This window comes from Takifugu rubripes, chromosome 6 (assembly GCF_901000725.2).
Source record: "Takifugu rubripes chromosome 6, fTakRub1.2, whole genome shotgun sequence".
NCBI lineage: Eukaryota > Metazoa > Chordata > Actinopteri > Tetraodontiformes > Tetraodontidae > Takifugu > Takifugu rubripes.
In genome coordinates, this window is record NC_042290.1 from 1454778 (window position 1) to 1516335 (window position 61558).

At 44.3% G+C, this 61558-nt stretch overlaps 4 protein-coding genes across 10 annotated transcripts in view; 1 reads left to right on the forward strand and 3 right to left on the reverse strand.

Moving 5' to 3' along the window:
- Positions 1 to 8871, reverse strand: part of slc27a6 (solute carrier family 27 member 6) — a 16127-nt gene extending 7256 nt beyond the window's left edge. Inside the window, exons 1-3 of the mRNA XM_003965064.3 lie at positions 8165 to 8871; positions 6747 to 6956; positions 6185 to 6343 (exon numbers count right to left, since the gene is read on the reverse strand). Of these exons, the coding sequence (XP_003965113.2) occupies positions 6185 to 6343; positions 6747 to 6956; positions 8165 to 8651 (856 nt within the window). The 5' untranslated portion in view covers positions 8652 to 8871. The remainder of the gene's footprint in view (positions 1 to 6184; positions 6344 to 6746; positions 6957 to 8164) is intronic.
- A 3799-nt stretch (positions 8872 to 12670) lies between these two features.
- On the reverse strand, positions 12671 to 21205 carry lmnb1 (lamin B1). Of its 2 annotated transcripts, none has more exons than XM_003965044.3 (11): positions 20674 to 21205; positions 18503 to 18659; positions 18295 to 18420; positions 17044 to 17214; positions 16495 to 16620; positions 15809 to 16029; positions 15506 to 15734; positions 15240 to 15344; positions 14984 to 15103; positions 14800 to 14898; positions 12671 to 13356 (listed from the first exon to the last, which is right to left on the reverse strand). In XM_003965044.3, the coding sequence occupies exons 1-11, from the start codon at positions 21030 to 21032 to the stop codon at positions 13315 to 13317; spliced, it is 1755 nt and encodes a 584-aa protein (XP_003965093.2). In that variant the 5' UTR covers positions 21033 to 21205; the 3' UTR covers positions 12671 to 13314. The 2 variants fall into 2 exon arrangements, with proteins under 2 accessions (XP_003965093.2, XP_029693132.1); XM_029837272.1 differs by lacking the exon at positions 12671 to 13356 and adding an exon at positions 14527 to 14735 and having other exon boundaries at positions 20674 to 21032.
- A 7795-nt stretch (positions 21206 to 29000) lies between these two features.
- On the reverse strand, positions 29001 to 37311 carry LOC115250248 (spore wall protein 2-like). 5 transcript variants are annotated; one of them, XM_029838078.1, is made up of 8 exons: positions 36948 to 37311; positions 36784 to 36829; positions 34885 to 35001; positions 34617 to 34758; positions 33511 to 33931; positions 32843 to 33085; positions 32568 to 32773; positions 29001 to 32276 (listed from the first exon to the last, which is right to left on the reverse strand). In XM_029838078.1, exons 3-8 carry the CDS (start codon positions 34904 to 34906, stop codon positions 29642 to 29644), a joined length of 3669 nt encoding a protein of 1222 aa, XP_029693938.1. In that variant the 5' UTR covers positions 34907 to 35001; positions 36784 to 36829; positions 36948 to 37311; the 3' UTR covers positions 29001 to 29641. The 5 variants fall into 5 exon arrangements, with proteins under 5 accessions (XP_029693938.1, XP_029693936.1, XP_029693940.1 ...); XM_029838076.1 differs by having other exon boundaries at positions 36784 to 36832; XM_029838080.1 differs by having other exon boundaries at positions 34877 to 35001; positions 36784 to 36832.
- A 2459-nt stretch (positions 37312 to 39770) lies between these two features.
- On the forward strand, positions 39771 to 43504 carry tdgf1 (teratocarcinoma-derived growth factor 1). Of its 2 annotated transcripts, none has more exons than XM_011604392.2 (7): positions 39771 to 39835; positions 40003 to 40354; positions 40426 to 40484; positions 40797 to 41003; positions 41634 to 41748; positions 41830 to 41939; positions 42417 to 43504. In XM_011604392.2, the coding sequence occupies exons 2-7, from the start codon at positions 40338 to 40340 to the stop codon at positions 42524 to 42526; spliced, it is 618 nt and encodes a 205-aa protein (XP_011602694.1). In that variant the 5' UTR covers positions 39771 to 39835; positions 40003 to 40337; the 3' UTR covers positions 42527 to 43504. The 2 variants fall into 2 exon arrangements, with proteins under 2 accessions (XP_011602694.1, XP_003965114.1); XM_003965065.3 differs by having other exon boundaries at positions 39776 to 39835; positions 40429 to 40484.
- Positions 43505 to 61558: the final 18054 nt, after the last annotated feature.

Below are 61558 nucleotides of genomic sequence, written 5' to 3' on the forward strand. Positions count from 1 at the left end.
GGATGTTTTGCTTGCTTGAATATGTGACACAGCGTTGGAGAGATGGAGACAAGCCTTTGTGCGCTAGCTGCATCGTAGCATCACGTTAATGAAGAGTTAACGTGCCCAAAGAAGGACCTTGAAATGGTCGGAACACCACGCATTTATCAGCAACCGCAGCCAAGACGACTGCCGGCCGTTACAGGACATTACAGGACTAGCAGCAACACACAAGAGCAACAGACGAGCCGCGGGTTCCTCGACTCTCAAGTTGCATTTCAAGAAAATACATCTCCCCAGGATGACCAGATATGATCATTAGAGCTTTGTAAAGTCTGTCACCATCATCATCATCATGATCACCATCATCATCACCACCACCAACATCATCATCATCATCACCACCACCACTATTGTCATCATCACATCATCACCAACATCACCACCATCGTCATCATCACCACTATCGCCATCATCACATCATCACCACCACCATTATCATCACCACCATCATCATCGTCACATCATCATCACCACCACCACCACCACCACCATCATTATCATCATCATCATCACCAGCATCGTCATCATCACCACCATCATCATCATCATCATCACCAGTCACACAGCTATTTGGAGAACATGCTAGTGTCATGCATGTGGCTCTTTAACATACTGTGCCAGCAGCGTGGACATGCTGTGGTTTGTTTGTTGTGCCCTATAGTTATTTAGACAAATTAGTCTTTGTGTTGCAGCTCCGCAAACAGGATCTGAAGAGGCCTCCAGGACCCAGGAGGTGGAGGTGCTGCTGCAGAGGCTGATGTGGATTTGGATGATTAATATGTGGACTACTGCGTGCATGAGCTGGTTAGTTAGCCGCCAGCGCTTACTCATCCTCCGCTTGTTACCTCAGGTTACCGGCAACAAACGAGCATTAGTGTTGCTTAGAAATGTGTTTTTGGGTGCTGTAGTCGTGTTCTGCCTTTATGGTTTTGGTCTTGGTGCAGGCTGGATTTGGGCTCAGACCCTTTTGGCGCTGTCTCAGGCGGCAGCCAGTAGTAGCAGCTCCCTAAACTTAATTGTTCTTTTTAAACTTTCGTAGTGTTTTCTATACTTGTTTACATTCTTTTCTATTTGGATTTTCTTTCTTTCTTTCCATTTTCAACTGGAGTATTCAGACACCATGTTTTGGAGGCTCGAATACTTTTTTCTCTGTTTTGCGGTGCTTGGGTTATTCGCGGCCCCCATCAGCTGGGCCGAGAAGCGGAGCGGTATTGTCTATACACGCGACCAGCTGATGGCTCTAAGACCACCATCCTTTGTGGTCGGAGAGAAGCCCCAAATCCCTAAGGAGGTGAGGAGGAAACAACGAGGGACTAAGGCTGGAGTTAAACAGAGGATGAAGAGGCGACGTTTTAAACCCTGCGTCCCCGCGGTCATAACGGGGAATGTCAGGTCCCTGGCGAATAAGATGGACGAGCAGGAGGCGCTCACACGGACCCAGCGGGAGTACAGAGAGGCCAGTATCATGTGTTTCACAGAGACATGGCTCCATGGACTGATACCGGACTCTAATGTGACGATTGCTGGCTTCAGCACTGTGTGAGCGGACCGAGACACCACCGCGGCCGGTAAGAAGAAAGGAGGGGGACTGGCCGTGTTCATTAGCAACAGGTGGTGCAACCCGGAGCATATTCACGTCAAGGAGCGCGTGTGCAGTCCCGACGTGGAACTTATTGCTATCGGACTCCGTCCATACTATTTGCCACGGGAGTTTACTAACGTCATCGCCATCACCGTTTATATTCCCCCGACCGGTAAAGCGGACTCGGCCTGTGACGTCATCCACTCTGTCACGGCTGACCTGCAGACTAAACATCCCGGAGCCTTCATCCTCATCACAGGTGACTTCAATCATGCCTCCCTTAAGTCCACTCTCCCTACATTCCACCAGTATGTCCAGTGCAGCACGAGAGACAGGAAGACTTTGGATCTACTGTATGCTAATATCACCAGTGCATACACCTCCACTGCACTCCCTCCGCTAGGCAAGTCTGACCACAATCTCGTGCTGCTCTCCCCATCATACACACCTGTGGTTCAGCAGCAGTCAGTCACTGTGAGGACTGTTATGAAATGGTCAGATGGTGCCATGGACTGTCTGCGGGATGCCCTGGAGACCACCAACTGGTCTGCTCTCTGTGAACCACATGGTGAGGACCTGGATGGACTGACAGGCTGTGTTTCCGACTACATCAAGTTCTGCACTGAGAACTCCGTCCCCACCAAGAAGGTACGCTGTTACCCAAACAACAAACCATGGGTGACAACTGACCTGAAGGCCCTTTTGAATAAGAAGAAGAGGGGCTTCACTGCTGGGGACCCGGCTGAGCTCAGGAGTGTACAGAAGGAACTGAAACGCAGTCTGAAGGAGAGCAAGGATGCCTACAGGAAGAAGCTGGAGGAGAGACTGGAGAGGAACCAGACCAGGGATGTTTGGAGTGGGATGAGGACGATCACTGGCTTCCAGAAGAAAGGAATACGCTCAGCTGATGGGAACGTGGACCAAGCCAATGAGTTGAACCAGTTTTTCAACAGGTTTGACTCTAGCTCCCCCTCCCCCAGCTGTCCCAATATTCCTCTGGATAACAATGGGTCCCCTTCACACCTCCCAGAGCCCCTAACACCTCTGCCAACTTCTTCCCCCTCCCCCCTGCTGACACCCTACATGGATCCCAGCATGTCACCCATCCCCCCGACAGGACTATCCTTCACGTCTGGCCAGGTGAGGAGAGAGCTGGAGAGGCTCAACCAGAGAAAGGCTGCCGGACCGGACGGCATCAGCCCACGGGTGCTGAGGAACTGCTCCAGGCAGCTGTGTGGGATACTGCAGCACCTGTTCAACCAGAGCCTTCATCTTCAGAGGATCCCAGTGCTTTGGAAGACATCCTGCCTGGTCCCGGTGCCAAAGAAGACCCATCCTGTGGCACCGAGTGACTACAGGCCAATAGCAATGACCTCCCACATTATGAAGGTCATGGAGCGGCTGGTGCTGTCACACCTCAGACCTCTGGTGAGCCCCTTTCAGGACCCTCTGCAGTTTGCCTATCAGCCCAAGGTGGGGGTTGATGACGCAGTGATATACCTGCTGCAGAGGGCTTACTCCTCCTTGGACAGACCAAACACCACAGTGCGGGTCATGTTCTTCGACTTCTCTTCTGCCTTCAATACCATCCAGCCAAGACTGCTGAGGGCGAAGTTGGAGAAGATGCAGATGGATGCTCCCCTTGTTTCTTGGATCGAGGACTACCTGACAGGTCGGCCACAGTTTGTGAGACTGCGGAGCTGTGTGTCCGACCCCCTGATGAGCAACACAGGAGCTCCCCAAGGAACTGTGCTCTCCCCCTTTCTGTTCACCACCTACACAGCCGACTTCCAGTACCACTCTGAGACATGTCATCTCCAGAAGTACTCGGATGACACAGTCATAGTCGGGTGTGTGGAGAATGGACAGGAGGATGAATACAGGGACCTTGTGGAGAGTTTTGTCAGGTGGAGCAGGGAGAACCTTCTGCAGCTCAACGTGACCAAGACGAAGGAGATGGTGGTGGATTTCAGAAAAAGCAAGTCCCCACCCTCCCCAGTCTGCATCAGTGGGAAGGACGTGGAAATAGTCCCATCTTACAGGTTCCTGGGTGTTCAGCTGGACAATAAACTGGAGTGGTCCACAAACACCGATGCTGTCTACAAGAAGGCCATGAGCAGACTCTATTTCCTCAGGAGACTCAGGTCCTTCAGTGATTGCAGCAGGATGCTCCACATGTTCTACCAGTCTGTTATGGCTAGTACCATCTTCTTTGCTGCAGTGTGCTGGGGTGCAGGCATTAAAGCAAAGGATGCCAACAGACTCAGCAAACTCATCAAAAAGGCAGGGTCTGTTGTTGGCTGTAGACTTGATAACTTGGACGAGGTGGTGAGGGACAGGATGGTGTTGAAACTGCGGACAATCATGGACAGTCCCTCCCACCCCCTCCATAACACAGTGGACAAACTGAGGAGCAGCTTCAGCAACAGACTCCTGCAGCCTCGCTGCTCCAAGGAACGGTACAGGAAGTCATTCCTGCCGTCCGCCATTAAACTGTACAATTCACTCAAACCAACTCAACAATAATTGTGTAATGTTTATGTTGTAATTTTATTTCTAATTTATTCTATATTTATGTATATATGCTTATAATGCTTATAATATGTATATATTATATTATGTATATATTATATATATGCTTATAATATATGCTGTATATATGCTTATAACATTCTAATCTATCTGTATTTATTTTTTTTCTGTCTCTTTACTCTGCATTCGCTGCTACTATAATTCAATTTCCCCACGGGGATGAATAAAGTCAATCTTAATCTTAATCTTAATCTTTTCTGTTAGAATAAGAGCCAAAAGTACATTTGTCAGAGATGAACAGTGAGTTGTGTTTAAATGCTAACAGCATTGGAATGCTGCGTAGCTCAGGCTAACATAGTGCATGTCCATCGTGGCAGTTTGACCCGGCATCCATGGGTACTGGTTCAGCAGTGGAAACCCTCCCCAAAACAGTTCCGGGGAGCAGAGCCGATCCACTAGCGTCAGTGAAGACCTCTGACTAGTGGTTGACGCTGATGGAGATGGTTTGACTGCCTCAAGCTCAGATATGACAGCACATGTCCATTAAAGGACGCGGTGTGTCCATGTTTGACACAGAGACGTTTGTCTGAACCTTCCGGCTATAAAGTTCTGGCCCACTAAAACTGTGTGCGTGACCAATTTGTGGAGCCTGTTTCAGTTCAGCTGCCAGCTTAATTGGAGGTTCTGGGACATGAAGTGGACACTGAGCCATCAGAAATCAACCGTATGATTGCTTGTGGACACTGTTGGTGTATTAAGCTTCAATACTTGGACATTTGGGTTTGGAACATCAAAGCTTCAGAAGTTCAGAACGTTCTCTGATATCAGCGATGACGTGAGAGTCCAGACGTGCTTCAACTGCTGCCAACGTTCCCTTAGCTTGAGCTAACAAACCCGCAGTTGTCCTCAGTTTAAACAGTACTGTCCATGTTGACCTTTGACCTCACCAAGAGTTATTGCTCAACAAGGTGAAGTTCTGTATCCAACAACAGACCTCAGGATGGTCCAGCTGCTGTGCTGAAGAGACATGAGTCACCGAGGCAAACGGGAACCCAAAATTTAATTATTTAAAAAAAAAAAAAATTGCATTAACTAGTCCTCCTGAACTGTACACAGGTGCAACACTTCCAAATTTTGAGGCTGTATAGAAACTCCAGACCACAAATGTTCGGTACCTGAACCGATGTCCAATTCTATTGATCAGTAGACCAAAATCTCAAAGGTCCTGTCCTCAAAGTCCTGCTCTGTCCCCTCACACCAGGGAACCCAGACGTTTTCTGTCCTACCAGGCAGAAAACTGTCAGTCTGCTGTCTGACCAATGAGGCAGCAGAAAGTGCCGTCAGTGCTGCTAAGCTATGCTAGCAGTGACAGTACACAGGGCCCCGAAATTAAGGTTGATGAAGAAATGTCTTAATTAGATTACAAATCCTAGAACCTGAAGCGTTGCGGCCTTCAAGGGCCATTTTCATGTCTCCCAGTTGGAACGAGCCCAGTAGACAATATGGGGAGGGGGGGGGGGGTGTTAAGCATGAGGGGGCATGGACTGGGGGGGTTAATGAACTTAACATTAATTTTATAAGTCTGTGGGGATAAAGTGTGTGTGTGGGGGGGGGGGGGTTATTCAAAGCTATATTAATAGAATATAATAATAATGATATACATTTATATGTATGTATAAATAATTTTAACGTTGTTACATATTCATACTGAGTAACACAACTGAGTAACACAACTGTCTGTTTTGTGAGTACTTAATAAGGAAAAATAAATGTATAAAGAGTATATAAAGTGGTGTGATTAAATATAATTCTGCATCCCACTATAAACACTGTAAATTAGCTGTAAATTAGCTGTAAATTAGCTGTAAATTAGCTGCGAAAGACGATTCCACTGTGTTGAGACAAGTCAAGACTCAAGAGTTTAAGGGAGCTTGTTTCACTGTTGACAAAAGTTGGGGGAACATTTAGGTTCCCTCAACTTCTGTCTTGATGAGTGCCGGAATCTACAGGAATGAGGAGGAGACGTACCCAGCTGGATGGTCCCGCCTATACCAACGAGGGACGCCGCGCTGTGGTAAAGGGGCAGAGGGATGTAAACCACGTCCTCTTCAGTCCCCCCGAAGGCCCAAAATCCTGCTGCTGCCTTCAAGCTCTGGAGTTGACTGATGACGGCAGCCTTGGGGAGCCCTGCAAGAGACACCACCCTGCTGAGTCTTGCTAGTCTTGCCCCCCCCGACATGATGGTGGTTAAACAGGACGGGTGGGTTCAGAGAAGCTTTCTGACTGGTTTAGGCTCCCCTCTGGCATTGACAACCAGAACCAAGGGGAGGTTTGTGATGTCTAGGGCTAAACAGGTTGTTTCGGCGTACACGTGGGTGACGTGCACGCTGGTGATCATGCTGGTGATCATGGTGATCCAGCACCCATGGCGGCTCAAGTCAGCTTCACTCACAAAGCTTCTGCTAACTTCAGGAACCTGGAGGTTCATGCAGCAGGAGGGAAAACTGATCAGGGATCAGGAACATCTCACACACACACACACACACGCACACACACATGCACACACACATGCACACACACATGCACTCACCAGTGGTTCCAGAGGTGAAGATGTACAGGGTGGGGGTTTTAAGAGAGGTGCAGGCACGTAATTCAGCAGGCACAGGCTGGTCAGATGCAGCGTCCAGCTTATCCAGCAGCGTGTGTACCTGTGAGTTCCTCCACTGGCTCCTCATGGTCCACACCTGGATCTTGTCCTCCAGCAACGTGGACAGGATGCCATCCAGACTTTCCACTAAATCTGGAGATGGAGAGTAACCTTCACAAATGTTCCAAGACTGGTTCGAGTGTTTGGAGGAAGCAATGTTTTTAGTGTGGAGGTGTGTCTGCAGGCTGGATCATAGCGTCAATAAGTGAGACAACCCTTCTACAGTCCTCCTCTGGACACGTGTCTCAAAGATCTTCTGTGAGGAGAATTAAGAAATCAAAAACATTACAGAATCCTTCTGGTTCTTCAGAGATCACTCAGGGAACGGCAATGGATCTGCTGTTCCCTGAACGCACCAGTCAGGACAGTGTCCCTGATTGTGAGGGGAGACATCAGTCAAAGTTGACTGTCACATGGTTGCAGTGTGATGAATCTGATTATCTGAAACTGGATTCTTCCACTGGAAACATGTGAACTGGAGCAGCGAGTCCCCCACAGCCTCACCGTTAATAAAAACGTCACGCTACGAATAAAGAGAACGAAGATCTAAATATCTAAAATGGTGTTTTTATCTCAGTCATGCTAGCTTTGTCTTCACAGAGGAAGAGCTGAGTAACATCAGAGGCCAACGTCAGAATGTCAGAGGCTAACATCAGAGGCCAACGTCAGAGGACAACGTCACTTTTAAAGTTGCTGCCTGATGGTTGAGATCCGGCTAGCTTTCTTGTCTTTTCCCCTTGTATGTGTCTCCAACTACTGGACATTTAGAAATACGTCCCGGTGAACTTGATGCTGCTGACAGCGGAGGCTCAAGCACAGCCTCAGGACTGACATCACAGCTCTACTTGATATTTAGCCTGTTGATCACAGGTGAAGTTGACGTTCATGTCAGAGACGTTTCCATCAGCGCACACTAAAGTGGGGACATTTGATCTTCTGGTCTGACCAGACTAGGACTTCCAAACAGGCAGCTATATTTAAAAGCTGAAGGTCCTAATTTCCTTCCGATTTGGAACAACCTGGTGACCAAAGACACAATCCGGGGACTTGGCTGGCTAAACACAACCAGGAAAGAACTACGAGACAGGTCAATAAGGCATAGTTATAAACAAATGTTGGACATTTCCTCAGGGCTAAATTGCCAGTTTATCCGTGGATCACAAACAAAACAAATGTTTCATATCTCGGTTCTAAATGCAGCTTTGACAGTTTGATGTCCGGGAAGGCACCAGCGTCCAAACTGGGAACACTGGTAGCTGAACCAGTTGCAGACCCGTTTCAGTGAATGAACAACAGGTTACCTGATCCAACAATCAGCGTTGTGGCGCCGCAGCAGGTGAAACAGTGCAGCAGAGACTTGGACTTGATGTTGGTGTTGAGGAACGCCACCGAGCAGCCCGCCTTGGCCAGGCCGAACCAGACGCACAGGAAGTCGGGCTCGTTGCTCATCAGCACAGCGACGCAGTCTCCCTTCTTCAACTTGGCGGTGTGGTGGAACACGTTGGCCAGCCTGTTGCTGCGCCGGTCCACGTCCTGGTAGGTATGGACACGGCCGTCGTAGACCACGAACGGCTTGTCGGGGATGCGCTGCGCCTGCTGGACGAACCGGTCCAGGACCGTGCACACGCTGGAGGTGAATCTGAAGAGCTCCAGCTTTACGCCGTACCTGACGACCCTAAAGAGAAAGAAGAGGTCCCTCCAGAAGTAGGGGAAGCGGAGCTTCTGGAGGGCGAGGGCGAACAGCAGCCCGGCGCAGAGCGCTGAGACGAGGCCCAGACAGAGAGACATGCGGCGGCCGTAGGAGGACACAAGCGCGCTGGACACTGGCTCATGTGACAGACGCGCACTGTCGTCGCGAGGAGAACCAGCCTGAACTCTAGGAACACGTTACACAACACACAAAGACACACACACTCACACCGGAACACCACTGAAGGGGCCTTCACAATAAGAATCGCTGCAGGAATAATCATGACGGGAAAATAAGCCGTGTTGTTGTTGTTGTTATTATTATTGTTGTTGTTGTTGTTATCGTTGTTGTTGTTATTCCGGATAAGCGGGAGAAAACGAAACGAATTATTATTGTTATTATTATTATTAATAGATTATTATTATTATTATTATTAGTAGTAGTAGTAGTAGTAGTAGTATATAAATAACGGTCAGAACAGTATCATCGCATCTCTAGAAGGAGCCGTTTATGTTTTTTGTCAATTAAAATGTTCCTATTTGGACTCATTTTTACAAGCAGGAACTTATTTTAGTTAAACTGGGGGTTTGAGCAGGTTGGGCACAAAGAGCCACTGAGACTGAAGTGGTTTCGAGCTTCTGCTCCAGGTTCAGTCGTCGTGCTTTTATTTTGAAGGGGGCGGAAACATCCGTCTTAATTAAGTTAACTTGTCGGATTGTTTATGAAAAGACAAGTCACAGCGGAGACCAGCGCCAGTAGGTGTGTCCTTTTCAGGACTTCTGGTTCCAAACACAGAGATAAGAGAGAGAAGGTGTCGCAGCTCAGCAGAACCAGAAGGTTCTGGTGGCGGAAGCAACACACACCAACACGTTGGTCATGTTATCGCGATTAAAAGTATCAAAAGCACATTTGAAGGCAACAGCGTCTCTTTACTGCCTTCAGTTCCACCCTGAATGTTCCAGCCACTACAGGTGAATCACACACGTGTTCCTTCTGTTTAATCGCTCCTTCGTCGGGAGATAAAGAGGCTTTACAACAGCCTCTGCCCGGTCGCTTAGCAACCGGCGTCGACACAGCAACAGTGTCTCCGTATGACGACCATGAGCAGACGAAAGTGTGGTTTCCCCGACAGACGATTCCACCCGAGGACCTGATGGACACCTGAACCGCACAGACCAGCAGAACCAGCAGAGCCCAGGATGACAGGCTGTCCAACTGGTTTCACCTGTCGTGACGTCATGCTGGAGGAGCGGCGTGTTTCAGGTGAAAGCGTCACCATTTTGTCACCACAGTTCATGTGTTTGCCAACAGGTTGGACCAAACCAGTCATGGGACTAAGGAGAATGTGACGATGGGACCCACACGGTGCTGGTTCTATTCCCGCCGCTGGTCGTTGCCTGCGGGGAACAACGACTATTCGACAAATTAAAGCCATTTGGAACCCGAATATATCCAAATATGAGACGCGCAAGGCCGGATGTGCTAGTCAGGTTCTGATTTCCTTCTGCAGGGACACATTCAAGTGCAATAGTTTAAGTTTCCCGGGTCCTTCTGTCCCCTGTGTCTCTGGAGGGTCGAAACAGCGCCGCCTGCGGTGTGAATCAGGAACTGCATTAACATCTAAGAAGTCAGAACGTCACATTGCAAAATATTAAAAACCTACTAGTTACCGAATCGTATTCTACGGAAGCTCGAAGCGGCACTGCATTCTACATGTTGGATTTTCATTTGTTTTCCTGGAAGCTATTGAACTAAACTGCTAATAGTTACATATAAAAATTAAATATAAAAATATTTGGACATTTTAAATTTAAAAAGAAGAATGTTTAGAATCACTTAAATTTAATTTAATTCAAATTTTTGGATCCAATCAAGTTTGTTTGGTTTATTTAACTTCAAAAAGTGGCAGTTTTAGTGAGATGCTACCTGCCCAACCTGTTAGCCATGTGGTGAAGCCGTTTCTCTCTTTTCCTTTTCTTTTCTCTGAAGACTTCCTCTTAAAGCAAATTTAAAAAAAATGAAATTGGGAAGCTCAGGTGACCTGGTTTACATCACCTGGTAGTCGAGGCAGGAGACTCGAGTGTTGAGGCAGAAGGTTAAAGGCTGTGCCCTCAAATATGGGCGCTTCAAAATAGGGCCGAGACCGAGGACGTCAGCCGGGGGGGCAGAAGTCATTGCCAGGTGAGATAAATGTCCCAGCAGATGTGTAGAGACCAGTCTGTCAGTCACAATTGAGTAAATAAGAGTTTCCCAACTGGCTGAAAATCCTCTGGAGGGAGGACAGACAATAGCATAATAAGAGCATCAAAGCTAAATTACTGTGGCATATTTACATTGTTATTATTATCATTCTTCTGCCTGCTACGTCCTGCTACATTTTTGAAAGAAATAGATTCAAGCTTCAAAACGAAATGGTGTTTCACCAGTGGATAACAAACCCTTCAGACAAATAAAGCTTAAAAAACACTCAATAATAAAGTTAATTAATAAAGTCCAGTGTTAAAATAGTCCATAGAAAATAGATAAATAAATGTATTATATTACATTACTCCGATAAGTTTGTAAGATATTCCAGGATCACAAATATCAAAAAGGAATTAAAGTATTTAGCAATATTCCTATTTTTAGGTTGGAACACAGCAGGTGGCGCTGTCCAGGTTTGTCAACTAGCCAATGTGTCTTCAGAAAGGATTCTTTCCTCTTAAGTTTGTGTGGCTTTTCAGCCTGAAGAGCAACTTCATCTTGGAGACTTGTGCAGTTTGAAAACATCAGAACAAATTGGGTCTGTTGTCATCTTGTTGCCCTGCCATTGAGAATAGACCTTAGCTGGATTGCTGGAGAACACCTTGTTTATTTTCCTTGCCTCCACTTCTCTTGGGTAGCCAGGGCTGTGAGCCTTTGCTTAGCAGTCTCCAGTGCATCAGTTGTCAACAGTTTGTTATATTTCTTGGGCAGCTCTGTCCTTAGATTCACACCACTACTCAGCTCTGTTAGAAGGATGACTTCTCTCCATGCCACCATAAAGGCCTCTAGCCTTCTCCTCCGTGGAGCAGTTAGCTCCTTCTGGCTGTTCATGCAGTTCATCTGGTAGCCGAGCCTCTGTAGGATTACTGTTGCCACTCAATTCAATCAGTCTGCGTCATGTTTCTATCAGTACCCCAGTACCAACTGTAGCAGAGTACAATTAAAGTTGTATGTAATCTAATAGTTGGGACAGTTGGGAAATACCAGAACCTCCCCCAAATTTGCTGGACTATGTGAATGTGCTCATCATCAGCAGGAGGGTCCCCCTACATGAGCCTGCAGGGCTCCCTACATGAAAGCGCCTTGAAACAATTTTGGAGACCGCAGGACCGCCACTTTAGACCACTGGAGCACTTTAGACCCTTTCCGGAGATCTCGTTGGCTGATCTGGACAGGCCTCTCCTCAAGGCACCAAAGACATTCATCCTGCACGCAGTGGACAAGAAGACCCTGTACAGGAACTGTGTAAAGGTGCTCGACAGGAGGGGACAAAAGTGCCAGTGTGTGGACTGACAGGCTGGGAGGAGATGGAGCCCGTCCATGCTGGAGGGTGCTGCACAAGCCACCCCTGAGAAACAGGACTGGCGACCTCCAGTGGAGACTCCTACACAGAGCTGTTTCATGACCGTTGAACTGAAAGGCCATAAGAAGAATCCTGCTGTGTTGAACCAGTGCCCGTCCTGTGGCCTGCAATCAATCAATCTTTATTTATATAGCATCTGTTGCATTCGAAATTGTTTCTAGACCGCATCCTAGGGCCTGAACCCCCAACAAGCAACAGTGGCAAGGAAAAACTCCCCTTTAACAGGAAGAAACCTTGAGCAGGACCAGGCTCATGTAGGGGGACCCTCCTGCTGATGGCAGGCTGGGTAGAGGAGGAGGGGAGAGAATAGGATCATAGAGATACATTAATTATAACAAGGCGCTGGTGTAGGAGAGAAGAGATTTAGAGACAACATCCAGGTACTGAGGACAGATCTCACCCCCCTCCCGATGTGTTGCTTGAATAACCCAGTATACAGTATAAAAGCTGCAGTGCACGTGATTTCTTCCCCACGAACCTCAACCATAAGTTGTGAAATGACACAAACACTGAAAAGTGAAGACATTTAATTTAAGCTATGTAGACTACAACCATTGCATGCATAGTAACAACGGATCAAACACTGCAAATATCAAAAGGTAAAAACACCATCAACACTTCTTAAATGGCTGAGAACTACTTTTAAAAACATTCTAAAACAATGTGTCGGACATCAGTCTTGTGCAACAATTTCATGTGTAAAATGCAAAATTCTGCTGACAATGGATGAACCTTATTGGATCTGTAGCGATACAAAAGTCCAGGGGAACCAGGGTTGGGATTTTGGGCTCTAAAAATCGACTTGAACAAATATGATCGACAATCTTTTAAATGAATGAAAATCTTTAACAACTATTGGTGGGAACATTTTAGTGTATTTATCTTAAATGTCTAAAGCTGAAATAAGTAACATTCTGCCTCTTAAAAGCTCAAATATCAACAAAGAAAGATCAAACTAAACAGTTTTCAAAAGACTAACTTGTCAGACCTCAGGTCATTTTAAAGGCCACCTACAAAACAGTTTAGTATTCTTGCAAGAAATAAAAAAGGATTCACACATTTTAAAATACACTAAACAAACCAACCCCATAAAGATAGAAAAATAGCTGTAGAACTTGGCAGCAGGAGGGCTCAGAAGAGTGTTAGCTGGTAGATCACATGATGGCACAGCCTCGTCTCCCTGCCCGAGAATCTCCCTGTTAAAACAAGGAGACCACGATTGACACGCTGCTCATCATACTGTTACAACAGTGTAATAACACGTTATATACAACTTCAGGAGGCCGGTGTAACTGGTGTAGATGAGTTCATAGAGACGTAAGCTTGATGCCTTTTTCATGTTTCCTTGGCTGACCGCCATGTCTACGATCCTCAAGATTCTTATTTTCTTGGTGCTTGAATGGCACATTTGAAACAGCAGTGGTTTGTCTGGGGAAGACCTTCGTCACGCAGTGTAACGACGTGTTGGCATCAGACTCGGGTGCCGAGATCATTTGTGTCCTTAAATAAAGGTGTTTGGGTGGAATGGAGATGGTTGTCATGGAGCTGAGGGTCTTGGAGAGGAACAGTAGGCTGGAAATAGCATTGAGGAAGCTTCTTGAGTATGGGAGTACCAGCCGAGTGTTTCAGAGGTGTGATGAAGAGACGTGGAGGAGGAAGCCTGGGTCTTGGACGGGAGTCCAGCAAACAGGATTTATTGGATGAGAACATTCAGTAGTTCACACTACACACCTGTAGTCCACTCTTAAGGTCTAGGTTCTGCTCTCCTCCTCCAAGGCCGCCACACAACAGTGACAACTGGCCGACACAGTCAGGCCGGGGGTGCCTGCAACAGCGTCAGCACCTCTTTCCTTTTGACTACACAGTTACCTGCAAACAACCTGGGGAGTCTTGATCTCATGACTACCACACTGACAGACGACAACACATCAGGCTAAAGGACATCATGTCTGACACCGTGGTCAGCAGCACTGGAGCACCCCAGGGCACAGTGCTGGCCCCTCTGCTCTTCACCCCGTACACCTCGGACTTCTGCTACAACTCTGTCATATTCAGAAATATGCCGATGCGGGTGTATCAAGGATGACAGAGTGGAGGAGTATTTGGAGATTGGTAGGGGGCTTTGCTGCATGGTGCAGCACTAACCACCTACAGCGCAACGTCCGAGCCGGTATGACTCCATCAGTTATGGTTCCGCTCATACCGAGGTGTAGGCATATATGCGTAAGGAGCCTTGCCAGAATGTGGGGCATGAAGGCAACAGTGGTCCCAGTAGTGATTGGGACACTAGGGGAAGTAACACCTAAGCTGAGTAGTTGGCTCCACCATGATTGATATATATATATTTATTTATTTCCCCCTCATCCATAGTGCAATAACTTGACAATATTTCCTGTGTGATGCTCTTCCTAATGTGCTGCTGGAATTTTTTGAATTCCCCTGAGGGAGTCATCCCAGAGGGATCAATAAAGTTGAGTTGAAGTCGAGATCTGGTTTTGAGCGGAGCCAAATGAATTCAAGAGGTTGTGAAGGTTGTTGTGGTCGTGGGATCTCAGCTCATCTGTGATGGCCATCACTGGTGTTGGAGCGGATGAAAGGAGTTTCATGTTTCTGAAACATAACAGGACAAAGCTTCTCACCTGCTGGAGGAAGACGGTTTCTTCCTCCACCTCGTCGTCGTCTTCCTCGTTCTGCTCCTCTTCTGTTGACTTGTATGTTGTGCTTCTTTTCGCCACTTCCTGCACGCACGCACACACAGACGTGTGTGAAACAGAACATTAGCAGCAGTCTTCAATCAAACAGCTGCACAGCAGTGTTCTTTACCTCTCCCTGAGGGTTGACCAGCACCACGTGAACGTCCTCTCCAGAAGTCCAGGAGGAACGATTCTTCCAAACCAAATCTGTGGGAGGTTTGGAGCTCACGCCAGCATCTGAGGCCCAAATCTGAAAATATGATGGTCAAGCTGGGTTCAGAGACGACAGACTATTCTAGTGTTGGTGTATAGAGAACAGCACAGCATCTCAGACATGAGGCTGGTGAACATGCAGTAACCAACCAGAGAACTGTTCTAACTCTTACCGTGACTTTCTGTCTGGCCTTCAGCACATATTTAGGGGTGAATTTGTAGGTAGCTGTTGCATTTCCAATAGTCTGAATCATCTCATACCCCACCATGGCCTGGTCCTGATCAGAAATATCCCCAACAGATAACAGGTTATATATCAAATACATTCAGGAGCAGACTTCAGGTAGTAACTAGTCTTTCCTGCTCCTGCTGAAAACGTTGGTGTAATTTTCCACGCTTATTTTTTGTAAACCACCACATCTAGTCACCAGGAACTCACCTCATCAGCAGTGTTATGGAGGCAGATGAACTTGCCGTCTGTATCAACCTCCTCAACACAAACAGGTCCTGTAGCTGCTGCAGAGTGAGAGATGGACACCGAGCTGCTGGCTTCCTGCTCCTCCACCTCAACACGCTTCCTCTTCCCCTGAGTGGTGTGAACGCTGCGGCTGCTGGATGAAGCTCGAGTTACAGTGACTCGCGATGAAGGACTGGGAGAAAGCTTCAACCTGGGCGGAGAGAACACTTATCCAGCTAAAGGAACTCCGGAAATAAAATCAAAACACACTCATTAAAATCTCACCTCTCTTCTTCTCCCTCCAGGAGCTTGCGGTAGGCGTTAATCTCCATGTCCAGAGCCAGTTTAACATCCAGCAGCTGTTCGTACTCATTAAGATGCTCTTGCATCTTGGCACGGATTTCAGCCACTTCGTGGTCTTTGTCTGCCAGGAGTCTGCGACTGTTGGCCTTCTCCTCCATCAGGGCCTCTTCCAGTTCTGATATGCGGTCACGCCAGCCACGAGTCTGAGAGCAGAAGAGGAGTTCTGAGCTGGAGTCACAGAAGGTGGCACCAAAATCACAGCTCACAAAACCTCATGCATGATTACCCCCCCCACACCCACTGGCCGACGGATGCTATTGTTTAGTGTTTGTTTCGTGTTTACCCCGAGTATCTCTATGATGTAGCTGTTGCTGCCAACCAAACGGCATCTATATGTTTAGTAACGCTTCCGCAGGTCCTGGAAGGCTTTGTTGCCACATAAGAGTCCATCATGATCGTCAGGGACATAAACTAAAGTCACATCTATAGAGTAGCTACAGGTGTGGCAACAATAGTCACTCCAGCCCTCAGCTTTGTGACATCTGTGATTTGTCATTGCGTCTATATTTTCCCAGAACGTTCCCATTTAAGCTCCACCAATATATTATAACACTAACAGAAGACAAACAAACGGTGAAAATGTGATTCAACAAGGAAAACGTATGGACCTCTTTCTGTAGTCCTGCCAGCTGAGCAGAAAGACTCTCAATCCTCAAGGTGGACTCCTGGAGCTCCTCACGGGCCATGTTACCCGTCGCTTCGTTCATTTCAGACAGTCGATGCAGCTCCTCCAGCTGTAGAGAAGATGATGCTTTTATCATCGGCAGCAGAGAAAGTAACAACAAGGAAATAAGCTTCATCTTTCACTTCCTGAAGAACAGGATGCTGCAGACATGTGACATGATACTTTCATACCTATAGTTCATGGCCTTGTGTACTAAAGTGTTCTCACTTCAACTCACTTCATAAACAGTTTAAAAAAAAACAAAAAAAAATACTATTTCTCTAGATTCCTCAAAAAATCTAAATATGAAGGCACTAAAAGAAGAAGATTGAAAATCCAGATTTTTGCCTAACGTGTTCAATTAAATGTGCGATTTTACACGGTGAAAGACGTGAATGTATTGTAGGACTGCCCAACAAGTCACAATAATCTCCATCTGACAGTGAGTGTGATAATAAGCAGAAGTCAGACAGAGTTAAGGAAGTCTTCCTACTCTAGTGTGGTAGGTGCTCTCCAGGTTGTCTTTGTAGAGTTTGATCTGTTCCTCATTCTGAGCTCTCATCTGAATGAGTCCTTCTGTCAGTTTATAATCGTACTCCTGCTTCCGACCCGAGTCCACCTCCACCAGCCGGGTCTCGTACCGTTGCCGGGCCTCCTTCACTTCCTGCAGCAGAGCACAATCGTAAATACAGCACAAACACTGCAGCAGTCAAACACTTCCTATGTGAGAAGACAGGTGTCAGACAAGAGCTTCCGCCTTGCAAAAGAAACACATGCAAGACAGCTGGGGTGTGTGTGTGTGTTAATGTGAGAGTGGGCGGAGAGAAACCAGAGTCCTCACATTTACCACCAAAGTTATTTCTTTTGGGATATCTGGCAATAAATTATTAAAGACTAATGAAAAACATGAAATTGCTGCATTTCTAGTTGCCTTAAATCTTCTCCCCGTATAGGAACTTTCAAAACTGTTCACCCTTTCACACGTGCACAATGCTGTGACACTTGGTCTACCGGTTTTTATTGCTGAAGATCTTTATCTAATCACAGTGGAGTAGTGACTGGTGCTTTAAGAATGTTGGGCTTTATTTCATTTAGTTCCTTTACTTGCCTCTTGCTCGCTATAACAGGCGCCACCGCTTTTCATTTATTAATATTAATGTTTGTTCCTCTTCAGCATGGTAAGGTGACTTTATACATGTTATTACAGGGGTCCTGCAGCTTAAAGGGAGTTAAACACACAAACAGTGTCCAGGGAGGTGGCACTAGCATCCCTGCTGTTCATATGCTAGCTGGAGGTGGAAGGACAGTGGATGGTGCAGTTTGTGGGCAGCTCCATGAACTTGATTCCCTAAACCCATGGAAACCCGTCCACATGGACGGTAGCAGTGAAGGCTACATGAACAACGTGCGTTCTGCGGTGGTGATGTGTGATTACTGTGAGAAGCGGTATGTTGTTATTTAAAACATAAATCTTACCAGTTATTTTGAGGCGGGAGACTAACTACAATCATAAAATCCTACTTACAATGTGGTGACATGTTCAATCACCCCGAGAGCCTAATTTAAGCCCTTTTAATAGCAATCAAGCCCTTGTTTTTGGATTAAGAAGTTTGGTGACTGTTTTGAGGAAAAGCAGGAACCCTGTCAGGCCCCTCTGTGATTTGCTGTGAATAAACTACATGAGAAAATTCAGCTGCACTTTAGAGTTAGGGCCTCATCTACTGTACATATACCAGAGCTTTACCTCCTCGTAGATGTTTTTCCTGAAGTCCATCTCCTCCGTGAGACTCTGGCAACGGTTTTCCAAATCAACGCGGAGCAGCATCTCATCTGCAAGCTGTTTCTTGGCTTTTGCGAGACCCACATCCAGCTGGTATAGAAGCACACTAAGATAAGTAATGAACACAGAAACCCCACCTGGCAAAGCAAGAGCAGTGCTCATAGAGGAGTACCTCCTGCATTTGCTCCTGCAGCTCAGCCAGGGAGACTTCCAGGCCTCTCTTCTCAGACACAGTTGTTGCCAGTTGGGCATCTTTGGAGTTCAGCTGAGCTTCTAGGTCCTTTAGCCTGGCCTGTGCACTGGCAGCCTCGGAGTCCTTCCTGCTGTAGCTGAGAGTTGAAGCCCAAAGTGAGTAACATACGATCTCAAATGACAGGCTTAGTGGCAAGACTGATGACAACCATTTAGGACACCGATGACAATGTGGTGGGAATCAAGTCCACACATTAACCTTCTGGCAACCAGTGCCTTTCCAAAGCTGGAGCCATTATTTAAACACGGGGCTCTGGACCGTCACCTAAACCCAGTGTTATTTTAATTCACTGGGTTTTTTGTGTTTTAGAGATTTAAAAAATACGATCCCTTCGGAATAGATGAAATGGTGCACAATCCAACCACTTCCTGGGATGAGGCCCCCAGTTAAATGCGGTATGTGGGTCTCCCTGTTAAAGGGAAAGGAATGCACTGATTTTTCACATTCCACTGACAAACGTGGACCAGGAGGGAAAGCACGGGCCCGACAAATGTCCATCCCACACACCAGAATCAGACAGTCAGCATGCAGCACACACTGAAAGGCCACCACGCTTCTATTATGGGTAGAAAAACCAAGAAATAAATGGCACTATAATGGGCTAATGCTAATGTTTAAAGGATCAACGCTCAGCTACAGTGATCACTAGTTTATCTGGCTGACCAGAGCCATCAACATCCTTCAGGAAACAGGTGATAACAGGTGAAATTTTTCAGAGTCACATAATGAAAAAGGGCTGAGTTCAGTCTTACTTGGGATGGTTTGACTTTTGACTGCAAATCTTCTAATCATGTTCATAAATCTTAATAAAAAAACAATGATCACAACATCACATATTTCAGGCGACGCATCATTTCCTCCCAATGAGACAGCATGAACAGTAACTCCGGATAAATGGGAAAGCAGCAGCCATCTGGGTGAACGCATGAGCTGCTGCAAAGACAACAGTCTCTCTGTTTCCATGCATGTCGTCGCGACGTAGTGATAACTGTCACAGGAGGCGAGGCAATGACCAACAGCGTGATTGAATGAATGGATGAAAGAACGAAAGCACTTGACTCTAGTCAGACATGGATTCCATGCCAGTGAATTAGTTTCATTATCTATTCTTAGTAATGGACATTGCCTTCATCAAGCTTCTGTTAAAGCCAGTGAGCAAATAAGCAGGATGTGGCTGGAGCCATAAAATCCTCAGTTTTTAGAGCGCTGGCATCAAGGAAAAAGGTACAACCAACATGATCTTGATTAAGAGTAGACAGAACCACACATTCTGAAACACCTACTCAGCTTTCTGAAAAGCTTTGCCTTAACCATAAAATAACTCAACCCGCATCATTCAAATGAGACGGCTGATGGTGTTTTAAGGAAAATGCTGAATATGCCAGTTGTGTTTGCAACAAGTCCAACGCAGCTCCACAATTGATTCACTTCAGGTCAACAGCTGTGAGCTCCAGCTGTTGCCGTCACCTTCTGTTGGACATCTGAGAACACACACGCGTTTCTGCACATTTCCCTCACATGTAAGCAGTGTAACACACCTGTCTTCCACCAAAAACCTAATGCAACTTCATCACATCCTAAACGCAACGTACTTCCTTCCAATCATCACTGACAGTGAGTTTTCCTCTGAAAATGTCTGTTTAAGCTTTGACAGATCTGAAGTTGTATTCAGAAGTAGCAGCATTTAATGATACTGATCATTAAAGCCCCGACTAAACGACATTAAACTACCTCACGGCCAGCTAGGGTGGTTCATCTCAAATGACTTAACACAAAGGCGGGTTTTCGGCTTTAGATGTGAATAAATAAATCCACTCGGCGAATAAACTGCACATCGTAAATACTGCATAGATTCAATAGAATTTCAAGTCTATACGAATCCCCAAGCTGTCAAATTCGAATCTTTCCAAATGCAGCCGGAGCCGCAGTAAGATTGGAGCCCAGTCTCGGTTTTAACGGGGGATTCTGACGCTGACGCCCAACAAGAAAAACGTAACACGGGATTTGCTTGCGTAAACTAGCAAAAATGGCTCCAAAGTCAAAGTTGACGAACGATGCACAGCCTCGGTGGAGACGCTTAATTGACTTACTTTTGCTGGAGTTGCTCATGATCGACTCTGCTTTTTCCCAGCTCGATCTGGAGCCAGGCCCGCTCTTTTGAGGAGTCGTCCAAGCACCTCCGTGCGTCGGCTAGCTCCGTCTCATACAGGGCTTTCAGTGAGGTTACCTCCCGGCTCTTATCTTCTTCCCGCTCGTTAATCTGCAGATGAAGCACTTCGTTTTCGGACTCCAAACTGCGGACCTTGTCGATGTAGACGGCCAGGCGGTCGTTGAGGTCGCGGAGCTGCTGTTTTTCCTGCAGTCTGGATATCCTGGTGGGACTCAGCGGTGTGCCGCCGCCGCTGCACGTGCTTCTCTGGCCGGCGGGAGTCGCGGTAACGGACGCCATTGTGTCAGTTTAAATAAGCACTACCCGGAATGCGATAATTAAAACGGTCTCCTCGACGCTCAAGCAAGGACGGAGATAAATACCTGGGCGCCCAAAACAGCTGGTACATCAGTAAATTAACCGGGAACGGTCCCCTGTCTTGTTTAACTCAATCAAAGAGGGGGTGGCTTGACCAACATGGCGCCTCGCTCAAAGTTACGTTGGTCCCGGGAACCAATCGGTTTCGTATCTGTTCTGCACATGCGCCAGCGCCGATGCGCCTTCTTTTTCTGCTACAAAACAGGCGAAAACACGCAAAAGATTTTAAAAAACTATAGCGCAAGTAGACTACATCGCATCACAGTGTGACGTTACTCAGAAAAGCCAGAAACACACAGAAGGATGTGAAAAATCTAAGCTACATTTGTAAGTTATTGAGAGCCAGAGTTCAACATTCTAAGAATCTGATTGTTCTGACTGCTTTCCTATTTTTGCAGTTTTTAGCATATTGGTGCATTTCCAGGAGGAATAGTCCATAATTGGATTTACAGTCAACCTATGCTTTTCATATATAGAATTTTCAGAGAATCAGAATCAGCTGAACAAAAATGGGAATGCCTTTGTTCAGGTTGTGTTCAAAACAAATAAAACCTCATTTTTCCTGCTTATTTACCCCATTACCCTTAGTGTTGAACATTAGTCCAGAATATTGAGGAACAAGCAGATCTTAATTGTCTGTGAAGGTTCTCTAATGCTCTGGAAATGTCTTCATGGAACTCAAACAGTCCAGTTGCTGGATCACATCTTAATTGTTCTCTCCTATAAAATTGACAGCTTATCGAAATCAATTTTAAATCTTTTAAGGTTTTTCTCCTTACCCTTAAATAGTGTTTGACACCAGTCCAGAATATTGAGGAAAAAGCAAAATCTTAATTGTTTTGGCCTACAATGACCTGGCCTACAGAGAGGAGGTGGATCAGCTGTTGGGCTGGACCTGGGACAACAGTCTCATCTTGAATGTGGACAAAACAAAAGAGCTTATTATTGAGTTTAGAAAGAAATGGCCCAGCCATGCTCCACTTCTCATCAACAACACGCCAATTTGCTCATGTCCACGGCGTTCCCTCTTCATACCACATAGCCACAAGGTTCTGTACTTGGACCAATCCTTTTCACCTTGTACATGTTTCATACATGTTCCCTTAGGAAACATTATTTGGCAGCATGGAATACATTTTAATTGCTATGCAGATAACACTCAGCTTTATCTATCCATGAAACCAGAGGAGACAGTGCGGTTAGTGAAACTTCAGACCTGTCTTAAAGACACAAAGTCTTAGATGTCTTCAAATTTCCTCCTCCTTAACTCAGGAAAAAATGAGGTCATGGTGTTTGGTCCCAAACCTCTCAGGGATAGATTAGATCACATGATCACTCTAGATCAGGGGTGGGCATCAAGGGCCGTATCCAAGCCAGACTTTCTGTCCTACAGGTAAACCCTTTCACCCGGGGTTTCATTTACCTTGGTGAAAGCATTTCCTGCCTGGTAGGATGTAAATCCTGGCTTAAATCCAACCCTCGAGGAATGGATTTGACCTCCTCTGATGGGCAAGTCCAATTCATGAAGGCTGGAATCCAGCCAGGTTTTCCATCCTACCTGGAGGAGCTAGTGACACCTTATCATCCCAATAGACCGCTCCGTTCTCAGAATGCTGGTTTACTTGTGGTCCCCAGAATCTCTAGAGGTAGAATGGGGGGGGGGGGGGGGCATTTAGCTACCAGCCCCCCCTGCTGTGGAACCAGCGCCTTGTCCTGGTACGGGAGGCTGACTCCATCTCTACTTTTAAGATTAGACTTAAAACCTTACTCTTTGAAAGAGCTTATTATCACTAATTCTGTAGTTCCAGTTATTATTCTATTGTCAGTAATTCTGTAGTTCCAGTTATTATTCTAGTCAGACTAATTATCATATTTAGAGGGTCGTCTAATTATTAGGTTAATATCTTAGTTATGCTGCTATAGGCCAAGGCTGACATCATAGCTGTGCACTGACTTTTGACCTTGTTGACCCACTCAACCCTTATACTAACAGCTATTCTCTCCTCTACCTGTCCTCCCCCTCCTCCTCCCTCTCTACCCAGCCGGCCATCAGCAGGGAGGTCCCCCTACATGATCTTGGTCCTTCTCAAGGTTTCTGCCTGTTAAAGAGGAGGTTTTGCTGCCACTATTGCTTGTTGGGGGTCAGGCCCTGGGATACTGTAAAGCGCTGTAATACAATCTTGATTGTATTGTATCAGATGAGATGAGACAGACTGACTGACTGACTGACTGATTGATTGATTGATTGATTGACTGATTGTGGAGGTGGTCAGCAGCATCAAGTTCCTGGGGGTGCACATCACAGACAATCTCACCTGGTCTGTGAACACTGCATCACTGGTCAAGAGTGCACAGTGGGGCATGTAGTTCCTGCATAAGATGAAGAGAGCCCACCTGCCCCCGTCCACCCTCACTACCTTCATCAGATGCACCGGAGAAACAAACTGCATCTCTGTGTCTGATATTGTACAGTTTTATAATTATCCACATACATCGTAGAGTGTACGATACATTCCAATAATTTTCCATTGTAATGCTTGCTGGTGTGTGTTGCTTCAGTGTTGCCATTGTGCAAATGCAAAATCTACAAATGCAGATTTTTGTATGTATTTGGATGTTTTGGACATCCAAAAAAAAACAAGCAAAAACAAAACAAACGACAAAGTGCTTAATTTCCATTTCCTCTCTATTCGTTGTAAAGACCGTTAATTAGTTTAGCAATACTTAATCTAGGCGTTTGAGATTGGTGCTCAGACGTGGAGTAATATCAGGTGCAGCTGTGATATACGCTCATTATACCATGGCTAAGAACCAATCAGATCGCCTGAATTCACCCTTTTGTTTTATAACATTTATTTGACATTCACATGGGTTGTTTTTAAGAATCTCTTTGCTTAGGTATAAAATATCAGACAAAAACGCACGGAGAGTCCTCAGAGATGATTAGATAATGGCAGGAATTGCTGCCGCTGCTCCCTGGTAACTTTTAATTGTTTTTAGGGATTTATGACCTTAAGAGATGCCATATTTGTTCTTATGTGTGATCTGTAGTATCTCTTTAACCCTGAATATATAGAAATTCAGTGATTGCTTTTTGTGTAATTGGACTTACAATAGCCTATCTGACTAAACCTGTCACCTGGCTTGTGGATCCATCTGGTTGTGCGAATTGAGTTACGGCCCAGAAATTTCTGTATCTGGTCGGCATTCACCTACATGCTCCTGTCATTCTGCTATCTCCCTGAGACTGGTCTACTCTGGTATACAGTCACTGATCTCACCACTCATACTGCTGCTTGTGACACATTTGCCAGCCTAGCCAGGTCGGCTAAAACTCTAACCAGACATAAAACTTCACTGTCAGCTTTGGTCTCCTGAACATCCACTCACTCACAACCGAGGCTCATTTCATCCAGGCTCTCCTCAACGACCATAAGCCACAGTTCACCGTCTCCTGAAGCCACAAGGTGACCACTTATCACTTTTCCACCTCGCTCACTCATCTATCCATTCTCTCACTCAATGTAATACTGTTGGGGGATTTCAATATACAAATTGACACCATTAACTCGCCTCTAACCAGAGATTTTTTTATCATGCCTTCACAGTTTTTGATTGACGTAACTCGACGTACATGCATGTTAATCACCATCTTCTCAGAGTCATTGGCCCTCCCTCCCTATAAAAGGCTACAGCCAGTTGGCATACATTTGAGGTGAAATTGTGGAGAGCCACAAACCATTGACCTGAAAACGAGCAAGAACTGACATTACCTCTAAAGAAACAACAACACTGCCAGTTAGTGAAGAAGTTGTCAGTTCAACAAAGGGACAGAAGCTGGATTACATTGCCCTTGAACTTCCAAGGACTTTACAGATCTTTGTTTGCAAAATGAGGCAAGCAGGTTTGGGCCAATAGGTAGAGGGATATTTGGCTCATGACGCCCTTTGGTCTACAACAGTGAACATACAGTACCTGATGTGAAAAAATGTAGTGAAAAATGTCACTCATTTCCCCTTTAAGAGGTGGAATAATTCCACTTACTAACTGCACAGTCTGTCACTGACTAGATTGCTTGATACAAGGTGAATAGAACTGTTCTGTCAAAATCGGGTATAAACTTTAAATGCATGCCAGAAACAAACTTGTCAAGACACTAATGGATGAAGCAGCATTGTTGCTGGATAATAGATAATCAAAATGTAACATGAAACTGTTTCATAAATACATGTACTGTACTGTAGGCCAGTGTGTGTGTGTGTGTAAGTGCGACCAAAATTATCACATTACATCAGTTTAAATGGAGAATAGACATTGCAACCCCCCATATATCTTACCTTTTTATCTTTTGCATTGTTTCTCTAGCTGACAAGTTAAAGCAATAGCTGTTAAATGTAACAGTTGTCATATTAAATATTGCTTTTAATCAAAGATCCTTTGATTTTTTAAATAGAGAAAGTTCAAATGTCAGTTCTTTTAATCATTAATCTGCCACATTAAGCATGGGGGATCATTGTAACTGCTACCCATGGTTTTCCTCATTCAAGCTTAAAGAGCTCACTGACTGACGTATTGTAAATGAAGTGATAAAAATGCTGACAATTTCATGTAATAGATAAATAGTTAATGTTCTTGATCTTTGAAAAGGGTAAAATATGTAAATCCTTTCATATAATGGATTACTATGTAACAGTAAAGAGTTGATTGTTTAATCTTGTCCTGCAACTAATGTTCTATTGCATTTTGCTGTGGGCTCTTTTTGTTCATACTCTGTATGCTGCTCCACAAGATCCACTATTATAGGTTACCTTGGTACAACAATTTTTTTTACTAAATTGTTTGGAAGGAGTCTCCAGTGATGAACTAAATGAGCTTATTGCAAATATTGACACTTGTGAAGAATATATATGGGTGATACCAGATACATACTCCTGATCCAGACCTACTGCACATAGTAGACATATGCTGATTACACTTAGGATTCATCTTTGGAAGGCAGAATGAGAGAGAATGCAAAGAATGAGGAGGAACCCTGAGCTGATGTTGGATCTATTCTAAACTCAACAGGTTCCTTATCAAGACCACTGTCTTGTTGATCAAATTGACTCCAGTCATGAATCCCCGCAGTCAAAATCAAATCCAAATCAGATCCAGCAAAGTAAGATGATGTTGTGATAGGAATGAGTCACAGAATCATATTGCAACAAGTAGCACCAGCTATGCAGCCACTAACCAAAGTGAGGAGTGCACTTTGTGTGCCAAACTCAAGTTACCAAGAGTGATCCAAGAGACATACTCAAGATTCTCAAGTCCCATTTCTCTGACCAAACTAGGGATCATAACTCAATTTTCTAACATGCCCCTAGACCCAGTAGAGTACACTATAAAGTCTACAAGAGATGTCACAATTTGCTGCAAAAGCTGTGGAAGATTGTACTGTAATTTAGAAGAAAGGAAGAGTTGCTCTGCAGTGGATATTCACGGAGGGAGTCTGGATCCCAAAAGAGGAGGTCAAGAATATCAGGCAGTTTAGGACCATCTCCCTGCTCAACATGGAGGGTGGTCTTCCTCCCTGTAACTTACTGACTAACTTACTTGAAGAACGCTACTTTGACACAGCTGTGTAAAGGGGGACTCCCTCAGGTTGCTTGGAACATACAGGTGTGGTCACACAGCTAATCCATAAGGCACAGGAAGGAAAGGCAGATTTGTCAGTGCTGTGACATTTGATGAATACGCAGGGCTCCACACCACCTAAACTGAGAAAGCCTTGGATCGCCACTATGTCCCAAAAAACAAATCACCAGGGCGGTGAGCACTGACACCGATTGTGAGCTGAGAGACCTGGATTTTATTTCTACAGAACAACAGGTGGCTTGTCTGATGATATTGAAGGAAGCCATCCTTTCCCCAGGTGAACCTAAATAAACCGGCCATCATAATCAGGTTTCTACACAGGCAACACAAGTCTGTACTGCTTAAACACAGTTTGCCGAAGGACTCCAAATCCATCAAAGCAGGGCAAGGGCCAGATGTTTCAGGAGGGCAGGTCGAGTGCCACCTCCACAAAACCTTTTTCCCCAAAATACACATTTGTTTGTTCAATAACTTCTTGTGGAACAAGAAGCATCCCAGGCTTCTATACTTACCCTACGGCAGAGGAGGGTTACAGTGCCCTAATATCCGATGGTACTATTGTCAGTCCAGCTGAGGACACTTACCGGTATGTTTTCACTACAGATGGAACCCTTCCATGTACGGATATTGAGTCACACTCACTTTCCCATACTCAAATGAACGTATAAACTTTAAAAAATCCTCTACAAATCCTATTGTCCAAACAAGAGTCTGGAGAGAAGTCAGGAAATTTAAAAATTCTCCATCCTGTTACAGCCCAATTTGGGTTAACAGCTTTTTTAGTCCAGGAAAAGCAGATACTGGTTTTTAATTGTGGCCAGATAGAGGGGTAAAACAAATAAAAGACCTTTATGGTTATATTGGGAATATCCCAGCATTTGTGGAGTTGATTTGGAAATCCAATATCCTTTGAACATTTTTTCAAACACCTTCAATTCGGGGGTTTTACTACAGCAAATTAAATTCAACACATGTCCTTCCTGCCCCTGGACCTTTTTGAGAAAATGATGACAAATAATTCAGAAGCGGCATCATCTCTGAACTTTACTACTTACTGAATGCCTACTCAACTGAGTCTTGTGACTGTAAGTTCCATGCTTGAATTTCAAATTTAGCATCTGTCATTTAAAAATGCATGCACATGTGAAACAGCCTAGATAGAGACAGGTAATATTTGCTTAAGACTCAGGAGGTGTGTGGAGGGAATTATCTTCTTATCCCTGGAAAATGGTTCTTACACTTCATTTCAAAAGTACAGGGTTGTTTTTTTCAGTTTTAAAAACAATAATCTATTCCATCTGTTGAATAAACCTGGAGCAGAATAAGAGTACCCTCTGCATTACTCCTTTCCCTTATTCCTTAATTACTGGTTTGTACGGCAATGATATTTGAATGGACTCAAAATCTTACACCTCTGCTGAATCTTCTTATTAACTGCCTTTTATGTTATTTACGGTACCAACCAGCGAGCAACAGGAGATTCACCTTACCCTGGCCATAGAGTTGTCAGAAACTAGACAGAGGCTCAGAGGGTTTTATGACTTTCAGCATTTCTACAGTACATATTCCATTCATGTGAGCTCACTTTAAACAAAGTGCATTCAGAAAGTTCTTGTTTCCTGTATGCAATTAATGTGTTAAATCTAGCAAAATCTGCCCCCCCTCCCCAAATGCAGACATGTAAACAAAGTTGGATTGTCAATTTAAATCTAAAGCAAGTGAAAAAATGGGTGCATAACAATAATCAACCAAGAAAATAATTCCCAACAAAAACTGGGAGGTGAGATTCCATGATGAGTTTCTCAACAAACTGGCAAAACAAAGAGTGGCTGAAGAGACCAGTCTAAATAGCAGGCAGATGGTGGTGCTGATACTGGTGATGCACTCCGGGTGTGTAGCTATTTTCTAGCTATTTTCTAGCCTCTTCTTAAAGATACTCTTAATTTAAGAAGCTCTTTAGTAACTGTTTCGTGTTTACTGCTGCCTATGTTAGCCAGGACTCCCTTGAAAAAAGGTTCTTAACCTTGATTGGATTTGCTCCAGGTTAAATAAAGGCTGAATAAAACAAAATGGATACCAAAAACCAGAACATGGCTTTTGCAATCACTTTTCAAAAAGGAAAATTAGGACTTTAATTCTCCTTTTAACATCTCCAAATATGTTTTTTTTCTTCTCTCCACTATATAGTTCAATAGTTCAAAGGTCCAGTCTCACAGGAGTCTTTGACAGTCTGACATTGCACCCTGATGTTGGAGGCACTGGTACTTCCCTGAGGTAAGAACAGAATCATAGACATCCTCCATTCAGAGTCCTCATACAGGTGCGGTGTTGGTGCAAGAGCCACAACGGTCCCTCAGGTGTATGCCAGTTTGTATTATTATTATTATTATTATTAGTATTAGTATTAGTAGTAGTAGTAATAATGTTATTACTATTATTGGTGTTATTATAAGACAGTCAAAATTAAATTAAATTAAAGTGTAGTGATGAATAACATTCCGCTTTTATTCATCTGGCTTCTATATTTCATGTCGAAGTATCCACCATTCCACCAGGTGCAGTAAACACATGCAGAGATTATTCACAAAGTCTCCAAGTAAAACAATCTGTCAGAGGTGTAAATATAAGGACTCTTATTGACATCTGCATAAAACCAGCACCTTTGGACATTAAGGGCTTTGCTGATATGAGACGAGTACTTTTGGATGTGAATGCAAACACAACAAGGTGTAACTTGGATTGTTTAAAGTGGTAAACTGTTGAATAATGGAGACAAAGTTAAATCATATCTAATGTACACAATAGTTCATCCAAAACATGATTTGAATACACATGGACAGTAATACTATTTGCAGATGTCCGTATAATTTACTCCTGAACTACTAATCAAACCTTTAACTTTCTTCTTTATGATGTATTTTGTTTGCTGGAGACTTGCTGGTCTTCCAGCTGAGAGTCCATGTCCTCTTTTGTAAGAGCCGTCTGTCCTGCATCACTCCCAGGTATCTGACAGTCCGATGGGCAGTGGGGAAACATACCACCTCATCTTCTGCTGTCTTCTTCCAGCGACAGAGCCTCCAAGACTCTTTCCAAATGTGCCACTCTTGTCCCTCCTCCTGTCCCTCCTCTTGTCCCTCCATCGTCTCCTCTTCGTCATCCTCTTCATCTCCGGCTCTGTGAGGAACTGCCACCATCCACGACTGTTTCCAGGAGGAGAAGCTGGCATTTAATTTGTGGAATTGTAAATGAAGTGGGACAGAAGGTTTACGCTTTACTCTCTCATCCACTTTATTGTCCCGTCCTTTGTCCATGTCCTCTTTAGTGTCTTCCTCCTTCACATCTTTCTGCTTATACTCGTCTCCCTCTTCTTTGGTTAAGTCCTCCTCATCTTTTTCATTATGCTTGTCTGTTTCGATATCTTCCTCTTTTTCACCATCCTCTTCATCCTCGGTCATGCTGTCTTCCTCATTCTCACTGCCTTCACTTTTGTTGTCCTCTTCATCAGTGCATTCCTCCTCATTCTCACTGTCCTCATTCTGGTCATCTTCCTCCTCCTCCTCGCTGTCACTGTAATCATCCACATCCTCCATTTTGTTACGATCCTCATCATCATTGTCTTCCTCTTTCTCTTCATGACTTTTGGTTGTAATATCTTCTACCTCAGTCTCATCTCTGTCGTTATCATCACACACTCGTTCATCAGCCCTGTTCTCTTCAATCTCATGTTCTTTCTTTACCGTGTTGTCTCCATCTTTCTCATGTTCTTTACCTTCTTCTGTCTCTTTCTCTTGTTCTCCCCTTTCTTCTTCCTCTCCTTTTTCTTCTTCCTCCCCATTTTCTTCCCTTTCATCTCTCACTTCTTCATTTTCTCCTTTTTGTTCTACCCCTTTGTCTTCCATTTCTAGTTTGTCCTCTCCTTTTTCTTCTTCATTGCCATTTTCTTCCCTTTCATTGTCCCTGTCACCTTTTACTCCTATTTCTTCTTCTACCTGTTCTTCCCTTTTGTCTTCCACTTCTATTTCTTCCTCTCTGTTTTCTTCTTCATCTCCATTTTCTTCCCTTTCATCTCCCCATTCACCCCTTTCTCCTTCTATTTCTTCTTCTACCCTTTCTTCCCTTTTGTCTTCCACTTGTATTTCTTCCTCCTGTTTTTCTTCTTCCTCCCCACTTTCTGCTTCTGTTTCTGCTTCTTCTCCAGTTCCTTCTTCTCCTACTTCATTCTCATATTTTACTTCCACTTTGTCTTTTTCCTCCTGCTTGTTTTCTTCCTCCTCATTCATTTCTAGATCTTCTCTGTCTTCTGGGTTTTCCTTCATTTCATCCTCTGTTTCTTCATCACCATCTTTTTCAGTTATTTTCTTCTCCTCTTTTGTTTGTTGGTTTTCCTCTCCTTCCATTACATTATACTTATTTTGAGAATCTTTGGCTTCCTTCTTTTCTCTCCCTCTCTCCTCCTTTGCTACCACATCTTCCTGGTGGTCATTGTCTCCATCCTCATCGTTATCATCCTCTTCTTCATCTTCCTGATTCTCTTCCTCTATCTCATCATCTCTTTTATCCATCGTGTCGCTTTTATCAGCTTCAAAAGCTATGTCTGATGCACTCCACCTCTCCTGCTCTTCCTCCTCCTCTTCCTTCTTGTGTACCTGTTCGTCTCTCTGATCTCCATCTTCCTCATCACTCTCCTCGTCATTATATTCATTCTCTTCTTTAGCTATATCGCTATCCTCCTTCTTTTCCTTGTTTACCACTTCTTCCTCTTCTGCCTGTACTCTGTCAGGATCTCCATCTTCTTCCTCATTCATTCCTTCACATTCCTCATCCTCATTGTTGTTGCTTTCATTGTCTTCATCATTTTCTGTCACCTCCTTTTTCTTCCATCCATCTGCTCTATCTTCATTATCTAGTGTTTTCTCCTCTTCCTCTGACCCTTCAAATGCTTCCTCTACTTCCTCTTCGTTGCCACTTTCTTCTTCCTTTTTATCTTCTACTACTTCCCCCTCTTCTTCAGCTTGTAATTTCTCTTCCTCTTTGCCACATTCCTCTTCTCCTTGTTCTTTGCCATATGCTTCCTCTTCTTCTTCCTTCTCCTCTTCCTCCTCCTCTTCCTCCTCATCTTCTCCCTCCTCCTCCTCATTTTCTACCTCCTCCTCATCTTCTCCCTCCTCCTCCTCGTTTTCTACCTCCTCCTCCTCATCATCTTCTCCCTCCTCCTCGTTTTCTACCTCCTCCTCCTCATCTTCTCCCTCCTCCTCCTCGTTTTCTACCTCCTCCTCATCTTCTCCCTCCTCCTCCTCCTCCTCCTCCTCCTCCATGCCCTCTGTCTCATCTCTGTCCTCCTGCATCTCATCTATTTGGGCCTCCTCGGGTGGGACCCATCGTTTAGGTGCCCTCCAGGCATCCTTCCACTCGCTGCTGTCTGTGATATCGTTGTCTAGTGTGGCCAGATGAAGGAAGGTTTTCTTTTGGGCCACCCTGGTCAGTTTGTGACTGTGATGATGATGAGCCTGCAGTGATGGCTGACACCACCTGTGGACACAGTCAAGCACTGGTTTGGGATTTTTGTAAGTAATAAAAATTCAATACTAAATTTATTTATTCGAAATAGCTAGGCAATAAACCAAGAAACAACATAAAAGATAACTCTTGATTGTCAGAGTGGCCCGTTAGTGAAAGGGTAGTTATGGTATTGTGGCTTTGCGGTACCTTCTGGGAGAGACCGAGTCTCCATATTGCCCTTTAGTCTTGTCCACATTCAGAATAAGAACACCAAAATTATAACTGTGTAAATGACTGTAAACTACCATAACAATTGCCCACCTCATCTGCTGCCTGAATGACCAGCAGATGCTCCATTTCTTGTGATGCTCCTCTTCCTCCACAGGAGATGAAGCAAGCTGCCAGGAGTCACTCCATCCTGGCATAAAGACCTCATTTATTTCTACTATGGCTTCATCTTTGCTGTCGTCTAGGTTTGATTCCACCCCAGACAGTTTCCATGAGTCCTCCCAGTTTGAAGGCTCATTCTGTGTGATGATGACAAAGGAGTCTGTGTCAGCTAAAGAAGTAGAAAATAATAAGAACGTTTCCCTCACCTCTTCCTCTAGTTCTTCTACTTTGTCACTCTTGTTGGTGATGGGTTGTTCATACTCAGGCCAGCCACAGTCCCACTTTGGTTTCTCCTGCCTGAAGGCGAAGTTCATTATCTTCCAAGTACCAGCCCAGACTGGAAGAGTAAAATGTTTGATTTGAGGTTTGCAAACCTCTTGTCTTTCTAAGAAAGTCTCCCAGTCAAAGTGTTTTCCTTCATAGGACTCTAAATGAAGCAGATGCCTGACCTGGAAACAAAAATGATAAAGACGGTTTGGGAAGTCTTCATTGGTCACATTTTATCTGAAGACTAGATTTTCATATTTAAGCCTTTATCTTTCAGTGTAAATTTACTGGTTTGGTTGACAATTGCTTGTCAACCAAAGTTGGGACAATGCTGCACTGTAGACTAACACATGAACAACACATGAAGGATGCTGCTTCTGTTGTTATTTTGTTAGAAATTTGACAAAGGCTTAACAAAAATCAAACCTTACACAAAAGTCTCCTAGTGGAAAACAAGTAATTGGAGAACATGTGATGGGTGTTAATGAGGCAATGCTAATGTTAATGTTAATGAGGCAACTGCCGATGAGGAGGAAATAGGTGTTCTTCTCTTATTAAAAGGATGAAACATTCATTCATTTTAATGAAATGAGTGCAGCTTGTGTACCTGTTTCCAACACTGTGTCCATTTGTAGGCTGGAAACACCCACTCAGTGTCTGTATGAGCCACCTGTGGTTTGTATTTTCTGGCGTTGGCCAGCATGATGGTGGTGAAACCTGGAATCTCGATTTTTTGCTCTTTGGCTTTTAGATAAAGATACTTTGGAGGCTTCAGACTCATCCAGGAGTCTTTCCAATACAGCCGGAACACATCCACCTCCACGCGTCTTTTGGGCCTTGGAAGTTTGGGAGAAGGGGCCTTTTTTGGTGGGGGTGGAGGAGGGACCTTAGGTTTGGCTTTGGGGGGTGGAGGAATGATTTTAAATTTGATTTTTGGTTTGTTTTTCTCGTCATCATTGCTTTTGTTAAGTTTACTGAAGTCTCCATTGGAAACAAGTGACCAGTGATAATTCCACTTTGAGTGACACCTGCAGGTAAAACAAAACCAAATACTGTCAGTACTACATCATCGGGGGATTTCTTTCTGTACTTTGCTGTTTTAATACTTTCCTGTATAGAGCACCTACAAATATTAGATGTATGTTACAGAGTTATAAAATATGATATAGTTTTGTACATCATATATTAACCACATTTCTCAGGAAATGGCAATAAAATGCAAATTTTCTTACTTTTCCCATGTAATTTAAAGTCTAAATGTGGCATCAGTGGTTTTGGGATGATTCCTGGTCAGAAAAGGTGCAATGTCAGACATTCCATGAGTGTTACCTGCAGTTAAGTAGGAACCTATTGTAGGCAAAAAAAAAATTGTGTTTGGATATTTGTGTGTCCGCAACTGTGTTTTTGTGAAATATCTGAAGATGCACAGGTAGTATATAGAAACACAGTTGTGCATATTACACCAACTGTGGACTAGAAGCATTTTTAGAGGGTGAATTACTTGGGCTATATGGAATCCAGCATCACCCATCTACACCTCCTCAAACTCTGTGTGTTGCTAACTAGCTCATTTCTGTTTGTGTATTCTTCACTGAGGGCTATTTGCACATGTGAGGCTCTGGGCTCATTCTTGTGATTCCCTCTTCTAAAAGGAAAACCAACTGGTTCACAGATCACTTCATATAGTTTCCCAGCAACAGAAGATAATCTCACAGTTTGACAGAACTTTTCTTCTTCCACTCAGCTTCCTGTTTCTGCTGATCTGCCACACTCTGAGCTCTCTTCTCCCATTGGTCTCTTAGTGGTCCATTGCTGAATGTCCGCTTTTCTTCTTTTCTTGGAAGCATTCTGTTTCCTTAAAATGTAAAACAAAATTGAAGATGTAGATAAAATCATGTTGCAAGAGACCAAAACACCAACATGCTCCCTTCACAACTTTATCCTAGACTTGGAGATGACCAACAAATATTGACCTGCTGACCTGAGCACCCATGAAGAGGCATAAGGATGGAGCAGGTCAGTCGGGAAGGCAAGGCAAATGACTTAACCTTGATCTGAAGTCCAGGTGAAAGATGTTGGACTTCACCACTGAGCCAATCTGTACATCAAGTTTATGGTCATTCATTTCTTCAGTGTCATCTAAAAGTCAGTCCATATTAACTGTCAGGGGCAAAAGGTATAGGGAGAAAAGAAGGGGAGGCCACATGGACACAAAAATTTCTCTTTGATAAGTAGGATCTTCAGTGCCTCATCCTGAATGCCCACCTAGTTCTCTTGTCCAGATAGCACCTGTTGTCCATTCAACATAGCAGTGAACATTTACACCTACAGCCAGTTTAATGTCACTATTCACCTGTCCCCAAATGCTGTGGGAGGAAGCTGGAGTACTCAGAGGAAACCCATGATGATGGCACACAGGAAAGCAAAGAGCTATTCGTGGTGGCGGTGGTGGTGGTGTTACAGCAGCAGCAGCTTCACTTTTACATGGCTCATTTGTCGGGAAGATATCTGTCTGCAGATGTGACCAACATTGTGAAGATGTTTAGTGTTTTTCTATTATCATTTGTATTTCCTTTTGTGGACCGGGTTTGTTTAGGGTAAGAATTTAAGTTAAATTTTACCTAAACCCTCTTTATTGAGTTTTAGTTTCTAGTTACTGTTGTAGGAACCTGACCAAGTTTGGATGTCCCACTACCTGTGGACCTTGTCTTCAGTTGGTTTCTGTTTTATTTTGTAGGATTATTTCCAGCTTTACACCTCCCTGTTTTTGACATGTTAATCCTCACTTTGTCTAATTATCTTCAGCCGCCACTTGTTTGCACCGCCGTTTATGTGCTGTTAATCCCAGACACATTACAACATGGATCTTGGCCTCTCTTCAACCCTCTTCACCACTGACCACCACACTGAGTCCCCTTTTCTCACAGTTCCCACTAATGTTGGAGACGTGAAGCAGGTGTGACACTACAATCAAAGCAGCTGATGAGTGATGATGTCTGTGTCTCTGCTCCCAAAGAGACTGTTTGTAACAAATCAGTTTATCATGAAAAACACATGAGAATTGCTAGAATAGAGGTGTGCCTTAATCTTTATTGACAATGTTAGCATGTGGACATTTCAGGGACAGTGGGACAATGTTCTTTTTAGTCTGTTTCTTGTTAATGGTAAATGGTTCCTAAACAGGTGGTCCTGTAGGCAATACTGCTGTGGCTTTCTGTATGCAGATGATTCTGCTCAGTTCTTACAGTGGTGGGCTGCTACACATTCTGAGCGGCTGCTCTCAGTTGAATGAACTCAGAGTGAGATTCACTTTAATCCCAGTCTGTCAGCAGGATGACCTCTGTCTGTAATTAATGACTCTGGCTGATTCAACATATTAACCACCACTTAAATTTAGGAGATGAGTTCAGAAGCTCAGTACTCATTAAAATGTCTCCCAATGAAAATGCGGAGACCAAAATAACAGCAACCTTTTCATAATAAACAACAAAAAGCCTCAAGAAAAAGCCAAACCAGAACCAATAAAGAGGAAATACAGCATTTTAGATTGATTGCAGTTGTAGAACTTAACATGGTCTGTCTGTGTGCCCATCCATCCATCCATCCATCCATCCATCCATCCATCCATCCATCCATCCATCCATCCATCTATCTATCTATCTATCTATCTATCTATCTATCTATCTATCTATCTATCTATCTATCTATCTATCTATCTATCTATCTATCTATCTATCTATCTATCTATCTTCTTTTTGTGAACCACTTTATCCCTTTGGGGGTCAGGGCAGGGTACTCCACCCCTGATTGAGGTGCCAGCTCATTGCAGGGCCCAATGTGAGCTTTTGGGGCTTCAGTGCCTTGCTCAAGGGTACCTCACCTTGGTCAGCAGAGTCCAGGTTCAAATAGGGCCCAAGCTGGCTGCTCTGCTTTGATTGTAAATGGACATAAACAGTTTTTAACGGGTTTCTAAATAAGAATGCAGTTACGCATCACCCTCAACACAATGTATAGAAAAAGTCTCCCAAACACGTGCTGGTTTACCTGATATCGGTGTCTCTGAGGCAGAACGTCAACAAAGGAATTCAGTAACTTGGGGAATCCATGTGGGCCACACTGGGTCAAATGAGTGTCCTGGCTGCTCGGCTGTCTGGTACTTTTACAATGATCACCCTCCCTCTCTCTCTCTCTCCCTCTCTTGCTCTCTCTCTCTCTCTCCCCCTCTTTTGCTCTCTCTCTCTCTCTCTCCCCCTCTCTCTATTTGCCTTCAGTCTGGATTTTGAAGCAACATTTAGAAGCTTACGTCCATCGGGGTCTGTAAATCTGCTCTCTGGTGCGTCGGCTTCCCCCCGTGGTTATTTTTGCTTGTATCCTCAGCTGCAGCTCTAAATTTAGCGAGGGGGAGAAGCAAACATAAGGAGAGCAGCGTGGACAACCTGAGAAGGAACTTGAAATAAATAAAAAGATATGTGAACTCAATCTGTGGTCAACAGGTGCAACAGCAGGAATGCACCTCAGGTCTGCGCACGTGTCAGCCAATCAGAGCTCAGTGCTGTTCTCTCTGCAGAGACATTCGACCATCAACTACACTACAGCGTTGACATATGTTACTTGGCAAAGGGCCAAGACATCAAAAATGGATTCCCCAAAAGTGGGAGGGTCCAGACGACAACTCTCCAGAACCAAGAACACATTGCAGAAGGCTAATCTCTGCTTGTTCCTTCCTCGTGACTGAGGCTCCAGCCATAGGACAGCTGCTCCACAGAGAGGTGGAACATTCCTCAGCCCTCATATGCTAGACAGCGCTTAGCCACCTTACCCACAATGCTGTGCTGCTGCAAAAGTACAAGCCGTGAACAGTTCTAGCTTTACATCATCTGAGGCAGAAAGGACCAGCTTCATCTGGTCGTCTTGTCCACTGCACATGGCTACAGCGTCTGACTTCCAGAGCTGCCGATGGTTCAGCTGTGATGTGGTAAGAAATGGGAGAAGTTAGAGAGACCCAGGAGACTTCTGAGCTATTGAGTTCGAGGTTGGAAAAGAAAAGAGAGTCTCTGATATGTGTCAGGTCAGAGAATCCATCCAGGGCTGAAGGGACTCATGACCATGTGGCAGCTACAAGAAAACTCCACTGTGATGATTTGATCTCTATAACATCCTTTCATAGCATCACAAAATGTTTCTTATCAAGCTGTGAGACCCGATTGTGTGTGGGTGTGTGTGTTTGTGCGTGCGTGTGTGCGTGTGCGACTGTGCCTGACTCAAAGTTATCCCTCAGTGTATTTATCGGTATGGTTTTGTCATGTGACACCACTAGATGGCAGCATTTTACAAACACGGTAATGTTTTAAGGGCTCTAATAATAATTTGGTCACAGTTATAAGTTAATTATGTAAAAACAACAAACTCAAACATAGAAAATGAACACTGACTTTACAAGATAAATGTAATTCTACAACTTTGTTATTTGACATTAATGGAGATAAACAAAAAACAAACTTATAGAGACTGATATTTTTCAGCACCAGTGTAACTAGTTGCATTAAAATAATAACTGTCATGCTCTGAATTTATTAAAACATAACACCAAAATAGAACACACACATCCTTTTACTTCACATTCCCCTGACCCCTGACCCTGACCTAAACCCAGTACTAACCTCAACCTTAACCAGGTCTTCACCTCAAACAGTCCTTTAAAGTTTTGAGGACCATGCCCCCCAAATGTCCTCACTTCGCTACATACATACACACACACACACACAATTTGAGGGCAGTACTTGTCGGTCATGATTCATCAGTTCTTGTGTATTATTGGTGTTTGTTGATGACACCAGGTTATATTTGAAAATGATGATGTTTGACAGAAAAAAACATGGGATTTTGCGTGTTTGTAGTCAATTATCTTTGATTTGACCTTTTTCTAGTGATGATTTGTCCCACCGATTTCTCAAAAATGTGAGTGACGTTTTTATTGAACGGCCTGAACAAGTGTGGGTTTACATCAACCTGCCCTGAGTGAGAAAAAAGCTTCACCTTCACCTCAAATAGAGTAAAGCTTGATTGAAACTTGACTTTTTACCAGTTTCATTCAGTGTTGTACAGCAGTCTTAAACGAGTCAGTAGGATGTGAGGGGAGATGAAACGATGCCTTCATGGACGTCGGTGATCATCTGCGTGATCATGCTGACTTCCTGATCAGGTTCCTCCCTGCTGCTTTTAGCCCTCCTGCTGTGTATTAGCACGGATCAGACTGCATTGTGATGGGGGCCACATTACAAAACAACCATTTCCAGCAGCAATTGTTCTCTGTTGTCAGAGAGGGGGGCCCATTAACCCCGGCTGGGTGGAGGGAGGGAGGGAGGGAGGGAGCAGGAACCTGGTGCAGATCTGCGCTTCAATGGCACCTTCATGGCAAAGAAATGTAGCAGAAGAACAAAACGTTGCCTTTCACAAGGAGAGTGGAGGAAGAAAGCTGGAAGAGTCTTGTTAAAGACGGCAGTTAGGAGTCTGTCATGGTGTCGCCACGGCGGCAGAAAAGAACCAATGAGTTACAGTGAGCCAGGAGACAACAGCTCCAAATACATAGTGGGGTGAAGATGAGGAAGATTCTTCTAAACCCTCCTCTCTCACACCTTCCATGTCCTCTTCAGCCTCTCTCACTCCTCCCCTCCCCCAACACATACAGTCTCACCTCATACACATGCATGAGACCCCCCCACCTCGCTTCACATGTTAATGACCCTGCTGCTGGGAGCACATCAGCCACCAGGAGCCACCTCCTCACCTCCAGTCTTCTCTATCTGGGAGCTTTGTAGTGAGGTTGCACATTAAAAGTATTTGATGTTTTTTCCCAGACTGTATAATCAGCCTTCATCGGTGGGACCAACACAGAGCAGAAGAGGCCCAGCTTCTGAATATATCCGGTCCAGGTCCGTCAGGCCCAACACTTCCACTAGCTCTCACTTTAAAAAGACCAACCTTAACCAGTTTAGTTTTCAAGTTTACGTTCGTTTTCAACAACAAATCGATGTGTCACACCAGTATCAGAAGAACCTTCTACTGGGTCTTGATTTCGCTTCAATTTGCACGTCGGCAGGTTTTCGTTGTTGATTCTGCGTGCACGTGAAGATGTGGGCGGGGTAATGGGTGGGGCGTAGCCCCCCCGCGAAGGTCACCTGGCCAGCAGAGAGCAGCTCCCAGCAAACAGAACCGAGTCCCATGTGAGAAGGTTCCTCTACCGTCGGGACTATCGATGGATTCTTCAGTTCGGGACTTTTTAACCTTTTGATACCCGGAACTACCGACCGCACCGGATATTTAACAACGATTTCTACTTTACACCAAAGGAAGGGATTTAAAAGGAAATAAATCAATTTTTTTTTAATTTTTCTAATCTGTGATCAACGGAAAAGTTCTTGATTGTTGGCTAAAATGATGCATCTGCTCAGGTGAGTTGAACAGAACCTGTAAATTCCACCTTTGAGTCCCTCAATGTGCTCTAATTGTGTTTGGGACCCAGCAGGATCTGGTTGTTAGCAGTTATTTGGATCATCTGTGGAGCCGCTTTGCCTGCTTCAGGTACGTCTTACCACACACACACACACACACACACACACACACACACACACACACACACACACACACACACACACACACACACACTCTCTTTTTTCTGATAAAGTTATTAATGTGTCATATTTAATTGAATGTATTGTTGATGGCTTGGCCAGAATCTCAAACTTCTGCTCCTCCCAATCACCAATGATAAATAGACACCTAAATGCTAAACTAAGCATGTTGTCACAAACACCTCACTTTTGCCTGTTTCATCTGTAACCTGCAGATTTGGTTCCATTGCTCAGTTTTAATCGTTTTAAGATTTTCTTCCAGATTGTGATGGAGAGAAGTGCAGCAAAGCCACAACCACTTCCTCACCCCTCTCCCCCTCCCCACCACATCTCCCCTCTTCTGGGGTGAAATCCCAGCAGCTGCCGCAGGACTTCCTGGATCAGTTCAGCCAAGTCAGCTCCTCAAACAGCGGCGACCGTAAACACCGCGACGCCAGCGCCGTGCTGCCCTTCGTCGGCCTCACCGGCAGTAAGTCCCTGCTGCGCCGATAAGGAAACTATTTCTCGCTTTATCAACAGAAGAATCCAACTGCTGAGAAAATTCTTCTGTCTTCGGAGGTTCCAGTAATCTTGTAAACATTTTATTGTTACTGGGGAGCTTCAATATCTTATAAGAGCTTTAAAATTTCACAGGAGCCAAGAATAAAGTTCAACAAAATGAAAAAGCTCTTCATAGTGCATCCAGATGTAAAAGTCTGGATTGGAACTCAAGTCCGACACGTTTGCTTTTCGGGGTTTTCTGTGATTTTTCTGGGTTTGTTGAGACTCTTTGTGTTTGTCTGTTGATGTGAAGCAGGAGTAGGAATGTAGGCCCAGATGGAGAGTCTGGTCTGTGTCACATGTTCACAGACAGGCCGGGGGGGGGGGGGGGGGGGGAGGGTCCGGGGGCTGCAGGCAGGTCTGGGGGCTCCTGGACAGGAACACAAAGTTTACTGCTTGAAGCCCTCCAGCCTGGCTCTGTTCACCCCCACAACACTGAAAACACCCATAATGATGGTTTCTGTTGTATTAGTATCATAGTCCGTTATTTCCTGTTTCCGACAGGAGGGACGCGCTGTGTTTATTTTAGTTAACGTGTTTCTCATCTTTGCTGTCATAGCTGCTGAGCAGAGCCGCAGCTGCTGCAAGAACGGCGGGACCTGCATCCTGGGCAGCTTCTGCGCGTGCCCCCCGTTCTTCACCGGGAGGAACTGCGAGTACGACCAGCGCATCAGGTGAGAGCAGACTGGGCTCCTCAGCCCCTGATCCACCCCATCATATGCAGGCCGGTGTTGTTTACGCTGCTCTGTCGCTAGGAGCTGTGGGCTGATTTCTCATGGAGAGTGGGTTCAGAAAGGCTGCTCCTACTGTCGCTGTGGTTACGGCATTCTGCACTGCTTCGCCAACATCTTCCATAAAGACTGTGGTAAGACACACCGAGCAAACACTGACTCTTGTATAGAAGGTTCCAATCCAGCCTACAGCTGGAGACCCACGGGTCAGATCAGAGCTGAGCACTGAGGATCATTTCCACCTCCTTTCTTTAAGTTCACGCAAAGATCCAGACGACCTGATGATGGTCCAACGCTGCCGTTCAGGTTCAGTGAGCTCTGGATGTAGATGCCTTTGAATAGTTGAAAGGCGACATTCGCATATCATGCTTTTAATCCCGGAGATGTGAAATTCCCCAGCGTCTCAACAAAAAGTGTCATTAGCATCAGCTCAGCTGCATTCCTCAGTGTTGTCCTTAGAAAAGCTACGTTACTCCCGGTACGGTCAGGTGGGCCCAGGTACGGCCGGGGAGCAGATAAACTGCAGCCGCATCAGCACAAGGTTAAAAGCACAAGAAGTCCCCGTTTGAGGTCTGTGGTTCATCTTTTCTTTGGTTCATCTTTCCCTGCAGATGACTCGGAGGAGCTCCGCTGGTTCAGCTCTTCAGGTGCCAGAGCTCTTCAGATGAAGAGCTTCCTGGCTGCAGCACAGCTTTTATTCCTGCTCCTCTTCTTCCTCTGAAGGCTCCACCTGGACGTTTCGGCTCAGAGCCCAATCATCTGGAATGAAAATATTTATTGTACCACAGACTTTGGTGCTCCGGATCAGACGCTCTGATCTGGGGCAACACACCGGACGATGAAACGGACTCTTGAGCTGCACGGAAATTCTCTCCGTTCTGTTTTGTCTCAGCAAGTTCTGCAGGACTTCAGGGTGAAGCTTGAATGTAAATAGGAGTCCACTAACACACACATGTAAAGGAAGCTGTGCTTCAGCAAATTGTGTTGTCATATTTGTAAGTTTTTTATGGTTATTTGTTAATCTAAAAGTTGTTGCAGAGGCCTTTTTTTAACTTTGCACAGACGGAGCTGATGTGGCTGTTTGACTCTGCTTCTCATTCTATTGCAGATTACATGTGGAAATACAGCCCAAAGCACAAGAGACAGTTAAGATTAAATCCTAACTGTGTTAATCCAAAGATTCTTACAGATGTATTTAATGTTAATAAGCGGCTCCATAACCGGAGAAACGTCCCGAAATTGATCTAGATGGAATCAAATGATTCATTTTAAGCGCTAAAGTAGCAGGAGCTCCTGCTTTCCTCTTATCTACTGGTATTTTTAGAGGCAGCTCTCTCTGCCTGCTGTCTCCAGACTTTATTGATGAGCTTTGTGCTGATTATCTGCTGTTTTCTTATCTTAAACAAACGTGTCAGCAGTTTGTTGTCCAGCCAAATGGCTCGGCTCAATATTACGTATTAACTGAAAGTGAAGTGATGTTAAAGGATTGTTTGTTTGGTAAATGTTGGTCTTCCTGTTATTTTTTTTAAATTGTCACCAAAATGCAGAAGCAATTATGAGGAAACTGTCCGAACCTGCTTTAACTTTAACTCTGTTACGACATTTCCTTAAGCACCACATTTATTCAGAAGTCTCAGTTATTGGAGCTTATTTATTCAGCCTTGATTTCTCTGGGAACTTCCTTGAGATTAAATCTCTTTTCAAGGGATACCCAGCCAAGATGACACACAGAGGTAGAAGAGTGAAATGGGGCAACAACATAGATGCACAGAGTTTAGCACAAAATTAGAATACAATTTATTTATTTCATAATATGAAAGTACTGATTTTTCTTGGTGAAACCTCGGGGGAGACCAAACAAAGCAGACCCATTCATTTCGGATGTCTGGTATTTTTGCCTCAATGACTCCTCAAGCTTTGCAGGTCAGCACTGTTAATAGGTCTAAAAACACACATAGGGAATGAGGACTGGGGTATTAAATACACACCCAGGAGATATAAAGTGCCCTTTAGAGCTCTCAACCATATCACGTTTGCTTTTCAACCAAGTAAATGCTTTCTGGAAGGCCTGAAGTGGACTTTCCATTTCCAAGACTGGTTGTTGGCTTCCTGATAAAAATTCAGTCATATTCAGATTTGGACTTCCTAAAGGTGATTCATCCATCTATCATTGACCAGAAGCTGCTCTTTCCCTGGTCTGATTAGATAATTCCTCATTCAGTATCTGCATGTAAATCATATGTAAATGTTCTCCTGCATTCTCCACACCATGAATTTAGCTGCCTCTCTACAGATAATGAACAAAAGCTTTGAGTTTGGATGACAGTGTAATTATTGCACAGGCACACCGGAATGACAGAAGAACGTTTGTCAGGAGACCTGGGAAAATACATTTGTTGGCGCCTGTGGGTTAGAACTTGTAGCTGCATCAATAATCTGTGTGAGCTTTAATGAGTCACAAAGTCCTCAACCAGACCCGAACCCAGAGATTTAAATCACCCAAAAGAATAAATGATGTGGTTTTTGGTGTTATACTGTGTAAACAACAGGTTCTTTAGTGGCTGATGGAAACCACAACATCTGTATCTGCTGTTTCCACCCAGAGGTCAAGGGTCCATCGTGGGATGAGTCTTCTAAGATTAACGGGCAACACAAAAACTTTCCCAGTGGATGTGATGTCATCCTTTTAGAATCTACACGTGGTGTAAGAGGATGAGGTTCTAGATGGTTCACGTGTGTGACCCTGATAAGGACAGGCTGCAGCCATCGGACCACCAGGACCAAGAGGAGAACAGGGCTCATTTCGAAGTAAAAAAACCCACTCAGTTCATAAAACATGAGCACAAGTTAAAGGGAGCAGCATATTAGAGCTCTGAGACTGGAGCTGTTGGCTGAATAACACCTTTAGTGCTACATATCAACAAAAATGTAGGAGGAATATAAATACCTGAGGAGAGAATCTAAAGGTTAGAAAGTTTGAGGTGTGTTTGGAGCCTGGGAAAGTTTCCATGACGCCAGCAGCTGAGGCTTAAACAGCAGAAGAAGAACAGACATGGCTGGATTTCCCAGCTTTTGTCAAGAAATGGAAGGCTTTTCACTCTTATTCCACAGTAATCAGGCGCTAATCTCCTCTTTATTATCCTCAAATAATCCCACATATCTACTTGTTTAAAGTGTGTTCTGACAGCGTTCGGAAAGATGAAGTGGAAAATGTGATTAAAGCTCTTAGATGAGAACTGGTTTGCCAGCGCTCATCCTCTGCAGGTTCCTGTGTGTTCCCATGAAGACATTAACAGGATCGGAGGAGATTAATTCCTCTGCAGGAGAAAGGGAGGAGGAGCAGCAGCAGGAGATCTGAACCGGTTTAAAGCTTTTTGGAGGCTGTGAATAAGAGCAGGAACGTTAAAATCCTGCCACCCTTTATCCTCTTTAAATGAAGAAGATGTTATATTAAACAAAGCAGCTATTGAAACAATTTAATCATTTCTGTCTGTAAAATACTGTAATTCACAGCCAAACGTTGTCTTCCCCACTCCATTATCAAATAATTACTGACTTTATTAAAGTAAAAAGCAACAGTGAGATCTTTGTAAGTGTAGGGTAATGAAAATAAACAACTTTTTCTGCTTCTTCAATTAATCAGCATGATGCTAGTGAAGGAAAACCAGTGGTGTCTGTCAGCAGAGCCAGAGGCAGCAGTTTTAGGAGCAGCTCTGCAGATGTGCTCTTGGGCCAAATAGCAAAAGAATGATGGTTGATTATTAAAGGTTTATTCTACAGAAGCATATTGCTGCCACATATCCAAAAAAGAGCAGGACCTATGGCTGGCTCCTCATGAAGCGGCTCCATTAGACCGATGGGGAACAACCTGAAGAGTGTCGGCTCTTTCAATTCTTCTTGGAGAACACACTGATAAACAACGTCAGAAGATCTCTCCAGGTCTCAAACAACCTAAAGCAGAACTTAACTTAATCATGTAAACCAGCCAGAGAAGAGCTAACGGAGAGTTTTGAACCCCTGAAGAAGGAAATGAAAGACGTAAAAAATGAGACAGCTAACAACACCACCGGCTGGGTTCAACATGTCCAGCAACAAGCAGGTTTCAGGATGCTACCATAGCAACGGACTACTACTAAAGAAACATCTGTCGTGCTGAAGGTCTGGAAAACTGAGCTACGGAACCCTCAGTGCACACATCTGTAAGATAATAAAAACCTTTGACTATGATATTTATGACAATGTGAAAGGAAAAATGATCTTGTAATGAAAGTGAGCTGATTAAAAAGTGAGCTGATAGTGGGGGTGTGGACTCTGCCCAAGGTGTAATTAATATGTGGGAGCCTGAGATGAACTAAAAGTACCCGATCACTCTTTGTTTTGGCTAAAGTAATTTACTAAAACAGAGATACATCCTAACATAAGTTACCATAAGTTGGAGATGCAGCCTGCAGATCTACCCCACAGGCCCAGGCAGACCGGTCGGCCCAGAAGTCCAGGTCTCCTTGTTCTCCAGGCAGTTCATAAGAAAAAGAGAAATAGCAAAAATTCTAAAGTTAAAAGGTTGCAAACATGCTCATTTCATGCTCATTCCAGATTCTTCTCTTTCTTTTCCTTCACATTTGAGTTCTAGAGTTTAGTTGGAATGTTCAAGAGAAGGAGAATCATTAAGCAGCTCAAAAGAAACAGCTGCCAGATCAGAGTCAGGCTAGAAACTCACCTCTCAGCTATGGATCATGATAAATGAAACCAGTCCTGAGATGATGAAGTATTTTATTTATCACACCTCTCTGCAAGGAAAAGAGGTCGATCTCATTTGACCACAGACAGGTCAATTTCTAGTCAAGCATAATTCATAAAGAGTCTGCAGGGAGATTACTAATGGACTTATTAATATATGAGTTCCGCTTTATTTGTACAACCATCTCCACGATATTACAGCACATCTCTGGAGACTTAAACTTGCACCATTTGGAGCGAGTGCTGTATCGAACACTTCCACTTGCAGGAAGAGCTTTTACCATTGAGCCATTTATGGGAACAATCTGGTCTGGTGGACTTTTAAGGAAGCAAACTCCCACAGGCATGTCCAAACCCAGTCCTTGAGGGCCACAATCCAGCCTGGTTTTCTATCCCACTGAATGCATTTTCAGCCTGGTAGGACAGAAAACCTGGCTGGATTATGGCCCTCGAGGACTGGCTTTGGACATGCCTGCGGGAACTTCACCTTCTATCACATCCCTCTTTCTCAGGAAAGACCTCTGGTCCACTCCTCTGGTCCACTCCTCTGGTCCACTCCTCCTCTGGTCCACTCCTCCTCTGGTCCACTCCTCTGGTCCACTCCTCCACTGGTCCACTCCTCTGGTCCACTCCTCTGGTCCACTCCTCTGGTCCACTCTTCTGGTCCACTCCTCCTCTGGTCCACTCCTCTGGTCCACTCCTCTGGTCGACTCCTCTGGTCCACTCTTCTGGTCCACTCCTCTTGTCCACTAATCTGGTCTACTCCTCTGGTCCACTCTTCTGGTCCACTCCTCTTGTCCACTAATCTGGTCCACTCCTTTGGTCCACTCCTTTGGTCCACTCCTCTGGCAGAAACTGATCCAGTAGTTGACATAAAGCTCCTCCCAATTAAGACATCCACCTCCCCCTCGTATGGACTGGGAACTTTGTAAACAGCCCATCAACGGTGGGTACCCTACAGTGATTAAATGTGTGCCCCTTAAAATAGCGAATTCTTTATATTTATAAAAACTAAGTGAAAAACTGATCCTGATCCAAAAATCTCGCCTGAAAAATCTCCTCTGACTCTGTGGGGTCAAATAAAGCAGCTGGAGCAGCAGGACAAAGGAAACCTAACCTTAACTTACTTAAAAAATCTTAAAAATACAGCACATTTTAAGGATGATTAACCAAAAATGCAATGATAGTGCAACAGGTCAACAGGTCAGCGACTCTAAAACATAAAAGCGACTAAATGAAAGGAGAAGAATCCACCTCTCATAAAGCAACCCTACTTTATGAGAGTTGGATCAAAAGGGTTCTCAGAAGGGTTCTCAGAAGTCCAGCAGACCAAAATACGGACGCTTGCACAAATGAGGAGGACAGAAACTGCCTGCACCTCAGGACATCCCAAAAAATGGACCATCACCAGATGTGATGTGATCAACAGAAGGACTGGAACATTTTTATAGTTTTATATTTATATTCATATTCTATTTTTAATTTATTCTATTTTATTTCTTATTTTATTATATTTCTATTATCTTTAATAGGTTTAATGGGGTGTAATGGTGGTGGGAAATTTTGTACAGTGCTGTACGTTTCTTTGGAGATGCTAATTTCCCTGATGGACACCCCCTAAAGGGATCAATAAAGTACTCTTGAATCTTGAATCTTGAATGTGCTGACAAAGTCTCTAGAAGGGACTTTTTCACCTTAGAAACATCGCAAAGATCAGAAAACTACTGACATGACATGATTCTGAAAAGGCATTCTCCTCTCCTCTCCTCTCCTCTCCTCTCCTCTCCTCTCCTCTCCTCTCCTCTCCTCTCCTCTCCTCTCCTCTCCTCTCCTCTCCTCTCCTCTCCTCTCCTCTCCTCTCCTTCCAACATATTTCATGATATGTTGGAAGAAATTTAACGGGAAGATAATCAGGAGGTTGTCAGAGACCCCAGTCTACCAGCACCAGCATTTCAGTGGTTTTCAGTGAGTTGGATGAATTCTGACCCTCCAATAAACAATATGTGGCCTGAACAATAAAGGAAATATATCAGATGTATGAGATGACAACCTACCAGAGACGTCAAAGACATTTTGGATGTGAAGGTGGAGTCTTGCCACGTGAATACTGTTATAGTCAGGAACCCAAACAACCTGAACCAGATCTTAGCATTAGTCTGATATGTACACTTGATTTATTATTCTTATTTGGTGCTTTTTGTTCTATTTTTTCTATCTGTATTTATAGTCTTGTCACCTTTTTGATGTCACTAATGTTATTGTGTCCCTATAAGCTCTAAATTGTGCAGAAAACATAAAAACTAGCAGATATATTGAATCTGGCTCTGCATGATGGATTTGGAATGAAACGGAATTTCAAACAAAGGTGCTGCAGATCCGCATTAAGTCACTAGGTGGCAGCAGCACAGCACCAGAGGTCCGTCCGTCCTACGACCCCCCCCCCCCCCCCCCCCCCCCCCCCCCACACACACACACATTTTCCCGTGCGTTCCGTGCGTGTTTGTCAGCACCTGCACCCGTTTAGTCTGTGTAAACTAGTTTCCTCCATGACTGACTCATGACAGACGTACGCTTGCAGTAACGGTTCCAAAGCTCCTGGCAGCACATGACACAGATCCAACGCTGGTTTCTTTACAAGCTCTTGAAGGTGGACACCAGGCAGTCGGTCCCAGCTGAACCTGGGTTTCCCCATCAGAGGGTCTGGAAACTCATATCAACAATCCTGTTGTGTGTTTTCTCCTCTGAAGCTCCTCAGAGAGGATTTATCATTGATTCCACAGACAACTCACGCAGTTCCTGGCTTGGTTTTAATAAAGAACTTTTATTTAAACTGGAACAAACATGAAATAAGCCTGACATTTAAAGAGTAACCAAAAGAAAGAAAAAGTATTGATTTTGATTTACTGTGGACTGAACCTCTCTCGGCCGCTGGGAAAGTCTCCCCATTAAGGCAGAAAGCAGTGGAAGATGGATGGATGGATAAACTGAACCATAATCATTCAAATCCAGAACCCAGCGCAGCATATTTATTCCCCATCTGTCACTGGAGCACTGGAAGGAATATCGATGCAGCAGTCATACGGGAATTCTTTATTCTGACATTTAGGCTTGTATTACAGTCCAAAAGGCACACTCAGTTTATGGAATATGTGGCCTTGCAACACATCATGCACTTTGTTAAATATGCCATTTCTGTGCAGCAGCTGAACTGTGAAGTGGGTGTTAACACCTAAGACAATAAAGTCGAAGGAAACAGGTTAAGAATTAATTGTGCTGCTAGACAGAAGCAGGCCCTGTCTAACTACAAGTAATCTTTCTAGATTCCATGATCTTTGAAATTTGATCTTTTGAAATTAAATGTTATCTTGGTCATCGGTATTGATTTTGAGTGGTATTGGTCCTACAGACGGTTGGAAACCTGCCCCCTGGTGGCGGGTCTGAGGTCTGCCGACTGTGCTCAGGACCCCGCTGTCACCGAATCCCTGCGGTGGTCCGTATCCCTGGGTGCTATGAAAGACTGATGGTCCCACTCTGGAGGTCTGGAGACCCTGTACCTACATGTTAATGAGGATGAGGGAGCAGAGAAACGCCGTGTTTGCAGAATGGGAGCTTTTGATAGACGGGAGCCAAATGAGTGATTGTTGAATAAAACCCTGTGGGCATGGGCAGCTATCCTACGTAATGCTTTATTTTCATTCACTATTTTGATATATGGTCTCATTTCTCTCTTTTTTCCCAGTCACTTCATCCTAACTGTGTTACTTTATGTTCTATATCTGTTTAAGATTATTTTATTGTGTGGTTTTTTTTTTATTCATTTATTTTTTTTTAACCTTTGACAGTTGTACAATATGATTGTTTGGTCGTAACAAGAATCGTACCCCAGTTAAGCCGGCAACAACAATATGACAGCTTCTCTCTGAATCGCTGGGGGTCACTGAGGGACCTGCCTTTGGTCCCTGGTTGCAGTGGGCTGCAGCTAATCTCTCTGGAACCAAGTGAGCTGACAGCTTTCTGTTTGCAAACCGACAGCCAATTAGCCCGGTTTTTGCAGTCATCGAACTCTATTCTGGGACTTGGACTTGATGTTTAAGCATCACAGTTCTGAGAAAAATTAGGGCTTTCTTCTGAATCACACTGTCAGACTAAAAGCTTCCTCATTTGACTGGCTGTGTGTTTGGGCTGGCCATCATAGCAGTATTGACTCACTATGAGATTATAAAGGCAGAAACTCTCTGTTCCAGACCTCAATAGTAGAATCAGCAAATGTGATAGATTTAACCAGGAATGAGCGTAGAAAATGACCTACGACCTACAAACAGATCAGATCAGATATGTATGAATGTTAGCCAAAAGCAACAAGAATGTCTGCCAAGAATTGGATTATGAGGATCTGGGACATAAAGCCTGAGTAAAAAATATGGTGCGTTGACCTGGTGCAACTCTGAAATCCTGTCTTTGACGTGCAGGACGGTGAATGCTGATACATCACAGATGTGGCTCCAGACTCTCTCAGCAATATCTGAAACCTGTAAGCAACCACAGACCAGAGGATTTAACCCAGTTGCAGGCTTAGCTCCAAATACTAATTCAGGAAAGCAAAGAACATGATGGAAAATGACAATCACACATGTCTTCTGTCCTCATTGTCCATCAGTCAACTTTCATCATGCTTTATGTAGCACCACCTTAGATGAGAGCAGACCCCAGAAATACTAAACATCATTGCATCATTCCAAGTTTAACACAGAAAAAAAGTGGCATTGCTGCATTAATTGCAGAGAATGAATTCATCTTGTGTTATGGGAGAGCACAAAAACAGGACAACGGCCTTCTATGAATGTCCTCAGGACAACTCATGATGTGCCTCAGGAGTTTCAGTGGCCTCTACATGTTTCTGGGCCTCTTAGTGAGGTGGTCTATAGATGGATCTCCTGCCAGACCTGCATGGGCGAATCGGTCCAATCCTGGATGGACTATGATGCAAGGTGCTGGTGGCAGATGCACCAATACGTGATGTCTCAGAGGTCCTTGATTGGATTCAGGTCTGCAGAATGTTTAGGTACCTACCAAAAACATGTAGAATTATAAATACAATCACATAAGAAGCATGGACAGAAATGATTAAAGAACATCAAATTGCACATATCCAAAACAATGAATTAATAATAATCCCGTATTACCTGTTATATTAAAGCTTTTAATGAATAAAATTAGCACCTTGATCTCTACCTATCTAAATACTCCCCTTTAATTGATTGAGTTAAGTGTTCTTTTGAATATGAGACATTATTCGTATTATTTAAGTGAGTGTAGATCCACATATAGCATAAAAAAATAATAATTTCCTCCATTCGTCTCCGGGTGGCTTTTTTGATCTTCTATTTTCCATCCTTCAGCCCCAGAATCACCTACCGGTAATTACTCTTGACCCCCCAATACGGTGACTCTGGGTGATAATTTTTGCTTTTTTATTGATTTCACATAACCTTTACAGTGGTTAAGGTCTGAAACAGAAACGTGTCTAAACCATAATCAGGAGTGCTCATTCCCATAACTTGATGTAATGTGTGCAAATGCAACTTTGTGGCTGTTTCTTCAAGTAAAGCCAGAAAACAACACAGACAAACCTGATCGCAAGGAGATTTAATTCTCATAAAGGCAAAGGTGCAATGGCTGGGTAATGTGCAGGCACGTGGGCAGAAGTGAACAGAGAAAAACTCACAAGGAAGGCAAAAGCAAAAGTCTGATCTCAAAAAAACGAAGGAAAAAAGAGCCAAGCGTTACCACGGAGGATCTACAACAATCTGGTGACGACAGAAGAAGCAAGTCACTCTGAGTCAATCACCCACATGAACTGCAAGTGAGGGAATTGGTGTTTCTGTCCTTCAACTCACACATTAAATTAGTCTCTAGAAGTGCCTTTTTTTACCTGAGAAACATCACAAAGATCAGGAAACTACTGACAAGGCATGATGCTGAAAAGTTAGTCCATGCATTTGTTACTTCCAGGCTGGACTATTGTAATTCTTTATTATCAGGGTGTCCAAACAACTCTTTAAGAAGCCTCTAGTTGATCCAAAATGCTGCAGCCAGAGTTCTGACAGGTATTGACAACAGAGATCACATGATTCCTGTACTGGCGTCTCTTCATTGGCTGCCCATTAAATTTAGAATAATTTTTAAAACCCTTCTTCTGACCTACAAGGTCCTCAGAGGCCGAGCTCCATCCTACCTGGAGGACCTAGTGACACCTTACCAGCCCAATAGACCACTCTGCTCTCAGAATGCCACCACCTTCACCCATGTGTACTGCTTGATGGGATGTTTTACCCTTCGCACATCTACTACCCCCAGCTCTGCTCCCAGCCTGGACAACACAACAGCAGACTGGAGATGAGGCTCTTGTCCAATCGTGTCCAGTGTGAAGTCTGTGGTGCAGTTCCAGTGCCCCCCCCCCCCCCCCCCCCCATGACTACACACCTGTCCTGACCACACTGCTCCACAACCAAGGAGACTTTCTGAAACAGGTCTGAAACAGCATAGATGTTTATCAGACAGAAGGTGAAACTCTGAAACTAACAGCTAAAACTAGCTATTAGTGAGCTCTTATAATGATCCTCCTTTTTTCAGCTTTAACATCTTTCTTATAACAGTCATGTGTTTCTTTAGACGTAAAAAATTCCTTTTATCTGGGATGTTGACTCCAACAATCTCCCAAGTGCACTTTTCAAGAACTCTTGATCTGAGAAGTAATCAATCACCTTCACAGACTGGCCAAAGTTTTCATCTGGGAAGTTGTTAATGTCCTCCAGGGTGTACAAGTCTCCACTAAGTGACTCGGAGTCTGCTACAGACGCACAGTTAGAGTCAGAGCTATACTCCATCACCTCCTCCTCTTCCTGACCAACAGTCTGCATCCCTACTGGCTGATCTCCGAGCTGTACACCAGCAGCCTGACTTTGGTCATCATTGACCATCTCAGCTCTTGTTCCTGCTGTTCTGCTCTTGTTTGCTCCTCCTCCTCCTCTGCTGCTCCCATCCGAACCACCTCTTCTGCTCCTGCCTGAAAGTCCTCTGTTGCTCCTTTTCAAAACGTCCCCTGTTACTCCTGTCTCATCCTCCTCTGCTGCTCCTGTCTGAACCTTCGCTCCTGTTGCTCCTGTCTGAACCTCCTCAACACTCAAAATACCTCATATTTCAAGAGCTAGTGCACACCAGGTAGTGTCCCCCTCCATATCTCACCCTCTCCTCTCCTCTCCTCTCCTCTCCTCTCCTCTCCTCTCCTCTCCTCTCCTCTCCTCTCCTCTCCTCTCCTCTCTCTCTACCCAGCCGGCCATCAGCAGGAGGGTCCCCCTACATGAGCCCGGTCCTGCTCAAGGTTTCTTCCTGTTAAAGGGGAGGTTTTCCTTGCCACTGTTGCTTGTCTGGGGTTAGGCCCTGGGATTCTGGAAAGCACCTTGAAACAATTTTGATTGTAAAAGATATTGATATATAAATAAGATAATAATAAGATTGATATATAAATAAAGATTGATTTGATTTGATTTTGATTTATTTGGGATAAATGGGACGCAGATGGCGACCCGAGTACTGACCCGAGTGGCGGTCACAGTGAGCGAGAAAACCTGAAAGTATTCACCAGAGTCACTCTGCTCTCCAACAAATCAGTCACTAATAGTTTCTCTTCAACAAACACCACCACTCCTCTTTTCGTCCTGAAGTCCCAACTGGTCTCCTACAGACAGGAAAACCTCCTCCACCGGCACTGACGGGTCAGGTTGAACCTGCACCCCGTGTCGGATTGAAAGAGAGAGCGTCTATGAGGATGCCATCCCCACAGTAAAGCACGCTAAACCCTCCTCCAAACTGTACCAAACCACCCCACAATTACCAACCAGAATATGGTACACCACGCTCACCACGCCCAACAGCAAACTCCCAGCATGCACTTAGAGAGAGAGGGAAAGAGACAAAGAGAGAGAGGGAGAGAAAGAAGTTTGCTGGTAGAAAAAACAGAAAGAAGATGTAGCAGAGAAATGATGATGAGGTGGAAGCTGATATAATTTGCCTGTCAGAAATCATTAGGCCTCAACTAGAAACGCAAGCACGCACACACGCATGCACGCACACAAACACACGCACACTAACTCACACTGGTTTTAATTCCAGAATCTCATTTCAGATCTGATTAATTACTCTCTCACGCTTGACAAAGAAAATCAGCAGCAAAACTGAAGGGATTAACATGAATCCCCCCCGCCGCCACACACACACACACACACACACACACACACACACACACACACACACACACACACACAACCATGATAAATGCATTATTCATCAGTTTGCTTCAAACTGAAAATTTAAACATAACAGCGATGGTACATCAACTTGGGGTTCTAAACTCAGTTTTAGTTTGGGTCTGGTCTAAAAGCAGAATCATGTTCAGGATGTGATCAGGTGCTTCTTCTGCCTTGTGGACCTCCCTCACTGCCAACACCTCCTGATGTCAATTGTGCCATTTACACAGCAGGACATTCTCTGTTTTTAAAAATCAACTATGGCAAATACAGAGGAGGAACACAATAAAACACTGTTAGTCCAGTTGGGCTTTTTTCCAAAATCACAGGAATTAAAATTATTCTGAGTCAATACTGAATTATAAAACAAAACACAGAAACAAATGTGTATGTGTAAAATACTGATTTGTTATGTCAGAAAATGCCACTTAAATTTGGGAAATTTCCTTTTGTAATAACCAATAAAAAGTCTGTGGCAGTTCAGTTGGAATACTTGGAGGATTAGTCCAGGGTCAGTCCAGGGTCAGTCCAGGATCAGTCCAGGGTCAGTCCAGGATCAGTCCAGGGTCAGTCCAGGGTCAGTCCAGGATCAGTCCAGGGTTAGTCCAGGGTTAGTCCAGGATCAGTCCAGGATCAGTCCAGGGTCAGTCCAGGGTTAGTCCAGGGTTAGTCCAGGGTCAGTCCAGGGTCAGTCCAGGGTTAGTCCAGGGTCCGTCCAGGGTTAGTCCAAGTGAAACCACCAACAAACAGGCAACAAAGGAAAGAAAGCTGAGGAGGAGTAGAGGAGGTGGAGGTTCAAGTGAAGGTTGGGGGGAGGTGGATCCTGCATCCAATCACATGTTACAAACAACTGATGAATCACCTGCAGTTAAACACCTACTGCATGACAGCGAAATGAACATCAGCCTTGAGCGTGATTCCTTCAGGAACGTTAACAATACTTGTCACTACTACACTGATGAGCAGCTCAACAATGCTGTTAAGACTGAAAAGCCAATTTCACTTATTTACCTCAACAGTAGAAGCCACTTTATTGACTATTACAGAGTTTGTTCGTCTTTTAACATGGTTGTTTCACAATATCATCTGACAGCTGGATGGATGGTGTAAAGGGCACAAACGTGGACTATTGGAGTTAGTGTATAATCTGACCACCAGAAGAACCAAACATGGTGAACCATGGTGAGTTCTGTTGGTTAAAGAGAAATGACCGAAAGTACACGATGGTGGAAAAACTGTCAACTGTGGTGGATTATGTTTTAGAGTGTGTTACACTAGAAACCTGTATAGAAAAAAAGACAAGTTGCAAACATAGATTGGCTGGTTCTGTCATGAATTCATGTTTCTCTGAGGGGATTTCAGGCCTGACCTATTAAATCCTCATAATTATGAGACAGAACATTTCAACACACTGTAAAGTTTTGACCTCCAACCCAAAACCAGCCAACCAAGCATGCTAACTACCCACAGTGCTACACCACAGTAGTACCACAATATACTCAAATGTTCCTCAATATTTAAAAAGTCCTATAATAAAACCATTTGAATGTTTTTCAAGAAAGCTAAAGATTGAAGATGACCAATGGATTACAAAGTGTCTGTATAAATACAGAAAAAACACTTTCTGAGGAGAATTCATTAACCATAGAATGAAAGTTGTGAATAGACACTGGTAAGAAATAAAGAAAAATATCCTCTGATCAAAATGATGCTAAATGAACCAAAACAGTAATAACTGACATCAAAACCTTTGAACTGTATTTTCAATCCGTCGTTTCAGACTGGCCACGTTTGCAACAATATGAAAATAGTCAAGTCAAACCAAAGAGAAAAGTTTTGGAGATAAACAAAACTTTACGATCTACAGACCCACTTCTCCTCCCCAAAATTCTCAAAAAACCTAGAAAACAACAGATTAGATGATTTCATTGACAAAGACAAACCGCTCTCTGAAGGCCAGGACAGAATCAGAATTTATTTAAAAAAACAGGAAACACTTTGTGAAACTGGGAGTCATCATGTTTGGGCATTGTCTTTGGTGTTCCTCAGGGGTCAGTCCTTGGCCCAAAACCATTTGTCTTTCACATGAATAATATATGCAAGACATCACGTCTGTTAAACTTCAATAATGTTTGCCGATGACACAAATATCCTGGGGTGTGGAGAAAAATCCCTCATCTGTGGCTCAAAATCAAACTTGTTCAGAATCTGCTCGTCGAGTGAACTGATGTTTTCTCAGCTAATTGCTTCTGTCCCTCCTGATATATAGGAGAAGCTTTATATTTCTGACATGTAAACACTTAAAATACGGGGGTAGATAGTCAACAGGAGATAAGTTAGAGTGTAAATAGCTCCAGCACCTGGTCGTTTACACAAACCTCAAGGCGTCAGTAATAAACTGAACACAAATACAAATGTTAGCAAATGTTTAATAGCCTGCAAATAGGTTGGCTTTACTCAAGAACTCAACATAAAAAATACATGCAGACCTGAGTGTATGTGTACGTCTATGTGAGTGTTGTGTTGTAGAAGGCTGCCAAAAGACTCAGAAGATTGTTGTACGAAACAGTCAAAGAACGGTTTAGATCAGAAAACCTGACAGAGAAAAAGGTAATTATGGTTTTAAATACATATGTCACAACCTCGGTAATCGTTTCTGCATATTCATTATGCAAAACCTTGAAAACAGTGACAGTTGAAGAAAGGTAGATCATCAAGGATCTACTTGTGGATCCACACAAGCGAATCAATGTTGTAGCTTCCTCTGGACTCAACATCTTCTTACTGAAGTAACACGTTCATGTATAAAGTAAAATATAGAATTTTTAATTGCAGTAAAAAGAGGATTTCTGGTTAAATGAGGCATATTTTAAGGAAAAATAATGGACTATTGATTTATATTGTAAATAGGAAACATATACAAAAAGAGAAATGTAATAGTATTTTCATATATTTGACATGATAAATCAATGTCTGCTGCTGATTGAGACCAGGAAAAAAACACAAACTACGGGCTGATTTTAGTTCAGGTTGTTGCTGTACAATCACCCTTTTTCCGCACAGCTGCTTTACATTAAGCTAGAGGACACTTAATCATGTCCAGATCCTAATAAAATTTAATTAAAGCTGTATTCAATGGGTTGGTCATTTTTCAGATTGTATTAGTACTTTATTATCAAAACTCATAATTCTCTCTGAGTTGGTAGCAGCTTGAAATCCAATCCTGTGAATCCATCACACCCTCAGAAGCAGCTCAGTGTCTCTGCTGTATCCTGTCTGTATGTCGGTGTGTGACAAGTGCACTGTTCTCCAATGGGTGATTTATCACTGTGTCAGACTGCCGGTACACCTCTAATCAACAATGGAATCGTTTCATATGCACTTCTCTTTTGTAGCCGCGGTGCAGAGTGTCACCTACACTGTGTGTGTGTGTGTGTGTGTGTGTGTGTGTGTGTGTGTGTGTGTGTTTTCATCACTGCTGCTGATGCTAATCTGTAAGAATCAAATATTAACACTCTGTTCATATATTTTTCCAAGCTCTTGCATCAAAATGTGAATCATGTCTTCAGCTTTTATTCTGATCCCAAGCAGGATTTATTATGAGATGGTTGCTGAGTGAAGAGCTGCTCGAATCATCCTGGGCCTGCAGTTCACGACAGATATCATCAGAAAACGCTAGCTGAAATGAACAAACACGGCTTCGCAGTCGGAAGGCTGCCAGTGGAAAGCTAATGCATATGGTCACACGGGGACCAGTAAAACAGCTGTTAGTTTGAACCCGTAGGTCATGTTTACCAAATATTCTTGTTTTTCATTTTGCCTGATTGTAAAATCCTTTTTTACACAAGATGACATACAATATATGTCTGCATTTTGTACCACACAATTATGCATATTCATTATTTATTATCCTGCGTATACTCTTTTCAAATGCAGGTCAATTACTTCCCACCCATCACAAACTCACATGCTGCCCAAGCAACAACTGTTATTAACACAGGTTTTGTCTTCAGCATCTAAAATATCTGTTTAACGAGAACCAAAACACTCGCGGAGCTCAGACCTCTGCAAAGCGGCTCATTTTGCCACATACTCTGACTTCTACCTGTACTATCATGTCCATTAAATGCAGGTGTTTTCTTAGGTTTTATCTAGTGCCTATTGTGACTTAAAAGATATTCTGAATTTGGCCTCTTAAGTTTTGCATTTTGAGTCCTAATTCAATTGCAACAGTCTGAACTGAACAGTATGATTCCAGCTGACTCAGCCCAAGTCCTTGCTCACTTCACAAAGGATCCCTCCTCATCTAATGCAGAATCCAAAATGAGCAGCTGCTGGAGCATCATCAGCCTCATGTTCAAACAACTCTTTAGAGAAGAAGCCTCCAGCTGATCCAAAATGCTGCGGCCAGAGTTCTGACAGGTATTGACAAAAGAGATCACATAACTCCTGTACTGGCGTCTCTTCATTGGCTGCCCGTTAAATTTAGAATAATTTTTAAAACCCTTCTTTTGACCTACAAGGTCCTCAGAGGCCTAGCTCCATCCTACCTGGAGGAGCTAGTGATACCTTACCAGCCCAATAGACCGCTCTGCTCTCAGAATGCTGGTCTACTTGTGGTTCCCAGAGTTTCTAGGAGTAGAATGGGGGGCCAAGCATTTAGCTACCAGGCCCCCCTGCTATGGAACTAGCTCCCTGTCCAGGTACGGGAGGCTGACTCCATCGCTACTTTTAAGATCAGACTTAAAACCTACCTTTTTGAAAAAGCTTATTGTTACTAATTCTGTAGTTCCAGTTACTATCCTAAACAAACTATCATACTTAGGGGGTCGTCTAATCATTAGGTCACATCTTAGCTATGCTGTTATAGGCCAAGGCTACCGGGGTCCAGAAACATGATCACCTGACAGGCCTCTGTCACCCCACTGGGTCATGGTTTCCTCTTCCCTCCTCTCCTCTCCTCTCCTCTCCTCTCCTCTCCTCTCCTCTCCTCTCCTCTCCTCTCCTCTCCTCTCCTCTCCTCTCCTACCTATTCTATCCTCTACCTGTCCTCCCCCTTCTCCTCTCTCTCTACCCAGCCTCCCATCAGCAGGAGGGTCTCCCTACATGAGCCTGGTCCTGCTCAAGGTTTCTTCCTGTTAAAGGGGAGTTTTTCCTTGCCACTGTTGCTTGTCTGGGGTTAGGCCCTGGGATTCTGGAAAGCGCCTTGAAACAATTTTGATTGTAAAAGATGCTATATAAATAAAGATTGATTTGATTTGATTTGATTTGATTTGATTTGATTTGATCATCCTGACTTCTGACTTCATTTTATCTCCCGGGACAATGTCGCTGACTGGGGGCCAGTCTGTCGTCAAGATATCAGAGTAACGGCCATGTTGGGATTTCTGGGTTGTGTCTGTCTTTGGCCTGCAGGGTGTGGTGTTGAGCACAATTGGGTGCAGCTGGCACTGCAGGTGGGCGCACCTGTAGGCAATTTACATCTTGCTGCCTATTTAAGCAGGTTGTGCCTGCCTGTCAGTGCTGGGGTGTCTGTTCACTTTCCTGAGTGTTCCTGTTCGTGTTGGGAGTCTGTTCGTTGGTCTAGTGTGGGAGCTTGTTTGGGTTCCTTGGTGTTGGCTCCTGTTCCTGTGTTCCTGTTGCCTTGGAGGGTCGCTCCCATTCCCGTGCTTCCGGTTTCCCTGGAGGACCGCTCCTGTTCCTGTGTTCCTGTTGCCCTGGAGGGCCACTCCTGTCCCCGAGCTTCCGGTTTTCCTGGAGGGCCTCTCCTGTTGCTGTTCCGTTTCTCCTGGAGGACCGCTCCTGCCCCCCTTGCAGTCTAGGAGGACTGCCTCTGCCCTCAGTGTCTCGGGGCACGTTCGTGAGGCGAGCGTGTTGCGCTGGACTCCCGAGCCCTCGCCGGTCCAGGAGGACTGCAGCCGTTTGAGGACTCATCGGTGTTCCGAGTTCCCGGCAGTCCAGGGGGACTGCGTCTGGTTTGGGAACTCGCCGATGGACCTGGGACGGGCGGACGCTGCCTCCCGATCCCCATGCGGTCCAGGAGGACTGTTTCTGTTGATGTGTGCTCCCCTTCCCTGTAAATAAAGCCCTTGACCTCTCCACCTCTGTGTCCTGGCCTGCGTTCGGGTCCGCTACCACCATGTATCGTAACAGGCCAGAAGCAACCAGAAAATTAAGAACTTGGATCCACTCTTCAGTGTGTCACCAGAAATCCTGCCTGAGTCAAATATATATATATGCCTATAGGCATAGCGAATCATCCTGTGCCACAGGTATGTTACCTTTTATGGCCTCTATAGGTTAGAGCCTCCTCTTTTTCCTGCCAACTAGGAGGAGGTGGTGGTTCCATCGCTTCCTTTGGTTCAGGATCACCTCCGGCGCGTTGCCAGAGTCTGGCAAGAGGCTAGAGCTACATTAACTCACACTGGCACATCAGTGGATTCTGATGTGCCAGCAAATTATAGGCCTATATCCAACCTTCCTTTCGTTTCTAAAATTCTTGAGAAGGTGGTGGTGACTCAGTTACTGGAGCACCTGCAGAGGAAGAGCCTGTTTGAGATGTTTCAGTTAGGCTTTAGAGCTCATCACAGCACAGAAAAACACTTCTTAGAGTTACTAATGATCTTCTCATAGCTTCAGATCATGGACTGGTCTCTATGCTGGTTCTGCTGGATCTCAGTGCTGCTTTTGATACAGCTGATCACAGCATC

Bases quoted from the DNA above. Each gene is read 5' to 3' on its own strand.
- lmnb1 (XM_003965044.3), bottom strand. From the start codon at position 21,032: ATGGCGTCCGTTACCGCGACTCCCGCCGGCCAGAGAAGCACGTGCAGC. The intron at 18,660-20,673 runs GTAAGTCAATTA...TTCAACTCTCAG, and splicing joins CATGAGCAACTCCAGCAAAA to CTACAGCAGGAAGGACTCCG. The intron at 17,215-18,294 runs GTAAAGCTCTGG...GCTCTGCTGCAG, and splicing joins GGAAAAACATCTACGAGGAG to GAAGTGAAGGAGGCCCGGCA.
- LOC115250248 (XM_029838075.1), bottom strand. From the start codon at position 34,906: ATGCCTCTTCATGGGTGCTCAG. The intron at 33,086-33,510 runs GTACACAAGCTG...TTTTGTTTCCAG, and splicing joins GGACACAGTGTTGGAAACAG to GTCAGGCATCTGCTTCATTT. The intron at 32,277-32,567 runs GTGGGCAATTGT...CTGTGTCCACAG, and splicing joins TCATTCAGGCAGCAGATGAG to GTGGTGTCAGCCATCACTGC.
- tdgf1 (XM_011604392.2), top strand. The intron at 41,749-41,829 runs GTGAGAGCAGAC...CTCTGTCGCTAG, and splicing joins GAGTACGACCAGCGCATCAG to GAGCTGTGGGCTGATTTCTC. The intron at 41,940-42,416 runs GTAAGACACACC...CTTTCCCTGCAG, and splicing joins CATCTTCCATAAAGACTGTG to ATGACTCGGAGGAGCTCCGC.